The 72089-nt window shown below is 45.2% G+C and overlaps 2 protein-coding genes across 2 annotated transcripts; one reads left to right on the top strand and one right to left on the bottom strand.

The window, feature by feature from the left end:
• Positions 1-9930: 9930 nt before the first annotated feature.
• Positions 9931-12501, top strand: LOC120036225 (extensin-like). Its single transcript, XM_038982705.1, has one exon. The coding sequence runs from the start codon at positions 9931-9933 to the stop codon at positions 12499-12501; it is 2571 nt and encodes an 856-aa protein (XP_038838633.1).
• A 3264-nt stretch (positions 12502-15765) lies between these two features.
• On the bottom strand, positions 15766-50238 carry LOC120036226 (metalloprotease TIKI1-like). Its single transcript, XM_038982706.1, has 4 exons — positions 50131-50238; positions 48222-48782; positions 16111-16325; positions 15766-15847 (listed from the first exon to the last, which is right to left on the bottom strand). The coding sequence occupies exons 1-4, from the start codon at positions 50236-50238 to the stop codon at positions 15766-15768; spliced, it is 966 nt and encodes a 321-aa protein (XP_038838634.1).
• Positions 50239-72089: the final 21851 nt, after the last annotated feature.

Below are 72089 nucleotides of genomic sequence, written 5' to 3' on the forward strand. Positions count from 1 at the left end.
AGCAGTCAACAAGTCCAGCAGTCATTTGAAAGAGTAAGAACATTTCAGCGAGACAACTCAAACACGAAATCCATTAAAGCCAAGATAACAGAATTCATTGCCCTTGACAATCAACCGTTCTCTGTCGTGGATGATGTTGGCTTTCGCCGACTGGTCGAGCACATCGAGCCCCGGTACACACTACCAATTAGGTGCTATTTTTCAGATGTTGCCCTACCGAAGTTACACAGTATTGTTGAAACACACATCCATGAGCTACTTGCTATGACCGTCACTGCTATTAGCTTCACGATGTCAGCCCCACGAGCATGCAGAGTCTGACAGCACAGTGGGTCCACGAGGATTTCCTACTGAGGAAAGCCGTATTCCATTTCAAATGGCATTTGAGAAACATGTTTGAAACTTGGAAACATAAACACACTCCTAGCTTCATTTGAACAACTGACTGGAGAAATAAGCTCATGAACTGTGTCTGTAGCAGACGGGATACCCCTCTGTCATGGCATTGAAACTCCTGCTCAACAAAATCGCCAACACAAACCGTGGGGTTAAAACTTGCAAAAGTACTCTACTAGAGGCTGTGAACAAGCGATTCGGTGGCATTCTCTCTGAGCCTCTACTGTGTCGGACACGGACAGACAGAGATGAAACTTCACTGCTTGACATGTATGATGAAATCCTGGTTGAGACTGAACAAATGAACAACGAAACAGCACAGCAAGTAAGTGAAATAAATAGATATTGATTACGTTTTAGTTGGGGGCGGCAGGTAGCCTCGTGGTTAGAGTGTTGGGCCTGTAACGAAAAGGTTGCTGGATCGAATCCCCGAGCTGACAAGGTAAAAATTTGTCGTTGTACCCTTGAACAAGGCAGTTAACCCACTGTTCCCTGGTAGGCCGTCTTTGTAAATAAGAATTTGTTCTTAACTGACTTGCCTGGTTAAATAAATAAATACTGTAATGTGGACATATGTCAACAAAATAACTTTTTGGTGTGTGTGTTTCAACTATTTAACTGTACTAGAACGCTTAAAAGGCCACTCAAATTTTAAATATCGGTTATCGGTATCAGGGTTTTTTTGGCAAGGAAAATATCGGATATCGGTATCGGCCAAAAATGTCATATTGGTGGATCCCTAATTTTAAGTATTTGAAAATATTACTTGAACCCAGGCCAGACTACAGCAAGGAATGATGGTTGGACAGGCCAGACTACAGCAAGGCATGATGGTTGGACAGGCCAGACTACAGCAAGGCATGATGGTTGGACAGGCCAGACTACAGCAAGGCATGATGGTTGGACAGGCCAGACTACAGCAAGGCATGATGGTTGGACAGGCCAGACTACAGCAAGGCATGATGGTTGGACAGGCCAGACTACAGCAAGGCATGATGGTTGGACAGGCCAGACTACAGCAAGGCATGATGGTTGGACAGGCCAGACTACAGCAAGGCATGATGGTTGGACAGGCCAGACTACAGCAAGGCATGATGGTTGGACAGGCCAGACTACAGCAAGGCATGATGGTTGGACAGGCCAGACTACAGCAAGGCATGATGGTTGGACAGGCCAGACTACAGCAAGGCATGATGGTTGGACAGGCCAGACTACAGCAAGGCATGATGGTTGGACAGGCCAGACTACAGCAAGGCATGATGGTTGGACAGGCCAGACTACAGCAAGGCATGATGGTTGGACAGGCCAGACTACAGCAAGGCATGATGGTTGGACAGGCCAGACTACAGCAAGGCATGATGGTTGGACAGGCCAGACTACAGCAAGGCATGATGGTTGGACAGGCCAGACTACAGCAAGGCATGATGGTTGGACAGGCCAGACTACAGCAAGGCATGATGGTTGGACAGGCCAGACTACAGCAAGGCATGATGGTTGGACAGGCCAGACTACAGCAAGGCATGATGGTTGGACAGGCCAGACTACAGCAAGGCATGATGGTTGCACAGGCCAGACTACAGCAAGGCATGATGGTTGGACAGGCCAGACTACAGCAAGGCATGATGGTTGGACAGGCCAGACTACAGCAAGGCATGATGGTTGGACAGGCCAGACTACAGCAAGGCATGATGGTTGGACAGACCAGACTACAGCAAGGCATGATGGTTGGACAGACCAGACTACAGCAAGGCATGATGGTTGGACAGGCCAGGCTACAGCAAGGCATGATGGTTGGACAGGCCAGACTACAGCAAGGCATGATGGTTGGACAGGCCAGACTACAGCAAGGCATGATGGTTGCACAGGCCAGACTACAGCAAGGCATGATGGTTGGACAGGCCAGGCTACAGCAAGGCATGATGGTTGGACAGGCCAGACTACAGCAAGGCATGATGGTTGGACAGACCAGACTACAGCAAGGCATGATGGTTGGACAGACCAGACTACAGCAAGGCATGATGGTTGGACAGGGCAGGTCGATGCAGTAAAACTCTGTTTAAAGCCTACTGAAGATATCTCTGCAGTCTGTCGTCTAGCTGCTCTGCTCTGCTCTCCACACCTCCCTATTTGATCGTCCCACAAGCCCCCTCAGAGACTCCAGCAGCAAAGACTCCAGCAACAGAGACTCCAGCAACAGAGACTCCAGCAGTAGAGACTCCAGCAGCAGAGACTCCAGCTGCAGAGACTCCAGCAGCAAAGACTCCAGCAACAGAGACTCCAGCAGTAGAGACTCCAGCAGCAGAGACTCCAGCTGCAGAGACTCCAGCAGCAGAGACTCCAGCAGCAGAGACTCCAGCAGCAGAGACTCCAGCAACAGAGACTCCAGCAGCAGAGACTCCAGCAGCAGAGACTCCAGCAGCAGAGACTCCAGCAACAGAGACTCCAGCAGCAGAGACTCCAGCAGCAAAGACTCCAGCAACAGAGACTCCAGCAGCAAAGACTCCAGCAGCAGAGACTCCAGCAGCAGAGACTCCAGCAACAGAGACTCCAGCAGCAGAGACTCCAGCAGCAGAGACTCCAGCTGCAGAGACTCCAGCAGTAGAGACTCCAGCAGCAGAGACTCCAGCTGCAGAGACTCCAGCAGCAGAGACTCCAGCAGCAGTCCAGGTCTTGAGATTTGACCCCTGCATTCCTGTGGGGGCTAATGAGTAGAGGGAGCAGGGACTAACTCCTCATTAGGAATCCTCAAGTCTGACTCCTCATTAGGATTACTCAAGTCTGACTCCTCATTAGGATTACTCAAGTCTGACTCAGGCATTTCTTTGAAGGTTCTTTATTAACTTTCCAATCCTGACTGGGACAATGGGAAGGGGAGTATGGGGTGCTAGACCACAGACTTCCTATATGACAACAGGAAAGTAAGGGGGGTGCTATAGCAGGTTTCCCTTATTTGACAACTTCCTTCGATAAAAAGCACTACAAGAGTGAGTCAATAGATGTGTTCAGTGATATACAATGTAACCGAAGTCTCTTAGCAACAGGAACGGCTGTTGTACAACGTTGATATCGAGTTACGTTGGTCTACTTTGGGAGTCCTGCTTTGTCAGTTCAGCTGCTATACCATCCCTGTAGGTGTGTTCTATAAATACATCTGATTGGTTAGTCCATCCCTGTAGGTGTGTTCTATAAATACATCTGATTGGTCAGTCCATCCCTGTAGGTGTGTTCTATAAATACACCTGATTGGTCAGTCCATCCCTGTAGGTGTGTTCTATAAATACATCTGATTGGTCAGTCCATACCTGTAGGTGTGTTCTATAAATACATCTGATTGGTCAGTCCATACCTGTAGGTGTGTTCTATAAATACATCTGATTGGTTAGTCCATCCCTGTAGGTGTGTTCTATAAATACATCTGATTGGTCAGTCCATACCTGTAGGTGTGTTCTATAAATACATCTGATTGGTCAGTCCATACCTGTAGGTATGTTCTATAAATACATCTGATTGGTCAGTCCATCCCTGTAGGTGTGTTCTATAAATACATCTGATTGGTCAGTCCATCCCTGTAGGGGTATTCTATAAATACATCTGATTGGTCAGTCCATCCCTGTAGGTGTGTTCTATAAATACATCTGATTGGTCAGTCCATACCTGTAGGTGTGTTCTATAAATACATCTGATTGGTCAGTCCATCCCTGTAGGTGTGTTCTATAAATACATCTGATTGGTCAGTCCATACCTGTAGGTGTGTTCTATAAATACATCTGATTGGTCAGTCCATCCCTGTAGGTGTGTTCTATAAATACATCTGATTGGTTAGTCCATACCTGTAGGTGTGTTCTATAAATACACCTGATTGGTTAGTCCATCCCTGTAGGTGTGTTCTATAAATACATCTGATTGGTTAGTCCATACCTGTAGGTGTGTTCTATAAATACATCTGATTGGTTAGTCCATCCCTATAGGTGTGTTCTATAAATACATCTGATTGGTCAGTTCATACCTGTAGGTGTGTTCTATAAATACATCTGATTGGTCAGTCCATCCCTGTAGGTGTGTTCTATAAATACATCTGATTGGTCAGTCCATCCCTGTAGGTGTGTTCTATAAATACATCTGATTGGTCAGTCCATCCCTGTAGGTGTGTTCTATAAATACACCTGATTGGTCAGTCCATACCTGTAGGTGTGTTCTATAAATAGCCCTGATTGGTCAGTCCATCCCTGTAGGTGTGTTCTATAAATACATCTGATTGGTTAGTCCATACCTGTAGGTGTGTTCTATAAATAGCCCTGATTGGTCAGTCCATACCTGTAGGTGTGTTCTATAAATACATCTGATTGGTCAGTCCATCCCTGTAGGTATGTTCTATAAATTCATCTGATTGGTTAGTCCATACCTGTAGGTGTGTTCTATAAATACATCTGATTGGTCAGTCCATACCTGTAGGTGTGTTCTATAAATACATCTGATTGGTCAGTCCATCCCTGTAGGTGTGTTCTATAAATACATCTGATTGGTCAGTCCATCCCTGTAGGTGTGTTCTATAAATACATCTGATTGGTCAGTCCATACCTGTAGGTGTGTTCTATAAATACATCTGATTGGTCAGTCCATACCTGTAGGTGTGTTCTATGAAGACATTACACCCATAGACACATAAATTAAATCCAGATTGACAATCGACCAAGCTAAATAGGTGTTAAACTAAATACGTTTTAAGCTAAATAGGTTTTAAGGTAAATAGATTTTAAGGTAAATAGGTTTTACGCTGGATAGTGAGTTGTTTGTATGTATAGGAACGGGAGAATAAACAGACATGTTCAGTACACCAGGGATGAAGGGATGGACTGGGACGGTTTACATCCTTACAGGCTGACTACAGGCCTGTCTGTCGGTCAAACTGGGGGCTGTGTGTGTGTGTGTGTGTGTGTGTGTGTGTGTGTGTGTGTGTGTGTGTGTGTGTGTGTGTGTGTGTGTGTGTGTGTGTGTGTGTGTGTGAGAGAGAGAGAGAGAGAGAGAGAGAGAGAGAGAGAGAGAGAGAGAGAGAGAGAGAGAGAGAGAGAGAGAGAGAGAGAGAGAGAGAGAGAGAGAGAGAGAGAGAGAGAGAGAGATAAGAGGGGGCGAGAGACCATTCTCCCAGACAAGGCAGAATCCCAGCCTAGACCAGGGCCAAAACCAGGGAGTGATCCTTGGTTCTCCTCTGCCCAGCCTAGACCAGGGCCAAAACCAGGGAGTGATCCTTGGTTCTCCTCTGCCCAGCCTAGACCAGGGCCAGAGCCAGGGAGTGATCCTTGGTTCTCCTCTGCCCAGCCTAGACCAGGGCCAGAGCCAGGGAGTGATCCTTGGTTCTCCTCTGCCCAGCCTAGACCAGGGCCAGAGCCAGGGAGTGATCCTTGGTTCTCCTCTGCCCAGCCTAGACCAGGGCCAGAGCCAGGGAGTGATCCTTGGTTCTCCTCTGCCCAGCCTAGACCAGGGCCAGAGCCAGGGAGTGATCCTTGGTTCTCCTCTGCCCAGCCTAGACCAGGGCCAGGGAGTGATCCTAGGTTCTCCTCTCTCTCCTATCACAGCAGCCACTTACCCAGAGAAACGTTCTGGATTGTGCAACACTTGCCCATTATTATTTTCTAAATTATTCAAGCTCCGTCAAATTGGTTGTTGATCATTGCTAGACAGCCATTTTAGATGTTCAAGCAGATTTAAGTCAAAACTGTAACTTGGCCTCTCAGGAACATTCACTGTCTTCTTAGTAAGCAACTCCAGTGTAGATGTGGCCTTGTGTTTAAGGTTATTGTCCTGCTGAAAAGTGAGTTAATCTCCTAGTGTCTGGTGGAAAGCAGAATGAACCAGGTTTTCCTCTAGGATTCTGCCTCTGCTTAACTCCAATCCCTTTCTTTTGATCCTGAAAAACTCCCCAGCCCTTAACGATGACAAGCATGCCCATAACATGATGCAGCCACCACAATGGTTGAAAATATGGAGAGTGGTACTCGGTGATGTATTGGATTGGATTTGCGCCAAAACATTATGGGGTATTGTGTGAAGGCCAGTGACCAAAACAAAACTCAATTTAATCCATTTTAAATTCAGGTTGGAACAAAATGTGGAAAAAGTCAAAGGGTGTGAATACTTTCTGAAGGTCCTTGAGAATAGGGTGCCATTTGGGACGCAGTACTTGTCTGATATTAGATCAGTTGGACCAACCACCACCCCTGGTGTGCTCCACTCTGCAACAACATTCTTGTGGGAGCCAGTTTACCCTGGTGCACGGCCACAGCCAAATATTTAGCCTGTCAGATAGAATCAGACTCAAACACAAAAGAGAGTACCTAGAATGACAACCCCTCCCGGGCCCCTCCAGGCCCCCGGCGGCGAGGCCCATCAACACCGCCTCCGACGTAGGGAGGGCGGACAGCAGGGAGAGAGCCACAGAGCTGTCGGGCTCCACAGAGCTCCAGTGTTCACAGGGGTAGGTCCCAAATGGCACCCTATTCCCTATGTAAGTGCACTACTTTTGATCAGAGCAGTATGGGACTCCTTATAGGCCCTGGTCAAAAGTAGTGCACTACATAGGGAATAAGGTACGATTTGGGACGCATGCCACAAGGCTCCTTCGCAACAGCAACAAAATAATGGAGCCACTCAATTCAGATGTCCATTGAAAAAACAAGATCGTGAGGTTAAAAATACAAACAGAACCAAAACAGACATCAATCTGGAGGCTGGATGTTAAACCAGGGACATCATGTTAATCTGACCCAGGGACATAATGTTAATCTGACACAGGGACATCATGTTAATCTGACCAGGGACATAATGTTAATCTGACTCAGGGACATCATGTTAATCTGACACAGGAACCTCATGTTAATCTGACACGGGGACATCATGTTAATCTGACTCAGGGACATCATGTTAATCTGACACAGGGACATCATGTTAATCTGACCAGGGACATGTTAATCTGACACAGGGACATCATGTTAATCTGACACAGGAACCTCATGTTAATCTGACACAGGGACATAATGTTAATCTGACTCAGGGACATCATGTTAATCTGACACAGGGACATCATGTTAATCTGACACAGGGACATCATGTTAATCTGACACAGGGACATCATGTTAATCTGACACAGGAACCTCATGTTAATCTGACACAGGAACCTCATGTTAATCTGACACAGGGACATCATGTTAATCTGACACAGGAACCTCATGTTAATCTGACACAGGAACCTCATGTTAATCTGACACAGGGACATCATGTTAATCTGACACAGGAACCTCATGTTAATCTGACACAGGAACCTCATGTTAATCTGACACGGGGACATCATGTTAATCTGACTCAGGGACATCATGTTAATCTGACACAGGGACATCATGTTAATCTGACACAGGGACATCATGTTAATCTGACACAGGAACCTCATGTTAATCTGACACAGGAACCTCATGTTAATCTGACACAGGGACATCATGTTAATCTGACACAGGAACCTCATGTTAATCTGACACAGGAACCTCATGTTAATCTGACACAGGGACATTATGTTAATCTGACCAGGAACGTTATGTTAATCTGACACAGGAACCTCATGTTAATCTGACACAGGGACATCATGTTAATCTGACCAGGAACCTCATGTTAATCTGACACAGGGACATCATGTTAATCTGACACAGGAACCTCATATTAATCTGACACAGGAACCTCATGTTAACCTGACACAGGAACATCATGTTAATCTGACACAGGAACCTCATGTTAATCTGACACAGGGACATAATGTTAATCTGACCCAGGGACATAATGTTAATCTGACACAGGGACATCATGTTAATCTGACCAGGGACCTCATGTTAATCTGACACAGGAACCTTATGTTAATCTGACACAGGAACCTCATGTTAATCTGACACAGGGACATAATGTTAATCTGACCCAGGGACATCATGTTAATCTGACACAGGGACATCGTGTTAATCTGACACAGGAACCTCATGTTAATCTGACACAGGGACATAATGTTAATCTGACCCAGGGACATAATGTTAATCTGACACAGGAACCTCATGTTAATCTGACCCAGGGACATAATGTTAATCTGACACAGGAACCTCATGTTAATCTGACCCAGGGACATAATGTTAATCTGACACAGGGACATCATGTTAATCTGACCCAGGGACATCATGTTAATCTAGAGGACAGCATGTGTTAAACACAACATAGCAGCAGACCAGAGCTCTGACCTTAACCATCGTGTCTACCACTGAGTGTCACACCCTGATCTGTTTCACCTGTCTTTGTGATTGTCTCCACCCCTCCTCCAGGTGTCGCCCATCTTCCCCATTATCCCCAGTGTATTTATACCTGTGTTCTCTGTTTGTCTGTTGCCAGTTCTTTTTGTTTCGTCAAGCCTACCAGCGTTTTTTTCCCTCTTGTTGTTCCTGTTTCCTAGTTTCTCTGGTGTTGACCATTCTGCCTGCCCTGACCCTGACCCTGCCTGCCATCCTGTACCTTTGCCCCACCTATCTGGATTACTGACCTCTGCCTGCCCTTGACCTGTCTTTTGCCTGCCCCTGTTCGATTAATAAACTGTTGTTACTTCAATGTTGTCTGCATCTGGGTCTTACCTGAAACGTGATAGTGAGAGCCGTTATACAGAAAGAGTCGTTATAAATATAGAGTCGTCATAAATAAAGAGTCGTTTTAAATAAAGAGTCGTTTTAAATAAAGAGTCGTTTTAAATAAAGAGCCGTTTTAAATAAAGAGTCGTTTTAAATAAAGAGTCGCTATAAATAAAGAGTCGTTACAAATAAAGAGTCGTTTTAAATAAAGAGTCGTTTTAAATAAAGAGTCGTTTTAAATAAAGAGTCGTTTTAAATAAAGAGTCGTTTTAAATAGAGTCGCTATAAATAAAGAGCCGTTATAAATAAAGAGCCGTTATAAATAAAGAGCCGTTATAAATAAAGAGTCGTCATAAATAAAGAGTCGTTTTAAATAAAGAGTCGTTTTAAATAAAGAGTCGTTTTAAATAAAGAGTTGTTTTAAATAAAGAGCCGCTATAAATAAAGACTCGTTTTAAATAAAGAGTCGTCATAAATAAAGAGTCGTTACAAATAAAGAGTCGTTTTAAATAAAGAGTCGTCATAAATAAAGAGTCGTTACAAATAAAGAGTCGTTTTAAATAAAGAGTCACTATAAGAAAAAATACATGTATGGCTGGCAATGGATCACTACCAGGCTCCCATGGGCCAATACCACCCTCCCATGAGCAAATACCACCCTCCCATGGGCCAATACCACCCTCCCATGGGCCAATACCACCCTCCCATGGGCAAATACCACCCTCCCATGGGCCAAAACCACCCAAAGGCCAATACCTCCCAAGGGCCAATACCACCCTCCTAAGGGCCAATACCACCCAAGGGCCAATACCTACCATAGGCCAATACCACCCTCCCAAGGGCCAATACCACCCTCCCAAGGGCCGATACCACCCAAGGGCCAATACCTCCCATGGGCCAATACCACCCTCCCAAGGGCCAATACCACCCAAGGGCCAATACCTCCTATGGGCCAATACCACCCTCCCAAGGGCCAATACCACCCTCCCATGGGCCAATACCACACTTCCAAGGGCCAATACCTCCCTCCCATGGGCCAATACCTCCCTCCCAAGGGCCAATACCTCCCATGGGCCAATACCACCCTCCCAATGGACAATACCACCCTCCCATGGACCAATACCTCCCTCCCAAGGGCCAATACCACCTTCCCAAGCGCCAATACCTCCCTCCCATGGGCCTATACCTCCCTCCTAAGGGCCAATACCACCCTCCCATGGGCCAATACCTCCCTCCCAAGGGCCAATACCACCCTCCCATGGGCCAATACCTCCCTCCCAAGGGCCAATACCACCCTCCCAAGGGCCAATACCACCCTCCCATGGGCCAATACCACCCTCCCAAGGGCCAATACATACCTCCCTCCCATGGGCCAATACCTCCCTCCCATGGGCCAATACCTCCCTCCCAAGGGCCAATACCTCCCTCCCAAGGGCCAATACCTCGTCAAGGGCCAATACCTCCCAAGGGCCAATACCACCCTCCCATGGGCCAATACCACCCTCCCAAGGGCCAATACCTCCCAAGGGCCAATACCACCCTCCCAAGGGCCAATACCTCGTCATGGGCCAATACCTCCCAAGGGCCAATACCACCCTCCCAAGGGCCAATACCACCCTCCCAAGGGCCAATACCTCCCAAGGGCCAATACCACCCTCCCAAGGGCCAATACCACCCTCCCAAGGGCCAATACCTCGTCAAGGGCCAATACCTCCCAAGGGCCAATACCACCCTCCCAAGGGCCAATACCTCCCTCCCATGGGCCAATACCTCCCTCCCAAGGGCCAATACCTCCCTCCCAAGGGCCAATACCTCCCAAGGGCCAATACCACCCTCCCATGGGCCAATACCACCCTCCCAAGGGCCAATACCTCCCAAGGGCCAATACCACCCTCCCAAGGGCCAATACCTCGTCATGGGCCAATACCTCCCAAGGGCCAATACCACCCTCCCAAGGGCCAATACCTCCCAAGGGCCAATACCACCATCCCAAGGGCCAATACCACCCTCCCAAGGGCCAATACCACCCACCCAAGGGCCAATACCTCGTCAAGGGCCAATACCTCCCAAGGGCCAATACCACCCTCCCAAGGGCCAATACCACCCTCCCAAGGGCCAATACCACCCTCCCATGGGCCAATACCACCCTCCCAAGGGCCAATACCACCCTCCCAAGGGCCAATACCACCCTCCCAAGGGCCAATACCTTGTCAAGGGCCAATACCACCCTCCCAAGGGCCAATACCACCCTCCCAAGGGCCAATACCACCCTCCCAAGGGCCAATACCACCCTCCCATGGGCCAATACCTCGTCAAGGGCCAATACCTCCCAAGGGCCAATACCACCCTCCCATGGGCCAATACCACCCTCCCAAGGGCCCAATACCTCCCAAGGGCCAATACCACCCTCCCAAGGGCCAATACCTCCCAAGGGCCAATACCACCCTCCCAAGGGCCAATACCTCGTCAAGGGCCAATACCTCGTCAAGGGCCAATACCACCCTCCCAAGGGCCAATACCACCCTCCCAAGGGCCAATACATACCTCCCTCCCATGGGCCAATACCTCCCTCCCATGGGCCAATACCTCCCTCCCATGGGCCAATACCTCCCTCCCAAGGGCCAATACCTCCCAAGGGCCAATACCACCCTCCCATGGGCCAACACCACCCTCCCAAGGGCCAATACCTCCCAAGGGCCAATACCACCCTCCCAAGGGCCAATACGTCGTCATGGGCCAATACCTCCCAAGGGCCAATACCACCCTCCCAAGGGCCAATACCTCCCAAGGGCCAATACCACCCTCCCAAGGGCCAATACCACCCTCCCAAGGGCCAATACCTCGTCAAGGGCCAATACCTCCCAAGGGCCAATACCACCCTCCCAAGGGCCAATACCACCCTCCCAAGGGCCAATATCACCCTCCCATGGGCCAATACCACCCTCCCAAGGGCCAATATCACCCTCCCAAGGGCCAATACCACCCTCCCATGGGCCAATACCACCCTCCCAAGGGCCAATACCACCCTCCCAAGGGCCAATACCTCGTCAAGGGCCAATACCTCCCAAGGGCCAATACCACCCTCCCAAGGGCCAATACCACCCTCCCAAGGGCCAATACCTCCCAAGGGCCAATACCACCCTCCCATGGGCCAACACCACCCTCCCAAGGGCCAATACCACCCTCCCAAGGGCCAATACCTCGTCAAGGGCCAATACCTCCCGAGGGCCAATACCACCCTCCCAAGGGCCAATACCACCCTCCCAAGGGCCAATACCACCCTCCTAAGGGCCAATACCACCCTCCCAGGGATCAATCTCCTTCCCAGGGAGCAATACCTCCCTCCCAGGGCCAGGAGCCACAATGGATTCACTACCAGAGGCCACAGTTGTACAGCTGGGAGAGGAGAAACCCCCACTGTGATGGACCACTCCTCCCTAACCTACCCAAGTCCTGGCCTTAAAGGTCCACTGCAGCCGTTTTCATCTCGAAATCAAATCATTTCTGGCTAACAATTAAGTACCTTACTGTGATTGTTTTCAATTCAAATGGTCAAAAATAGCTTTTTAGCAATGAGCAATTTCGCAAGCAATAATTTTTCTAGGACTGTCTGGGAGTGGTCTGAGTTGGGAAGGAAAAAACTGAAAACTAGTGACGTCATCAGGCAGGCCAAAATGCCATCCTACCAAAACAAGCTCATATTTCAAACAGCGCTTACACTAAAGGGGCATTATCATCCTTTTACCATTTCACAGTATTATTCCAACCTCATAGTGTGGAAATGTATGTAAAAAAACAACACATTGACTGCACAGAAAGATCAAAACATACAGGCTTCCTTCATTTACCTAAAATATGACCGTAGTGCTCAACTTAAAAGGCAAAAACACTTTATCCATCTAGCGGGGAAATAGCAGCGGACAGAATCATCCCAAACCCCAGAGAGAGATGCATCTGGCGGTGCTGTGGTGAGAGATGATTCACCCAGGCGGTTAGTTAAGTGGCTATAGAAACCAACTAATGGAGACATTGTTGTAGGGCAGTACCGTCCTCAACCCACAACCACCACACCACAAACCTTTAAACACCATGCAAAAAAGAAAAAAAATATAGAATTCCTTTACATGTTCTAAAGTTCTCGTGACCGACTCTACATTTTTACTTGAAAATTCTACCAATTAGGTATAAGAATCATCAAATTAAGACACCACAGACTTATAAACACGATGCAAAATATGAAAATATAATTCCTTTATGATCCTCCAGGTTTCAGTATTGCATTGCTGGTCCTGTTAGTCTGCATTTTGACTGTAATATTGTAAATTATGGTAAGTATAATCACTTCAAAGGAAGATACCACAGTCTGATAAACATGATGTACAGTAAAATGCTAAATATGCAAATATAATTTCTCCGAGTCTTAAAGGTTCAGTTTTCATAACTGTTACTCTCCATTTTGACTTCAAAAAAATGCTGTCAATTGGGGTATGTAAAATTGTCCTTTTTTGTTGTTGTTTATCTTAAATCAGAGAAGTGAACTTTATAAGCATGAGTTCATGTTTTATGTTTATGGGGAGAATAAGATCAAGTTTTCCAAACTCCAGTCCAGAAAGGATGCAACATGAGGGACTTTTTACCACGAACAGAAGATGTGGAGAGAGAGAGAGAGAGAGAGAGAGACAGAGAGAGAGAGACAGAGAGAGAGAGACAGAGAGAGAGAGAGACAGAGAGAGAGAGAGAGAGAGACACAGAGAGATAGACAGAGAGAGAGAGAGAGAGAGAGAGAGAGAGAGAGGGAGAGACAGGAGACAGAGAGAGAGAGACAGAGAGAGAGAGAGAGAGAGAGAGAGAGAGAGAGAGAGAGAGAGAGAGAGAGAGAGAGACAGAGAGACAGAGAGAGAGAGACAGAGAGAGAGAGACACAGAGAGAGACAGAGAGAGAGAGACATAGAGAGAGAGACAGAGACAGAGAGAGAGAGACACAGAGAGAGACAGAGAGAGAGAGACATAGAGAGAGAGACAGAGACAGAGAGAGAGAGAGAGAGATAGAGAGAGAGAGAGAGAGAGAGAGAGAGAGAGAGAGAGAGAGAGCGAGCGAGCGAGCGAGCGAGAGAGAGAGAGAGAGAGAGAGAGAGAGAGAGAGAGAGAGAGAGAGAGAGAGAAAGAAAGACAGAGAGAGAGACAGAGAGACAGAGAGACAGAGACAGAGAGAGAGAGACAGAGAGACATAGAGAGAGAGACCGACTAAATTGCTATCTGACCCTAAACAGAGAATATGAATTGGCTGAATATCTCTACTCTGTCAGAGATACGAAGCAGAGACAGATTCTTACCAAGTACAGGCTGAGTGACCACCGATTGGCAATAGAAACCGGCAGACATAAAAAGACATGGCTACCCAAAGAGGAGCGTGTATGTGGTCACTGCACGACAGGGGATGTAGAAACAGAGATGCACTTTCTCCTTTACTGTGATAAATATTCCTCACCAAGAGATTCATTATTCACAGAAATGTCTACATTTATTCCAAATTTTAACTTATTAAACCCAGAGGAAAAACTAAAAATACTCATGGGCGAAGGAGCAATGGCTCCTCTTGCAGCCAAATATGTATTTGCCTGCCATAGCCTGAGAGACACTGAATAATAACATCTGCATAGTAAGCAGTAACTTACTTATTATTACTATTATTGTTATTACTGTTATTGTTATTACTATTATTATTGTTGTTTATCATTCCAAGTAGTAATGGTATGGGTGGTAATGGTAATGATAGCAGTTTAATGATGGTGGTGGTGGTAGTAGTGGTAATGATGATAGTAGTTGTAGTACCGATGTAATGGTGAAGATGACCGTTATTTAGTTATAAGTTAGTTATAGTTTCATTTTTTTTATTACATTACATTCGATTATTGACTGTTACCATTTTATTGTTACTATTTTTATATTTAATATTGTATTATTATTTACTGCCATTCTATATTATTATTTGTCATTGTTTATAATTTTATTACAATGTATATTGTATACATTGTTGCTTTGGCAATATTGACACAATGTTTTTCATGCCAATAAAGCAGCTTGAATTTGAATTTGAATTTGAGACAGAGAGAGAGAGACAGAGAGAGAGACAGAGAGAGAGAGAGAGAGAGAGAGAGAGAGAGAGAGAGAGAGAGAGAGAGAGAGAGAGAGAGACAGAGAGAGAGAGAGACCGAGCGACAGAGAAAGACAGATCGAGCGACAGAGAGAGAGAGACAGAGCGACTGGGAGGAAGACAAATCGAGCGATAGAGAGAGTGAGAGTGAGAGAAAGAGAGAAGAGAGAAATGCAATTAACTTAGGGCAGAGAGGAACAGTGGGCTTCTTGTCAGTCTTCCCCAGCTTTTATGATGTCAGCTACCAGCCAAACAAAGACACCCCATCCCCAAAAATAAACAGTCTTTGCCTGCAAAATTACCCTGAAAACTCAGCCTGCCGTTTCATCTGAGAGGGAGCAATTCTCCCTGAAAACTCAGCCTGCCGTTTCATCTGAGAGGGAGCAATTCTCCCTGAAAACTCAGCCTGCCGTTTCATCTGAGAGGGAGCATTTCTCCCTGAGCCAGGGTCAACAAGTAAACAATACAAGGGGGATTGCTGGGGTTGGAGGTTGGAGGAGGGCTGGGGGTTGGAGGAGGGCTGGGGGTTGGAGGAGGGCTGGGGGTTGGAGGAGGGCTGGGGGTTGGAGGAGGGCTAGAGGAGGGTTTGGGTTAGAGGAGGGCTGGGGGTTGGAGGAGGGTTGGGGGCTGGAGGAGGGTTGGGGGTTGGAGGAGGGCTGGGGGTTGGAGGAGGGTTGGAGGTTGGAGGAGGGCTGGGGGTTGGAGGAGGGCTGGGGGTTGGAGGAGGGCTGGGGGTTGGAGGAGGGCTGGGGGTTGGAGGAGGGCTAGAGGAGGGTTTGGGTTAGAGGAGGGCTGGGGGTTGGAGGAGGGCTGGGGGCTGGAGGAGGGTTGGGGGTTGGAGGAGGGCTGGGGGTTGGAGGAGGGCTGAGGGCTGGAGGAGGGCTGGGGGTTGGAGGAGGGCTGGGGGCTGGAGGAGGGCTGGGGGTTGGATGAGGGCTGGGGGTTGGAGGAGGGCTGAGGGCTGGAGGAGGGTTGGGGGTTGGAGGAGGGCTGGGGGTTGGAGGAAGGCTGGGGGTTGGATGAGGGCTGGGGGTTGGATGAGGGCTGGGGGTTGGAGGAAGGCTGGGGGCTGGAGGAGGGTTGGGGGTTGGAGGAGGGCTGGAGGTTGGAGGAGGGTTGGGGGTTGGAGGAGGGCTGGGGGTTGGAGGAGGGCTGGGGGTTGGATGAGGGCTGGGGGTTGGAGGAGGGTTGGGGGTTGGAGGAGGGCTGGGGGTTGGAGGAGGGCTGGGGGTTGGATGAGGGCTGGGGGTTGGATGAGGGTTGGGGGTTGGAGGAGGGCTGGGGGTTGGATGAGGGCTGGGGGTTGGATGAGGGGTGGGGGTTGGAGGAGGGTTGGGGGTTGGAGGAGGGCTGGGGTTGGAGAAGGGCTGGGATTGGAGGAGGGCTAGAGAAGGGTTTGGGTTAGAGGAGGGCTGGGGTTGGAGGAGGACTGGGGGTTGGAGGAGGGTTGGGGGTTGGAGGAGGGCTGAGGGTTGGAGGAGGGTTGGGATTGGAGGAGGGCTGGGGTTGGAGAAGGGCTGGGGTTGGAGGAGGGCTAGAGGAGGGTTGGGGTTAGAGGAGGGCTGGGGTTGGAGGATGGCTGGGGGTTGAAGAAGGTTTGGTGGTTGAAGGAGGGCTGGGGGTTGGAGGAGGTTTAGGGGTTGGAGGAGGGTTGGAGGAGGGTTGGAGGATGGCTGGGGTTGGAGGAGGGTTGGAGGAGGGTTGGGGGTTGGAGGAGGGCTGGGGGTTGGAGGAGGGTTGGGGGTTGGAGGAGGGCTGGGGTTGGAGGAGGGTTGGAGGATGGCTGGGGTTGGAGGAGGGTTGGAGGAGGGTTTGGGGTTGGAGGATGGCTGGGGTTGGAGGAGGGTTGGAGGAGGGTTGGGGGTTGGAGGAGGGCTGGGGTTGGAGGAGGGTTGGAGGAGGGTTGGAGGTTGGAGGATGGCTGGGGGTGGGGGAGGGTTGGAGGAGGGGTGGGGGTTGGAGGAGGGGTGGGGGTTGGAGGACGGTTGGGGGTTGGAGGAGGGCTGGGATTGTAGGAGAGCTGGGGGTTGGAGGAGGGTTGGGGTTTGGAGGAGGGTTGGCGTTTGGAGGATGGCTGGGGTTGGAGGAGGGTTGGGGGTTGGAGGATGGCTGGGGTTGGAGAAGGGTTGGAGGAGGGCTGGGGGTTGGAGGATGGTTGGAGGAGGGCTGGGGGTTGGAGGAGGGCTGGGGTTTGGAGGATGGCTGGGGTTGGAGGAGGGCTGGGGTTGGAGGAGGGTTGGGGTTGGAGGAGGGTTAGGGGTTGGAGGAGGGTTGGAGGAGGGTTGGAGGAGGGTTGGGGGTTGGAGGAGGGTTGGAGGAGGGCTGGAGGAGGGTTGGATGAGGGCTGGGTGTGTGCGCTTTGACGCTCACTCCCTCGTTCTCTCTCTATTAGTGTGTGTGTGTGTGTGTGTGTGTGTGTGTGTGTGTGTGTGTGTGTGTGTGTGTGTGTGTGTGTGTGTGTGTGTGTGTGTGTGTGTGTGTGTGTGTGTGTGTGTGTGTGTGTGGTGTGCCTGCGTGCGTGCTGGAATCTACTCCACACTGCTATGAATTAATAAAGTACTTGATTAAAACATATTTCTAAACATACATATTGCAGACTGCAGAACTCTTGTCTCACTGGATAAGCGGTGGTTAGTGTGAGAATTCGTCTCTCTTTCATCTGTGTACACTATGTGCTATATAGTGCCTTCAAAACATTTTCACACCCCTTGACATTTTCCCCATTTTGTTGTTACAGCCTGTTTTTAAAATGGATTACATTCAGATTATTATTGTCACTGGTCTAAACACAATACCCCATAATATCATTGAAATGTTTACAAATTAGTTAAAAATGAAAAGTTGAAATGTGACCGACCGGCTCGATTCGGTCTTATGTAGCAAAATTTGAAATGGTGTTTTTTTTACATTGGATAAAAGTAGAGACAGAGCTAGAAAATGGTATATCATACACTCCAGTTGAGGAACAATGGGAAAGCAATTCTGTTTTGAAAGTTGATAGATTTTTGAGAAAATGGCACTTTAATGTTTTGGTACACCTGCTGGAGAGAGCTTCTTTGTCTACACCCATTCAGCATCGTCCACACGCTCTAAAGCTTTAGCCCCACCCATCTCTTTCACATGTGAGGCCATGTACTATCACAACCAAAGATTTCAAAACTAAAGGCTGGCGTATACTACGGGTATGTCGTAAATTTAGTCTGGAGTGTCAGAGTGTGCTCAGAGTGCGCTCTGGGAGTTCGTAAACTCAGAGCATTCGGCTCTCGGAGCCTTCAGAGCGCACACTGGACGCTCTGGCCCGAGGAGTAGGGTTGATTCGAGCGTTCTGACCTCACAACAGCAGTCAAGCACCCAAGCTAACTGGCTAACGTTGGCTAGCTTGCTAGCTACTTCCAGACCCAAAGCGAGAACAGCTCACTCTGACCATTTTACTCTCCCTAGCAGAGCTGGTTAGGCTGTTTTCATGTTATCCAGAGCATTGGTGACTAACTGTACTGCTGACAATTTAATTACGCTTTTTCGCCAATGTTTACTGACACAGGCCATATTCAACAGGGTGTTGAGTGTTCGTAAATTCTGCTCCTCTGGCACACTCAGACGAGATCGGAGTAGATAGCCAGAGCAAATTTACCAGCTATGTCTATCGACAGTTATGTCACAGCTATGTCACAGTGACATCATAAACATTCTATTGAAATGGTTACTTGCGTAGTGGAGTCTTTTGTTTAGACATGTAGCTAGCTAGCTAAACAATTAACCATAATCCCAACTCATAGCGTTACTACCCTGCATGAATCTGCCGGTAGCTAACCAACCAGGTTCAACGTTAGCTAGCTAACATTAGGCTATAACTAGCAATGCAAATGACTCTGAGATACAAATAATATAACCAAAACAGATCTTACACGTAATGTTAGCTTGCGAGCTAGCCAACAACAACTTGCCAGCTAACATTAGCTAGCTAACAGTACACTTTAACTTGAAATGGAAACAACTTTCTGAGAAAATTAGAAACGTGTAATATCTGAAAATTTAGCTAGCTAGACTATCTTACCCATATACATGGATGGATGTTTCGCACTCTCTGTCATGAATGCCATGGTTGCTCTTAGTTTGAAGATGTAATCCGGAGACAGGTGCTTTATACAACAGCATGTTCTCTTTTCGACTCTGTCTGCATATTTGCAATCAAACGCGAGAATTAGATATCATACTCTCCTTAGATATCATACTCTAATTCCACTGATTTCAAAACAGTCCTTCAGAAAGTGGAGAGCAACAACTATGCAGTTCTACTACTACGTGATATTTTTCAAAAATGCAGTTTTAGAAAGAATTGTTGGAAAGATTCTTTTTCTGTGGCTAAACTAAGCTCGTAATTTCAAAATTGTGTTCGTTTTTTCAGATTACATACATGTTTGTTATTAAGGCACAAGAAAGTTCACATGTTCCAGAAGGCATTTCTGCCTTTTAATAAAAACAAAAGTTCATGTTCAAATGGCTCTCGTGTGAAGTTGTGACGCGCGCAACGTTCCTGAAAACGAGTCACAAATGTCTTGAGTCAATAAGTATTCAACCTCGTTGTTATGGCGATGCCTAAATAAAGTTGAATGGACTCTGTGTGCAATAATAGTGTTTAACATGATTTTTTTGAACGACTACCTCATCTCTGTACCCCAACACATACAACTGTCTGTAAGGTCCCTCAGTCGAGCAGTGAATTTCAAACCCAGATTCAACCACAAAGACCAGGGAGGTTTTCCAATGCTTTGCAAAGAAGGGTACCGATTGGTACATGGGTAAAAATAAAAAACTGCAGACATGGAATATCCCTTTGAGCATGGTGAAGTTATTAATTGCACTTTGGATGGTGTAGCAATACAAAGATACAGGCCTGCGTCCTTCCTAACTCAGTTGCCGGAGAGGAAGGAAACTGCTCAAGGATTTCAACATCAATCCAATGGTTACTTTAAAACAGTTAAAGAGTTAATACGGCTATGATAGGAGAAAACAGAGGATGGATCAACAACATTTGTCACACCCTGGCCTCTGTTATATTGATTTTCTTTATTAGTTTAGTTAGGTCAGGGTGTGACATGGGATGTTTGTGTGTTTTGTCTAGTTTAGGGTGTGTGTATTGTTTAGGGGGTTTTGTATAGTGTATGGGGTTGTGTTCAGTAGAGAGGTTTAGGAAAGTCTATGGTTGCCTGGTTTGGTTTTCAATCAGAGACAGCTGTTTATTGTTGTCTCTGATTGGGAGCCATATTTAAGGCAGCCATAGGCTTTAGGTGATTGTGGGTAATTGTCTATGTCTAACGTTAGTAGCTGTGTGCGCACTGTTGTTTGTAGCTTCACGTTCGTGGTTTATTGTTTTTTTGTATTAGTTTGTATAGTGTTCGTTTCGTCTTCGTCTCTAATAAAAGAAGATGTATTCATATCACTCTGCGTTTTGGTCCGATCCATGCTCCTCCTCAGACGAGGAGGAGAACGAACGTGACAACATTGTAGTTACTCCACAATACTAACCCAATTGACAGAGTGAAAAGATGGAAGCCTGTACAGAATAAAATTATTCCAAAACATGCATCCTGTTTGCAACAAGGCACTAAAGTAATACTGCAACAAATGTGGCAAAGCAATTCACGTTTTGTCCTGAATAGCCCCTCTATAATTTAGCCCAAACAACTACCTCTCCCCCTACTGTATTTATTTATTTTGCTCCTTTGCACCCCATTATTTCTATCTCTACTTTACAAATTCTTCCACTGCAAATCTACCATTCCAGTGTTTTACTTGCTATATTGTATTTACTTCGTTTTGCCTTTACCTCTCTTATCTCACCTCATTTGCTCACATTGTATATAGACTTATTTTTCTACTGTATTATTGACTGTATGTTTGTCTTACTTCATGTGTAACTCTGTGTTGTTGTATGTGTCGAACTGCTTTGCTTTATCTTGGCCAGGTTGCAATTGTAAATGAAAACTTGTTTCTTAACTAGCTTACCTGGTTAAATAAAGGTGAAATAAAATAAAATAAATAAAATACAAAGTGTTATGTTTGGGGCAAATCCAAAACCAGACATTACTGAGTACCACTCTCCATATTCTCAAGCACAGTGGTGGCTGCATCATGTTATGGGTATGCTTGTCATCGTTAAGGACTGGGGAGTTTTTCAGGATACAAAATGAATGGAATGGAGCTAAGCACAGGCAAAATCCTAGAGGAAAAGCTGGTTCAGTCTGCTTTCCACCAGACACTGGGAGATTAATTCACCTTTCAGCAGGACAATAACCTAAAACACAAGGCCAAATCTACACTGGAGTTGCTTACCAAGAAGACAGTGAATGTTCCTGAGAGGCCAAGTTACAGTTTTGACTTGAAATCTACTTGAAAATCAAATATGGTTGGCTAGCAATGATCAACAAACAATTTGATGGAGCTTGAAGAATTTTGAAAAGAATAATGGGCAAATGTTGCACAATCCAGGTGTGGAAAGCTCTTGGAGACTTACCCAGAAAGACTCACAGCTGTAATCGCTGCCAAAGGTGCTTCTACAAAGTATTGACCCGGGAGTGTGATATTATGTAAAGTAGATATTTCTGTAATTCATTTTCAATACATTTGCAGACATGTCTAAAAACAAGTTTTCACTTTGCCATTATGGGATATTGTGTGTAGATGGGTGAATTCAGGTGGTAACACAACAAAATGTGGAATAAGTCAAGGGGTATGAATAGTTTCTGAAGGCACGAAATTAAACAATGTATTATTGCACATGCAAATTTTCCCCCTTACAATTGTCCAGCTTCGTTGTACAAATGAGAGAAGCAGTAGTAGTTGAAATACATTTCTGTTTCATCATGTTTTCTTCTTACAGCTGGAACTCAAATGAACTGTCCATCATGTTAAATCCTTACAGCTGGAACTCAAATGAACTGTCCATCATGTTAAATCCTTACAGCTGGAACTCAAATGAACTGTCCATCATGTTAAATCCTTACAGCTGGGACTCAAATGAACTGTCCATCATGTTAAATCCTTACAGCTGGAACTCAAATGAACTGTCCATCATGTTAAATCCTTACAGCTGGGACTCAAATGAACTGTCCATCATGTTAAATCCTTACAGCTGGGACTCAAATGAACTGTCCATCATGTTAAATCCTTACAGCTGGAACTCAAATGAACTGTCCATCATGTTAAATCCTTACAGCTGGAACTCAAATGAACTGTCCATCATGTTAAATCCTTACAGCTGGGACTCAAATGAACTGTCCATCATGTTAAATCCTTACAGCTGGAACTCAAATGAACTGTCCATCATGTTAAATCCTTACAGCTGGAACTCAAATGAACTGTCCATCATGTTAAATCCTTACAGCTGGAACTCAAATGAACTGTCCATCATGTTAAATCCTTACAGCTGGAACTCAAATGAACTGTCCATCATGTTAAATCCTTACAGCTGGAACTCAAATGAACTGTCCATCATGTTAAATCCTTACAGCTGGAACTCAAATGAACTGTCCATCATGTTAAATCCTTACAGCTGGAACTCAAATGAACTGTCCATCATGTTAAATCCTTACAGCTGGAACTCAAATGAACTGTCCATCATGTTAAATCCTTACAGCTGGAACTCAAATGAACTGTCCATCATGTTAAATCCTTACAGCTGGGACTCAAATGAACTGTCCATCATGTTAAATCCTTACAGCTGGAACTCAAATGAACTGTCCATCATGTTAAATCCTTACGTGAGATCAGGTGATTGTGGAGGCCAGGTCTGCTGATGCAGCACTCCATCACTCTCCTTCTTGGTCAAATAGCCCTTACACAGCCTGGAGGTGTGTTTTGGGTCATTGTCCTGTTGAAAAACAAATGATAGTCCCACGAAGCACAAACCAGATTGGATGGCGTATCGCTGCAGAATGCTGTGGTAGCCATGCTGGTTAAGTGTGCCTTGAATTCTATATAAATCACCAACAGTGTCACCAGCAAAGCACCATCACACCTCCTCCTCCATGCTTCACGGTGGGAACCACACATGCAGAGATCATCAGTTCACCTACTCTGCGTCTCACAAAGACACGGCAGTTGGAACCAAAAATCTCCAATTTGGACTCATCAGACCAAAGGACAGATTTCCATCGGTCTAATGTCCATTGCTTCTGTTTCTTGTCCCAAGCAAATCTCTTCTTCTTATTGGTGTCCTTTAGTAGTGGTTTCTTTGCAGCAATTTGACCATGAAGGCCTGATTCCTCTGAACAGTTGATGTTGAGATGTGTCTGTTACTTGAACTCTGTAAAGTATTTATTTGGGCTGCAATCTGAGGTGCAGTTAACTCTAATGAACTTATCCTCCGCAGCAGAGGTAGCTCTGGGTCTCTGTGGCGGTCCTCATGAGAGCCAGTTTCATCATCACTTGAAGAAAAGTCTTTGAAATGTTCAGGATTGGCTGACCTTCATGTCTTAAAGTAATGATGGACTGTCATTTCTCTTGGCTTATTTGAGCTGTTCTTGCCGTAATATGGACTATGTCTTTTACTCAATAGGGCTATCTTCTGTATACCACCCCTACCTTGTCACAACACAACTGATGAGAATGCCAAGAGTGAGCAAAGCTGACATCAAGGCAAAGGGTGGCTACTTTGAAGAATCTCAAATATAAAATATATTTTGATTTGTTTAACACTTTTTTTGGTTACTACATGATTCCATATGTGTTATTTCATAGTTTCGATGTCTTCATTATTATAATACAATGTAGAAAATAGTAAAAATAAAGAAAAACCCTGGAATGAGTAGGTGTGTCGAAACCTTTCACTTATACTGCATATACATATATAAAATTGATTGGTCTTTAGAACAGACAACTGTTTATTCTTGGTCGACCAATTATTATTTTTTTTGTCGGGGACAGCCCTAGAAAGGTATCAGATTAGATATGGATTAGAAAGGTATCAGATTATGTATTAGAAACCAAGCACACACAAAAACACACACACACACACTAGGCCTGCCTACAAACACACACACACACACACACACTAGGCCTGCCTACAAACACACACACACACACACACTAGGCCTGCCTACAAACACACACACACACACACACTAGGCCTGCCTACAAACACACACACACACACACACTAGGCCTGCCTACAAACACACACACACACACACACACACACACACACACACACACACACACACACACACACACACACACACACACACACACACACACACACACACACACACACTAGGCCTGCCTACAAACACACACACACTAGGCCTGCCTACAAACACACGCACACACACACTAGGCCTGCCTACAAACACACACACACACACACACACACTAGGCCTGCCTACAAACACACACACACACACACACACAATCACACACACACACACACACACACACACACACACACACACTAGGCCTGCCTACAAACACACACACACACACACACACATCGAAAGTATGTGTGACTACTCAAGACACCATTTTCATCATCATTTTCTTAGTCCTTCCTGGCAGAGCAACAGACCATCACACCAGAGACATATCTGTCAGTCAACCAGACAAGGACAGCTTATGTTGTCCAGAGACCTATCTGTCAGTCAATGGTATCTAGAAATGTCTTCACCCGGGGGCATAAATGTAACTTTCTGGTCCACCAGCCACTGTGACAGGTAGATAAAACAAAAATCTACCAGCCACTTAAACATTGAAAAACAATCTAGTTTGTGAACAAAACAATGTAAACAGCCAAGAAACACAAGAACAAAATCTCACTTCAGTAGACTTTCATTTCGAAGTAAATTAGACCAACTTTTATGCCCGTAGCGGTAGCGCTTCTAAAAATTAATCTTTCACTCTGCTCTTGACGTGCCCACAGCCCCAGGAAGTGTTTGCAGCGCGAGGTGGAAAAAGGGCTATAAACACTGTAGGATTCCTAGTTCTTTGACTTCGTATGATTAATTTACCAGCTTTGAAAACAAAACGGCAGAAAGACAACCGCAGCGTTTATTTAACTATAAAATGTGATTATATTTTGACTTATTTTTTTTTATTATTCACAAATGTGAATGAAATGCTCTTTACTGTGTAGCCCTGACCAGCTGGCAACGTGGCTGGTGTAATAAACATCTTACCCCACCAATGACTAAAATCTACCCGCATTTGGCAGATGGCGGGTGTTCATTTTAGGCCCTGGTCTTCATATTAAAGGAAGTGATACATTAGAGGTTGTATTTACAGTACAACAATACAGGGCAAGGTATAAGCACGCATGCACACAGACAAAGACACAACACACACACATTGTGAAGGAATAAATCTAGGCCTAATGTCACATAGCAAATGATTTGGCGTATTTTCAAATGTCGCCTGGGTGGTAGAAAGAAAGGCCCAAAATTCCTCCTGTGTTTTAAACAACTGCTCTTATTATGGGTCCTGCTAAGATACAGTATGTTACAGTCTTATTATGGGTACTGCTAAGATACAGTATGTTACAGTCTTATTATGGGTCCTGCTAAGATACAGTATGGTACAGTCTTATTATGGGTCCTGCTAAGATACAGTATGTTACAGTCTTATTATGGGTCCTGGTAAGATACAGTATGTTACAGTCTTATTATGGGTCCTGGTAAGATACAGTATGTTACAGTCTTATTATGGGTCCTGGTAAGATACAGTATGGTACAGTCTTATTATGGGTCCTGGTAAGATACAGTATGTTACAGTCTTATTATGGGTCCTGGTAAGATACAGTATGTTACAGTCTTATTATGGGTACTGGTAAGATACAGTATGTTACAGTCTTATTATGGGTCCTGGTAAGATACAGTATGTTACAGTCTTATTATGGGTCCTGGTAAGATACAGTATGTTACAGTCTTATTATGGGTACTGGTAAGATACAGTATGTTACAGTCTTATTATGGGTCCTGGTAAGATACAGTATGTTACAGTCTTATTATGGGTCCTGGTAAGATACAGTATGTTACAGTCTTATTATGGGTACTGGTAAGATACAGTATGTTACAGTCTTATTATGGGTCCTGGTAAGATACAGTATGTTACAGTCTTATTATGGGTACTGGTAAGATACAGTATGTTACAGTCTTATTATGGGTACTGCTAAGATACAGTATGTTACAGTCTTATTATGGGTCCTGGTAAGATACAGTATGTTACAGTCTTATTATGGGTCCTGGTAAGATACAGTATGTTACAGTCTTATTATGGGTCCTGGTAAGATACAGTATGTTACAGTCTTATTATGGGTACTGGTAAGATACAGTATGTTACAGTCTTATTATGGGTACTGCTAAGATACAGTATGTTACAGTCTTACTATCAATACTGGTACAGTATGTGTAATTATTAAACAGTTCATTCTGAAAGTATAAAGACCCCTTCACTTTTTTCACATTTTGCTACGTTACAGCCCTGTTTTAAAATGGATTAAACTGTTTTCCCCCCTCATCAATCTACACACAATAATCCCATAATGACGAAGCAAAAACAGCTATTTAGACATTTTTGACAATGTATAAAAAATACAAAACAGAAATATTACATTTACATAAGTATTCAGACCCCTTACTTAGTACTTTTGTTTAAGTACCTTTGGCAGCGATTACAGCCTTGAGTTTTCGTGGGTATGACGCTACAAGCTTGGCACACCTGTATTTGGGGAGTTTCTCCCATTCTTCTCTGCAGATCTTCTTCAGGTTGGATGGGGAGCATCGCTGTACAGCTTTTTTCAGGTCTCTCCAGAGATGTTCGATTGGGTTCATGTCTGGGCTCTGGCTGGGCCACTCAAGGACATTCAGAGACTTGTCCGGAAGCCACTCCTATATTGTCTTGGCTGTATGCTTGGCATTCAGGCCAAAAAGTTCAATCTTGGTTTCATCAGACCGGAGAATCTTGTTTCTCATGGTCTGAGAGTCCTTTAGGTGCCTTTTTGCAAACTCCAAGCGGGCTGTCATGTGCCTTTTACTGAGGAGTGGCTTCCCGTCTGGCCACTCTACCATAAAGGCCTGATTGCTGGAGTGCTGCAGAGATGGTTGTCCTTCTGGAAGGTCCTCCCATCTCCACAGAGGAACTCTAGAGCTCTGTCAGAGTGACCATCAGGTTCTTGGTCACCTCCCTGACCAAGGCCCTTCTCCCCCGATTGCTCAGTTTGGCCGGGTGGCCATCTCTAGAAAGAGTCTTGGCGGTTCCAAACTTCTTCCATTTAAGAATGATGGAGGCCACTGTGTTTTTGGGGACCTTCCATGCTGCAGAAATGTTTTGGTACCCTTCCCCAGACCTGTGCCTCGACACAATCCTGTCACGGACCTCATGGCTTGGTTTTTGCACTGTCAACTGGGGGACCTTACATAGACAGGTGTGTGCCTTTCCAAATCATGTCCAATCAATTGAATTTACCACAGGTGGACTCCAATCAAGTTGTAGAAACATCTCATGGATGATCAATGGAAACAGGATGCACCTGAGCTCAATTTCAAGTCTAATAGCAAACGGTCTGAATACTTATGTAAATATTATACTTCCGGCGCCGACAGAGAAAACTCACAAACTTTTACAGATGCACAATCGAGAGCATCCTGTCGGGCTGTATCACCGCCTGGTACGGCAACTGCTCCACCCACAACCGTAAAGCTCTCCAGAGGGTAGTGAGGTCTGCACAACGCATCACAGGGGGCAAACTACCTGCCCTCCAGGACACCTACACCACCCGATGTCACAGGAAGGCCAAAAAGATCATCAAGGACAACAACCACCCGAGCCACTGCCTGTTCACCCCGCTATCATCCAGAAGGCGAGATCAGTACAGGTACATCAAAGCAGGGACCGAGAGACTGAAAAACAGCTTCTATCTCAAGGCCATCAGACTGTTAAAAAGCCACCACTAACATTGAGTGGCTGCTGCCAACATACTGACTCAACTCCAGCCACTTTAATAATGGAAAAATGTATGTAATAAATGTATCACTAGCCACTTTAAACAATGCCACTTCATATAATGTTTACATACCCTACATTACTCATCTCATATGTATATACTGTACTCTATACCATCTACTGCATCTTACCTATGCCGTTCTGTACCATCACTCATTCATATATTTTTTTTATGTACATATTCTTATTCATTCCTTTGCACTTGTGTGTATAAGGTAATTGTTGTGAAATTGATAGGTTAGATTACTCGTTGGATATTACTGCATTGTCGGAACTAGAAGCACAAGCATTTCGCGAAAGTCGCAGTAAAATCTGCTAACCATGTGTATTTTACAAATACAATTTGATTTGATTTGAATAAGGTATTTCTGTTTTTTATTTTTAATAAATTTGCAAACATTTCTAAAAACCTGTTTTTGCTTTGTCATTATGGGGTATTGTGGGTAGATTGATGAGGGGAAAATGTAATACATTTTATAATAAGGCTGCAATGTAACAAAATGTGGAAAAAGTGAAGGGGTCTGAATACTTTCCAACTGCACTGCATGTTAGTATTGTCTCACCCTGATCTGTTCTACCTGTCCTTGTGAATGTCTCCACCTCCCTCCAGGTGTCGCCCATCTTCCCCATTACCCTCAGTGTATTTATACCTGTGTTCTCTGTTTGTCTGCTGCCTGTTCATCTTGTCTTGCCTAGTCAACCAGCGTTTTTTCCAAGCTCCTAGTTTTTTCCTAGTCTCTCTTTTCTAGTCCTCCTGGTTCTGACCTTTTGCCTGCCCTGACACTGAGCCCCCCTGCCTGACCGTTCTGCCTGCCCCGACACTGAGCCCACCTGCCTGACCATTCTGCCTGCCCTGACACTGAGCCCGCCTGCCTGACCGTTCTGCCTGCCCCGACACTGAGCCCGCCTGCCTGACCGTTCTGCCTGCCCCTGACACTGAGCCCGCCTGCCTGACCGTTCTGCCTGCCCCTGACCTTGTGCCTGCCTACCACCCTGCACCTGCTGGACTCTGACCTGGTTATGAACTCTTACCTGTCCTCGACCTGCCTCTTGCCTGCCCCTCATTGTTCAATAAATATCAGAGACTCGAACCATCTGCCTCCTGAGTATGCATCTGGGTCTCGCCTTGAGTCGTTATATGTATGGAAACTGGTACTATGGATACCGGTACTATAGATACTGGTACTATGGATACTGGTAATATGGATACTGGCACTATAGATACTGGTACTATAGACACTGGTACTATGGATACTGGTAAAATAGATACTGGTACTATGGATACTGGTACTATAGATACTGGTACTATAGACACTGGTACTATGGATACTGGTGCTATGGATATGTGTACTATGGATACTGGTACTATGGATACTGGTAAAATAGATACAGGTCCTATGGATACTGGTACTATGGATACTGGTACTATGGATACTGGTACTATGGATACTGGTACTATGGATACTGGTACTATAGATACTGGTACTATGGATACTGGTACTATAGATACTGGTACTATGGATACTGGTACTATGGATACTGGTACTATGGATACTGGTACTATGGATACTGGTACTATAGATACTGGTACTATAGATACTGGTACTATGGATACTGGTACTATAGATACTGGTACTATGGATACTGGTACTATAGATACTGGTACTATGGATACTGGTACTATAGATACTGGTACTATGGATACTGGTACTATAGATACTGGTACTATAGATACTGGTACTATGGATACTGGTACTATAGATACTGGTACTATGGATACTGGTACTATAGATACTGGTACTATAGATACTGGTACTATGGATACTGGTACTATTAATACTGGTAATGTAGATACTGGTACTATGGATACAGGTACTATGGCTACTGGTACTATGTATACTGGTAATGTAGATACGGGTACTATAGATACTGGTACTATGGATACTGGTAATGTAGATACGGGTACTATAGATACTGGTACTATGGATACTGGTACTATAGATACTGATACTATGGATACTGGTACTATAGATACTGGTACTATAGATACTGGTACTATGGATACTGGTACTATAGATACTGGTACTATGGATACTGGTACTATAGATACTGGTACTATAGATACTGGTACTATGGATACTGGTACTATAGATACTGGTACTATGGATACTGGTACTATAGATACTGGTACTATAGATACTGGTACTATGGATACTGGTACTATAGATACTGGTACTATGGATACTGGTACTATAGATACTGGTACTATAGATACTGGTACTATGGATACTGGTACTATTAATACTGGTAATGTAGATACTGGTACTATGGATACAGGTACTATGGCTACTGGTACTATGTATACTGGTAATGTAGATACGGGTACTATGGATACTGATACTATAGATACCGGTACTATGGATACTGGTACTACGGATACAGGTACTATGGATACTGGTACTATAGATACTGGGACTATGGATACTGGTACTATGGATACTGGTGCTATGGATACTGGAACTATAGATACTGGTACTATGAATACTGGTACTATGGATACTGGTACTATAGATACTGGTACTATGAATACAGGTCCTATGGATATGTGTACTATGGATACTGGTACTATGGATAATGTTACTATGGATACGTGTACTATGGATACTGGTACTATAGATACTAATACTATGGATACAGGTACTATGGATACTGGTACTATAGATACTGGGACTATGGATACTGGTACTATGGATATGGGTACTATGGATACTGGTACTATAGATACTGGTACTATGGATACTGGTTCTATAGATACTGGTACTATGGATACTGGTACTATAGATACTGGTACTATAGATACTGGTACTATGGATACTGGTACTATAGATACTGGTACTATAGATACTGGTACTATAGATACTGGTACTATGGATACTGGTACTATAGATACTGGTACTATGGATACTGGTACTATATATACTGGTACTTTATATACTGGTACTATGGATACTGGTACTATAGATACTGGTAATGTAGATACTGGTACTATGGATACTGATCCTATAGATATCGGTACTATGGATACTGGTACTACGGATACAGGCTACTATGGATACTGGTACTATATATACTGGGACTATGGATACTGGTACTATGGATACTGGTGCTATGGATACTGGAACTATGGATACATGTACTATGGATACTGGTACTATGGATACTGGTACTATATATACTGGTACTTTATATACTGGTACTATGGATACTGGTACTATAGATACTGGTAATGTAGATACTGGTACTATGGATACTGATCCTATAGATATCGGTACTATGGATACTGGTACTACGGATACAGGCTACTATGGATACTGGTACTATATATACTGGGACTATGGATACTGGTACTATGGATACTGGTGCTATGGATATGTGTACTATGGATACTGGTACTATGGATACTGGTAAAATAGATACAGGTCCTATGGATACTGGTACTATGGATACTGGTACTATGGATACTGGTACTATGGATACTGGTACTATAGATACTGGTACTATGGATACTGGTACTATGGATACTGGTACTATGGATACTGGTACTATGGATACTGGTACTATAGATACTGGTACTATAGATACTGGTACTATGGATACTGGTACTATAGATACTGGTACTATGGATACCGGTACTATAGATACTGGTACTATGGATACTGGTACTATAGATACTGGTACTATGGATACTGGTACTATAGATACTGGTACTATAGATACTGGTACTATGGATACTGGTACTATAGATACTGGTACTATGGATACTGGTACTATAGATACTGGTACTATAGATACTGGTACTATGGATACTGGTACTATTAATACTGGTAATGTAGATACTGGTACTATGGATACAGGTACTATGGCTACTGGTACTATGTATACTGGTAATGTAGATACGGGTACTATAGATACTGGTACTATGGATACTGGTAATGTAGATACGGGTACTATAGATACTGGTACTATGGATACTGGTACTATAGATACTGGTACTATGGATACTGGTACTATAGATACTGGTACTATAGATACTGGTACTATGGATACTGGTACTATGGATACTGGTACTATAGATACTGGTACTATAGATACTGGTACTATGGATACTGGTACTATTAATACTGGTAATGTAGATACTGGTACTATGGATACAGGTACTATGGCTACTGGTACTATGTATACTGGTAATGTAGATACGGGTACTATGGATACTGATACTATAGATACCGGTACTATGGATACTGGTACTACGGATACAGGTACTATGGATACTGGTACTATAGATACTGGGACTATGGATACTGGTACTATGGATACTGGTGCTATGGATACTGGAACTATAGATACTGGTACTATGAATACTGGTACTATGGATACTGGTACTATAGATACTGGTACTATGAATACAGGTCCTATGGATATGTGTACTATGGATACTGGTACTATGGATACTGTTACTATGGATACGTGTACTATGGATACTGGTACTATAGATACTAATACTATGGATACAGGTACTATGGATACTGGTACTATAGATACTGGGACTATGGATACTGGTACTATGGATATGGGTACTATGGATACTGGTACTATAGATACTGGTACTATGGATACTGGTTCTATAGATACTGGTACTATGGATACTGGTACTATATATACTGGTACTTTATATACTGGTACTATGGATACTGGTACTATAGATACTGGTAATGTAGATACTGGTACTATGGATACTGATCCTATAGATATCGGTACTATGGATACTGGTACTACGGATACAGGCTACTATGGATACTGGTACTATATATACTGGGACTATGGATACTGGTACTATGGATACTGGTGCTATGGATACTGGAACTATGGATACATGTACTATGGATACTGGTACTATGGATACTGGTATGTGTATTATATGTTAAAGTCCTACTATGGGTATAGAGGAAACACACAGAGGCAGGATAAATGGTTTCAAATCCATTCTAATTCACCATTTGAATCCAGTTTAAACCTTTGCAATTCACTATCGGGTGAGACTCAAATCTTAAGAAGTTTGGTTGTTGTATTTTAAATGCTATGTTTAATAGCTGTTTTGGGCACCGTTTTCTTTCAGTTTTGCCAAGTTCTAAATCCAATCAATTTGACTAATGATTGTAACTGCAGTTCAAAATATCCTTAATTTAGTAATGACAAAACTGCAATTCAAAACATCGTTAATAAATGAAACGTTGTTCAACTGGGTTTGGTTGGTTATCTTCTGATGCCAAACATTCCAATCGGATTATTTTAAAGTCTGTGTCGCTGATGTAATAGGATGTTAAGAGCCGATGTGTATCTGCCAACAAAGACACAATGACTCGTATAATGGCTGCTGATGGCTGCTGGCTATTACACACACTAATGGAGGCTGTAAGATCACTGAGAATGAATCCCAAAAGGCTTGTTAGGTTCACCCAGCAGCACAACTCTAGAACAATACAGTGAGTGAATGATGTGCTGTAAAGACATTACACTTAGTTCATAATTACAGACTTAGCTTTTACGTTTAACACATGCACCATCTAAAAAAATATATACACAACAAAAATATAAATGCATAAATGTAACAGTTTCAAAGATTTTACTGAGTTACAGTTCATAAACTCAGCAGAAAAAAGAAACGTCCTCTCACTGTCAACTGCGTTTATTTTCAGCAAACTTAACATGCGTAAATATTTGTATGAACATAACAAGATTCCACAACTGAGACTGAACAAGTTCCACAGACATGTGACTAACAGAAATGGAATAATGTGTCCCTGAACAAAGGGGGAGTCAAAATCAAAAGTAACAGTCAGTATCTGGTGTGGCCACCAGCTGCATTAAGTACTGCAGTGCATCTCCTCCTCATGGACTGCACCAGATTTGCCAGTTCTTGCTGTGAAATGTTACCCCACTCTTCAACCAAGGCACCTGCAAGTTCCCGGACATTTCTGGGGGGAATGGCCCTAGCCCTCACCCTTCGATCCAGCAGGTCCCAGACGTGCTCAGGTCCCAGACGTGCATCACCGGCAACCGTTGTTGCCGGTGATGTCTGGTGAGGACCTGCCTTACAACAGGCCTACAAGCCCTCAGTCCAGCCTCTCTCAGCCTATTGCGGACAGTCTGAGCACTGATGGAGGGATTGTGTGTTCCTGGTGTAACTCGGGCAGTTGTTGTTGCCATCCTGTACCTGTCCCGCAGGTGTGATGTTCGGATGTACCGATCCTGTGCAGGTGTTGTTACACGTGGTCTGCCACTGCGAGGACGATCAGCTTTCCGTTCTGTCTCTCTGTAGCGCTGTCTTAGGCGTCTCACAGTACGGACATTGCCATTTATTGCCCTGGACACATCTGCAGTCCTCATGCCTCCTTGCAGCATGCCTAAGCCATGTTCACGCAGATGAGCAGGGACCCTGGGCATCTTTCTTTTGGTGTTTTTCAGAGTCAGTAGAAATGCCTCTTTAGTGTCCTAAGTTTTCATAACTGTGACCTTAATTGCCTACCGTCTGTAAGCTGTTAGTGTCTTAACGACCGTTCCACAGGTGCATGTTCATTAATTGTTTATGGTTCATTGAACAAGCATGGGAAACCGTGTTTAAACCCTTTACAATGAAGATCTGTGAAGTTATTTGGATTTTTACGAATTATCTTTGAAAGACAGGGTCCTGAAAAAGGGACATTTCTTTTTTTGCTGAGTTTATAAGGAAATCAGTGAATTGAAACAAATGCATTAGGTCCTAATCTATGGATTTCACATGACTGGGAATACAGATATGCACCTGTTGGTCACAGATACCTTAAAAAAAAGTAGGGGTGTGGATAAGAAAACCAGTCAGTATCTGGTGTGACCAACATTTGCCTCAAGCAGCGTGACACATCTCCTTCACATAGAGTTGATCAGGCTGTTGATTGGTGGCCTGTGGAATGTTGTCCCACTTCTCTTCAATGGCTGTGCGAAGTTGCTGGATATTGGCGGGAACTGGGACATGCTGTCATTCACGTCGATCCAGAGCATCCCAAACATGCTCAATGGGTGACATGTCTGGTGAGTATGCAGGCCATGGAAGAACTGGGACATTTTCAGCTTCCAGGAATTGCGTACAGATCCTTGCGACATGGGGCCGTGACTTATCATGCTGAAACATGAGGTGATGGCGGCGGGATGAATGGCACGACAATGGGTCTCAGGATCTCATCACGGTATCTCTGTGCATTCAAATGCAATTGTGTTCGTTGTTCGTAGCTTATGCCTGCCCATAACATAACCACATCGCCAAAATGGGGAACTCTGTTCACAATGTTGACATCAGCAAACTGCTCAACCACACGACACCATACACGTGGTCTGTGGTTGTGAGGCCGGTTGGGCCTACATTCAATTATCTGACAACAGCTCTGGTGGGCATACCTGTAGTCAGCATGCCAATTGCACGCTCCCTCAAAACTTGAGACATCTGTGGCATTGTGTTGTGTGACAAAATTGCACATTTTAGAGTGGTCTTTTATTGTCCCCAGCACAAGGTGCACCTGTGTAATGATCATGCTGTTTAATCAGCTTCTTGATATGCCACACCTGTCAGGTGGATGGATTATCTGGGCAAAAGAGAAATGCTCACTGACAGGGATTTAAACAAATTTGTGCAAAATAAGCTTTTTGTGCGTATGGAACATTTCTGGGATCTTTTATTTCAGCTCAAGAAACATGGATCCAACACTTTACATGTTGCGTTTATATTTTTGTTCAGTGTATATCATTAATTAATACTGACTAAGAAGTTAAACCTTATTGAGAAGATATTCATAGAGGTTATAACTTAAAATTGACAACTTCAAACATTAAAAAAATTAAAAATAAAAATCGAATTAAATCATGGTGGTGTCGCAGGCAGCTCAGAATGCCATTAACCAAGAGGTTCTGAGTTCAAATCCCAGGTGAGGACATGTTGAATATCAATTACTGTATAAAGAAACATGTACAATGACAAATGTGTGTCAAATATGTAAGTTGAAAACAGTGTATGTTAAAACCAGTGTGTGTAACTAGTTCCACATCCTTTTTCTAGGTAAAATGGACAAATTATAATTTGTAGTTAAATGAACATATGAGAGAAGTTGAGCGTACACATCCTTTTAAGTTGACTGAATTTGGGCCAACTATTTACAGAACCAGTCCAAGGTTTGGACACACCTACTCATTCAAGGGATTTCTTTATTTTTGCTATTTTCTACATTGTATAATAATATTGAAAAGATCAAAACTATGAAATAACACATATGGAATCATGTAGTAACCAAAAAAAGTGTTAAACAAATCAAAATACATGTTATATTTGAGATTCTTCAAAGTAGTTACCCTTTGCCTTGATGACAGCTTTGCTCACTCTGGCATGGTGTTAAAACAGAGACAAGCTATTAAATCCTGGTGTTAAACTGGAACAAGATATTAAATCCTGGTGTTAAACTGGAACAAGCTATTAAATCCTGGTGTTAAACAGAGACAAGCTATTAAATCCTGGTGTTAAACAGAGACAAGCTAGTAAATCCTGGTGTTAAACAGAGACAAGATATTAAATCCTGGTGTTAAACTGAGACAAGATATTAAATCCTGGTGTTAAACTGGAACAAGATATTAAATCCTGGTGTTAAACAGAGACAAGTTATTAAATCCTGGTGTTAAACAGAGACAAGATATTAAATCCTGGTGTTAAACTGAGACAAGATATTAAATCCTGGTGTTAAACTGGAACAAGATATTAAATCCTGGTGTTAAACAGAGACAAGATATTAAATCCTGGTGTTAAACAGAGACAAGATATTAAATCATGGTGTTAAACAGAGACAAGATATTAAATCCTGGTGTTAAACTGGAACAAGATATTAAATCCTGGTGTTAAACTGGAACAAGATATTAAATCATGGTGTTAAACAGAGACAAGATATTAAATCCTGGTGTTAAACAGAGACAAGATATTAAATCCTGGTGTTAAACTGGAACAAGATATTAAATCCTGGTGTTAAACAGAGACAAGCTATTAAATCATGGTGTTAAACTGGAACAAGATATTAAATCCTGGTGTTAAACTGGAACAAGCTATTAAATCCTGGTGTTAAACAGAGACAAGCTATTAAATCCTGGTGTTAAACTGGAACAAGATATTAAATCCTGGTGTTAAACAGAGACAAGATATTAAATCCTGGTGTTAAACTGGAACAAGCTATTAAATCCTGGTGTTAAACAGAGACAAGATATTAAATCCTGGTGTTAAACAGAGACAAGATATTAAATCATGGTGTTAAACAGAGACAAGATATTAAATCCTGGTGTTAAACTGGAACAAGATATTAAATCCTGGTGTTAAACTGGAACAAGATATTAAATCCTGGTGTTAAACTGGAACAAGATATTAAATCATGGTGTTAAACAGAGACAAGATATTAAATCCTGGTGTTAAACAGAGACAAGATATTAAATCCTGGTGTTAAACTGGAACAAGATATTAAATCCTGGTGTTAAACAGAGACAAGCTATTAAATCATGGTGTTAAACTGGAACAAGCTATTAAATCCTGGTGTTAAACTGGAACAAGATATTAAATCCTGGTGTTAAACAGAGACAAGCTATTAAATCCTGGTGTTAAACTGGAACAAGATATTAAATCCTGGTGTTAAACAGAGACAAGATATTAAATCCTCAACAAGCTTTTACAACCCCGGAAAGGCCCAGGGCAGTATAGGGAAGAGGAGATGGGATATGTTTTCCAAAAGCTATTTAACTCTGGGACAAAAAAAGGTCTTGTTGGAAACAGGTGACAATATCTGATCACCTTCCAGTTGAGCGTCCTGTCCAGGGTGTATACATCATGCTGCCTCAAGCTACTGAAACAGGAGATAGCCTCTCTCCTGCCCCTACGGGCCATTCTGGCTCGGACAAGGCTTACTTTTCAGTTAACTGAACAAATGACACCAAGAGACAAAAAGGAAACCTCTTCTAACAAAAGCAGTAAATTGGGAGAATTAGAACTGTGACTGAATGAAAATACTACATCTTTTCACATAGTGTCTCCGACGTCCCTATGACAGCAAGATATACAACACCTAACGTTTCTGTTGTGTAAACCTGTTTGAACGACACCAAGAGGCACAAATAAAGCCTCTTCGGACACTATGACAATAGCACCATACATTTAGAGAATTAGAACGATTGACTTTTGAAATTAGAACTGTTGTACGGTCTCACTGACATCCACACAATCTCTCTGTCCGACATCCATTCCTACAGACAGACAGACAAGATAGACAGAGGAATGTGGACGAATCTAATATCTGTCTGTTTGGTCAACAAGAGAAAAGAAACTAAGCACCTCAGTGTGAAATGTACCCGGTGCTGAGAGGGAGCAGTGAAGGCATGAAGATAAGCCAACCTCTGTGTCCCAAATGGCACCCTATTCCCTAGGTAGTGCACTACTTTAGACCAGCACCCTATTCCCTAGGTAGTGCACTACTTTAGACCAGCACCCTATTCTCTAGGTAGTGCACTACTTTAGACCAGCACCCTATTCTCTAGGTAGTGCACTACTTTAGACCAGCACCCTATTCCCTAGGTAGTGCACTACTTTAGACCAGCACCCTATTCCCTAGGTAGTGCACTACTTTAGACCAGCACCCTATTCCCTAGGTAGTGCACTACTTTTGTCCAGAGCTCTAAGAATAGGATATAGGAATAGGGTTCCATTTCAGACACGGCCCAAATCAAATCAAACATCGTTGTTCCATTCTTTAGATGAAACATCGTTGCTCCATTCTTTAGATGAAACATCGCTGTTCCATTCTTTAGATGAAACATCGCTGTTCCATTCTTTAGATGAAACATCGCTGTTCCATTCTTTAGATGAAACATCGCTGTTCCATTCTTTAGATGAAACATCGCTGTTCCATTCTTCAGATGAAACATCGCTGTTCCATTCTTCAGATGAAACATCGTTGCTCCATTCTTCAGATGAAACATCGCTGTTCCATTCTTTAGATGAAACATCGCTGTTCCATTCTTTAGATGAAACATCGCTCATTAGAGAATCTAATCTAATTACCAACCAGTTCAGATAGATGTTCTGCTGTGGGCAAACTCTGCAAATCAACGGCAGCTCGCCCAAATAGTGGCCAAGCAGAGTGGAAAAGAAGGACATCCATTGTATTCACATGGGCTCATCCTTTCATAGGATGCATTTCAAATGGCACCCTATTCCCTTTGTAGTGCACTACTTTCCCTATGGCCCTGGTCAAAAGCAGTGCACTATGTAGGGTATAACTTGGGACTCGACCATTGAGAGAGAGAGAGAGAACCATTTACATAATCATAACACTATCAACACCCAAACAAAAACTATTTTGGTTGGTTTTGAGGCCGACATTTATGACAGGGCCATCTTCCAGCGCTACTAAAACAAGTGTATTTGGCGCCACAGATGTCTCAAGTTTTGAGGGAGCGTGCAGTTGACATGCTGACTGCAGGAATGTCCACCAGAGCTGTTTCCAGAGAATTGAATGTCCATTTCTCTACCATAAGCCACCGCCAACATCTTTTTAGAGAATTCTGCAGCACGTGCAACCGGCCTCACAACCGCAGACCATGTTTAACAACGCCAGCCGAGGACGCCAGCCGAGGACCTCCACATCTGGCTTCTTCACCTGCGGGATCGTCTCAGACCAGCCACACAGAGAGCTGATAAAACGGTGGGTTTGCACAACCTAAGAATATCTGCACAAACTGTCAAAAACCCGCAGATGAGTGAAGCTCATCTGCGTGCTCGTCGTCCTCACCAGGGTCGTGACCTGACTGCAGTTTGGCGTCGTAACCGACTTCAGTGGGCTCACTTTCGGTGTCCACTGGCTGGAGAACCCACACGCTGGAGAAGTGTGCTCTTCACTGATTAATCCCGGTTTCAACTGTACCGGGCAGATGGCAGATGGTGTTCTGTGGGCGAGCGGTTTGCTGATGTCAACGTTGTGAACAGAGTGCCCCATGGTGGTGGCGGTGGGGTTATGGTATGGGGCAGGAATAAACTACGGACAACGAACACAACTGCATTTTATCGATGGCAATTTGAATGACTGATTTCCTCATACGAACTGTAACTCAGTAAAATCCTTGACATTGTCGCATGTTTTTGTTCAGTGCAAGTTAAAATCGCTATTGAAAAGCTCCACGCTTGGTTTAATACGGTGATAAAGTATGTTGGGCTTGGTTGTAGAAATACGTATCTCATATATGAAACACTGGTGGGAATTAAGGAGAGAGAGATACAGAGAGAGAGAGAGAGAGAGAGAGAGAGAGAGAGAGAGAGAGAGAGAGAGAGAGAGAGAGAGAGAGAGAGACAGAGAGACAGAGAGACAGAGAGAGAGAGAGAGAGAGATACAGATAGAGAAAGAGATACAGAGAGACAGAGAGAGAGAGAGATACAGAGAGAGAGAGAGAGATACAGAGAGAGAGAGAGAGAGAGAGAGAGAGAGAGAGAGAGAGAGAGAGAGAGAGAGAGATACAGAGAGAGAGAGAGAGATACAGAGAGAGAAAGAGATACAGAGAGACAGAGAGAGAGAGAGATACAGAGAGAGAGAGAGAGAGATACAGAGAGAGAGAGAGAGAGATACAGAGAGAGAGAGAGACAACCCATATTTATGTTTATTTATTTTCCCTCTTCTCCTATTTGTACATTGTTACAACACTGTATAGCCATAACATGACATTTGAAATGACTGTATTCCTTTGGAACTTCTGTGAGTGTAATGTTTACTGTTCATTTTATATTGTTTATTTCACATTTGTTTATTATCTATTTCACTTGCTTTGACAATGTAAACATATGTTTTCCATTACAATAAAGCCCGTTAGATTGAGGGAGAGAGGGAGAGAGACAGAGAGAGATGAGAGAGAGAGAGAGAGAGAGAGAGAGAGAGAGAGAGAGAGAGAGAGAGAGAGAGAGAGAGAGAGAGAGAGAGAGAGAGAGAGAGAGAGAGAGAGAGAGGGAGAGAGAGAGATAGAGGGAGAGAGAGAGACAGAGACAGAGAAAGAGACAGAGAGAGAGAGACAGAGAGAGACAAAGAAAGAGACAGAGAGACAGAAAGAGACAGAGAGACAGAGAGACAGAGAGCGAGACAGAGAGAGAGAGAAAGAGACAGAGAGAGAGAGAGAGAAACAGAGAGAGAGACAGAGAGAGACAGAGAGAGAGCGAGAAAGAGAGCGAGAAAGAGAGAGTGAGACAGAGAGAGAGAGAGAGTGAGAGAGAGAGAGATACAGAGAGAGAGAGAGAGAGACAGAGAGAGAGACAGAGAGACAGAGAGAGAGAGAGAGACAGAGAGAGAGAGAGAGTGCGAGAGAGAATGCTTCACATTCACATCTGTATAAGTCAAGGTTATAACACTATAGACAGGGTTATATCTGTATGAGGTTATAACACTATAGACAGGGTTATATCTGTATGAGGTTATAACACTGTAGACAGGGTTATATCTGTATGAGGTTATAACACTATAGACAGGGTTATATCTGTATGAGGTTATAACACTGTAGACAGGGTTATATCTGTATGAGGTTATAACACTATAGACAGGGTTATATCTGTATGAGGTTATAACACTATAGACAGGGTTATATCTGTATAAGGTTATAACACTGTAGACAGGGTTATATCTGTATGAGGTTATAACACTATAGACAGGGTTATATCTGTATGAGGTTATAACACTATAGACAGGGTTATATCTGTATGAGGTTATAACACTATAGACAGGGTTATATCTGTATGAGGTTATAACACTATAGACAGGGTTATATCTGTATGAGGTTATAACACTGTAGACAGGGTTATATCTGTATGAGGTTATAACACTATAGACAGGGTTATATCTGTATGAGGTTATAACACTGTAGACAGGGTTATATCTGTATGAGGTTATAACACTGTAGACAGGGTTATATCTGTATGAGGTTATAACACTATAGACAGGGTTATATCTGTATAAGGTTATAACACTATAGACAGGGTTATATCTGTATGAGGTTATAACACTATAGACAGGGTTATATCTGTATGAGGTTATAACACTATAGACAGGGTTATATCTGTATGAGGTTATAACACTATAGACAGGGTTATATCTGTATGAGGTTATAACACTATAGACAGGGTTATATCTGTATGAGGTTATAACACTGTAGACAGGGGTATATCTGCATGAGGTTATAACACTATAGACAGGGTTATATCTGTATGAGGTTATAACACTATAGACAGGGTTATATCTGTATGAGGTTATAACACTATAGACAGGGTTATATCTGTATGAGGTTATAACACTGTAGACAGGGTTATATCTGTATGAGGTTATAACACTATAGACAGGGTTATATCTGTATGAGGTTATAACACTATAGACAGGGTTATATCTGTATAAGGTTATAACACTATAGACAGGGTTATATCTGTATGAGGTTATAACACTATAGACAGGGTTATATCTGTATGAGGTTATAACACTATAGACAGGGTTATATCTGTATGAGGTTATAACACTATAGACAGGGTCAGTTTAGTTTCAGTTAGTTTTCAGACCTGATTTGCTGATTTCTAATTCAGTTATAATTGTATAACGACATTTGTATTTCATTTTTATATTGTTTATTTTAGACTTTAGTGTTAGCGGCAAAAAGCATGCCTGGGAGGCTCGGAAACATCTGTGTTGTATAGTAGGAGTTTAGGTGATAGGTCAACGATAGGTCAGATCATAGGCTAGGTTAGGTTTCAATCATAAAGTCAAGCTCAATGTGACTTAGATTTAAAAGGAATAGCAACTGGTGTTGGAAGGAAACTCTCTGTCACCCATGTTTACACCACTGAGGTACACCAAAGCCTTTTAACGTGGAAGAAGAATCAAGTTAGCTACCTAGCCAATTTCCCCCTGTTAGCTAGTGATAGTGAAGGGGGGGGTACCTAGTCAGTTGTAAAGGGAAAGGGGGATACCTAGTCAGTTGTAAAGGGAAAGGGGGATACCTAGTCAGTTGGAAAGGGAAAGGGGGATACCTAGTCAGTTGGAAAGGGAAAGGGGGATACCTAGTCAGTTGGAAAGGGAAAGGGGGATACCTAGTCAGTTGGAAAGGGAAAGGGGGGTACCTAGTCAGTTGTAAAGGGAAAGGGGGATACCTAGTCAGTTGTAAAGGGAAAGGGGGATACCTAGTGAGTTGGAAAGGGAAAGGGGGATACCTAGTCAGTTGTAAAGGGAAAGGGGGATACCTAGTCAGTTGGAAAGGGAAAGGGGGATACCTAGTCAGTTGTAAAGGGAAAGGGGGATACCTAGTCAGTTGGAAAGGGAAAGGGGGATACCTAGTCAGTTGTAAAGGGAAAGGGGGATACCTAGTCAGTTGTAAAGGGAAAGGGGGATACCTAGTCAGTTGGAAAGGGAAAGGGGGATACCTAGTCAGTTGGAAAGGGAAAGGGGGATACCTAGTCAGTTGTAAAGGGAAAGGGGGATACCTAGTCAGTTGTACAGGGAAAGGGGGATACCTAGTCAGTTGGAAAGGGAAAGGGGGATACCTAGTCAGTTGGAAAGGGAAAGGGGGATACCTAGTCAGTTGGAAAGGGAAAGGGGGATACCTAGTCAGTTGTAAAGGGAAAGGGGGGTACCTAGTCAGTTGTAAAGGGAAAGGGGGATACCTAGTCAGTTGTAAAGGGAAAGGGGGATACCTAGTCAGTTGGAAAGGGAAAGGGGGATATCTAGTCAGTTGTAAAGGGAAAGGGGGATACCTAGTCAGTTGGAAAGGGAAAGGGGGATACCTAGTCAGTTGGAAAGGGAAAGGGGGATATCTAGTCAGTTGTAAAGGGAAAGGGGGGATACCTAGTCAGTTGGAAAGGGAAAGGGGGATACCTAGTCAGTTGTAAAGGGAAAGGGGGATATCTAGTCAGTTGTAAAGGGAAAGGGGGGATACCTAGTCAGTTGTAAAGGGAAAGGGGGGTACCTAGTCAGTTGTAAAGGGAAATGGGGATATCTAGTCAGTTGTAAAGGGAAAGGGGGATACCTAGTCAGTTGGAAAGGGAAAGGGGGATATCTAGTCAGTTGTAAAGGGAAAGGGGGATACCTAGTCAGTTGGAAAGGGAAAGGGGGATACCTAGTCAGTTGGAAAGGGAAAGGGGGATACCTAGTCAGTTGGAAAGGGGGATACCTAGTCAGTTGTAAAGGGAAAGGGGGATACCTAGTCAGTTGTAAAGGGAAAGGGGGATATCTAGTCAGTTGGAAAGGGGGATATCTAGTCAGTTGTAAAGGGAAAGGGGGATACCTAGTCAGTTGGAAAGGGAAAGGGGGGATACCTAGTCAGTTGTAAAGGGAAAGGGGGATATCTAGTCAGTTGTAAAGGGAAAGGGGGATATCTAGTCAGTTGGAAAGGGGGGATACCTAGTCAGTTGGAAAGGGGGATACCTAGTCAGTTGGAAAGGGAAAGGGGGATATCTAGTCAGTTGGAAAGGGAAAGGGGGATACCTAGTCAGTTGGAAAGGGGGATACCTAGTCAGTTGGAAAGGGGGATACCCAGTCAGTTGTAAAGGGAAAGGGGGATATCTAGTCAGTTGTAAAGGGAAAGGGGGATACCTAGTCAGTTGTAAAGGGAAAGGGGGATACCTAGTCAGTTGTACAGGGAAAGGGGGATACCTAGTCAGTTGTAAAGGGAAAGGGGGATATCTAGTCAGTTGGAAAGGGGGATACCTAGTCAGTTGGAAAGGGGGATACCTAGTCAGTTGTAAAGGGAAAGGGAGATACCTAGTCAGTTGGAAAGGGGGATACCTAGTCAGTTGGAAAGGGAAAGGGGGATACCTAGTCAGTTGGAAAGGGAAAGGGGGATACCTAGTCAGTTGGAAAGGGAAAGGGGGATACCTAGTCAGTTGGAAAGGGGGATACCTAGTCAGTTGGAAAGGGAAAGGGGGATACCTAGTCAGTTGGAAAGGGAAAGGGGGATACCTAGTCAGTTGTAAAGGGAAAGGGGGATACCTAGTCAGTTGGAAAGGGAAAGGGAGATACCTAGTCAGTTGGAAAGGGAAAGGGGGATATCTAGTCAGTTGTAAAGGGAAAGGGGGATACCTAGTCAGTTGGAAAGGGAAAGGGAGATACCTAGTCAGTTGGAAAGGGAAAGGGGGATACCTAGTCAGTTGGAAAGGGGGATACCTAGTAAGTTGGAAAGGGAAAGGGGGATACCTAGTCAGTTGGAAAGCGAAAGGGGGATACCTAGTCAGTTGGAAAGGGAAAGGGGGATACCTAGTCAGTTGTAAAGGGAAAGGGGGATACCTAGTCAGTTGTAAAGGGAAAGGGGGATATCTAGTCAGTTGGAAAGGGAAAGGGGGATACCTAGTCAGTTGGAAAGGGAAAGGGGGATACCTAGTCAGTTGTAAAGGGAAAGGGGGATACCTAGTCAGTTGGAAAGGGAAAGGGGGATACCTAGTCAGTTGTAATGGGGGATACCTAGTCAGTTGGAAAGGGAAAGGGGGATACCTAGTCAGTTGGAAAGGGAAAGGGGGATACCTAGTCAGTTGTAAAGGGAAAGGGGGATATCTAGTCAGTTGGAAAGGGGGATATCTAGTCAGTTGGAAAGGGAAAGGGGGATACCTAGTCAGTTGGAAAGGGAAAGGGGGGATACCTAGTCAGTTGGAAAGGGGGATACCTAGTCAGTTGGAAAGGGGGATACCCAGTCAGTTGTAAAGGGAAAGGGGGATATCTAGTCAGTTGTAAAGGGAAAGGGGGATACCTAGTCAGTTGGAAAGGGGGATACCTAGTCAGTTGTAAAGGGAAAGGGAGATACCTAGTCAGTTGGAAAGGGGGATATCTAGTCAGTTGTAAAGGGAGGGGGGGATACCTAGTCAGTTGGAAAGGGAAAGGGGGATACCTAGTCAGTTGTAAAGGGAAAGGGGGATACCTAGTCAGTTGTAAAGGGAAAGGGGGATACCTAGTCAGTTGGAAAGGGGGATACCTAGTCAGTTGGAAAGGGAAAGGGGGATATCTAGTCAGTTGTAAAGGGAAAGGGGGATACCTAGTCAGTTGTAAAGGGAAAGGGGGATATCTAGTCAGTTGGAAAGGGAAAGGGGGATACCTAGTCAGTTGTAAAGGGAAAGGGGGATACCTAGTCAGTTGTAAAGGGAAAGGGGGATACCTAGTCAGTTGTAAAGGGAAAGGGGGATACCTAGTCAGTTGTAAAGGGAAAGGGGGATACCTAGTCAGTTGGAAAGGGGGATACCTAGTCAGTTGGAAAGGGAAAGGGGGATACCTAGTCAGTTGGAAAGGGAAAGGGGGATACCTAGGCAGTTGGAAAGGGGGATACCTAGTCCGTTTGAAGGGGAAAGGGGGATACCTAGTCAGTTGGAAAGGGAAAGGGGGATACCTAGTCAGTTGGAAAGGGAAAGGGGGATACCTAGTCAGTTGGAAAGGGAAAGGGGGATACCTAGTCAGTTGGAAAGGGAAAGGGGGATACCTAGTCATTTGGAAAGGGAAAGGGGGATACCTAGTCAGTTGGAAAGGGGGATACCTAGTCAGTTGGAAAGGGGGATACCTAGTCAGTTGGAAAGGGAAAGGGGGATACCTAGTCAGTTGGAAAGGGGGATACCTAGTCAGTTGGAAAGGGAAAGGGGGATACCTAGTCAGTTGGAAAGGGAAAGGGGGATACCTAGTCAGTTGGAAAGGGAAAGGGGGATACCTAGTCAGTTGGAAAGGGAAAGGGGGATACCTAGTCAGTTGTAAAGGGAAAGGGGGATACCTAGTCAGTTGTAAAGGGAAAGGGGGATATCTAGTCAGTTGGAAAGGGAAAGGGGGATACCTAGTCAGTTGGAAAGGGGGATACCTAGTCAGATGTAAAGGGAAAGGGGGATACCTAGTCAGTTGGAAAGGGGGATATCTAGTCAGTTGTAAAGGGAGGGGGGGATACCTAGTCAGTTGGAAAGGGGGATACCTAGTCAGTTGGAAAGGGAAAGGGGGATACCTAGTCAGTTGGAAAGGGGGATACCTAGTCAGTTGGAAAGGTGGATATCTAGTCAGTTGTAAAGGGAAGGGGGGATATCTAGTCAGTTGGAAAGGGAAAGGGGGATACCTAGTCAGTTGGAAAGGTGGATATCTAGTCAGTTGTAAAGGGAAGGGGGGATATCTAGTCAGTTGGAAAGGGAAATACCTAGTCAGTTGGAAAGGGAAAGGGGGATACCTAGTCAGTTGGAAAGGGAAAGGGGGATACCTAGTCAGTTCGAAAGGGAAAGGGGGATACCTAGTCAGTTGTAAAGGGAAAGGGGGATACCTAGTCAGTTGTAAAGGGAAAGGGGGATACCTAGTCAGTTGGAAAGGGAAAGGGGGATACCTAGGCAGTTGGAAAGGGGGATACCTAGTCCGTTGGAAGGGGAAAGGGGGATACCTAGTCAGTTGGAAAGGGAAAGGGGGATACCTAGTTAGTTGTAAAGGGAAAGGGAGATACCTAGTCAGTTGGAAAGGGGGATACCTAGTCAGTTGGAAAGGGAAAGGGGGATACCTAGTCAGTTGTAAAGGGAAAGGGGGACATCTAGTCAGTTCGAAAGGGGGATTTCTAGTCAGTTGGAAAGGGAAAGGGGGATACCTAGTCAGTTGGAAAGGGAAAGGGGGATACCTAGTCAGTTGGAAAGGGAAAGGTGGATATCTAGTCAGTTGTAAAGGGAAAGGGGGATACCTAGTCAGTTGTAAAGGGAAAGGGGGATACCTAGTCAGTTGTACAACTGAATGCCTTCAACTGAAATATGTCTTCTGCATTTAACCCAACCCTATTTGAAACATCACCATCTCCTGGCAGGATTTATTTAGCCGGCAGATTCAGTAGCTTGAAAACCCTCCAACATATAGGGAATAGGGTACAAGAGGGTTCTGGGTAAAAGTAGAGCCGCACTATATAGGAAATAAGGTTAACTTTCAGACTCACCTGAGAGAAGTTGAGTCCGTTGAGCGGGTGACACTGCTCCTCCACCTTCTCCACAGCTCCTGTTCTCTTCCTCATCCTCTCTGCCTCCTGAGCCAGGTACAGATCCAACACCGGGACCCCCCTCGTCTTAATGTCCGCCTCCGTCAACGAGTTCACCATCAACATCACCCACACAGGCCTCTTCCTCTCCCAGTTCCCCGCTATTGCATTAAACAGGTAGTCAGCGTAGAGGCCTTTACCCCTCTGGTCAGGAGTCATCCACGATGGCATCATGAGCTTGACGTACTCCAAGTGCCTCTTGAGGCGTCTGTAGATGTCTCTGGGTAGAACATCCTGTAGTGTCCCCCCCTGGGGGAGGAGCTGGCAGCTGGTCAGGGCTGAGATGGTGTAGGGATCAGTCAGGTCCAGCTCCAAGTAAACCATGTTGCTCTCCTGGAAAGCCTTCTTGGAGTTCTCTGGGATAAAGTCCCAGACGCGCGTGTAAGGGACGTGGATCGTGCCGTAGAAGTAGGACGGAGGGTTACGTTTGATGGTCCACAGGAAAGAGTTCAGATCACTTTGCTGCCAACGGTGAAAGAAGAAGAAAAAGAAACATGAGTGAATCAGTGTTATTATTACCAGGCTATAAAACCACATTAGTGTTATTATTACCAGGCTATAAAACCACATTAGTGTTATTATTACCGGGCTATAAAACCACATTAGTGTTATTATTACCAGGCTATAAAACCACATTAGTGTTATTATTACCAGGCTATAAAACCACATTAGTGTTATTATTACCAGGCTATACAAACACATTAGTGTTATTATTACCAGGCTATAAAACCACATTAGTGTTATTATTACCAGGCTATAAAACCACATTAGTGTTATTATTACCAGGCTATAAAACCACATTAGTGTTATTATTACCAGGCTATACAAACACATTAGTGTTATTATTACCAGGCTATAAAACCACATTAGTGTTATTATTACCAGGCTATAAAATCACATTAGTGGTATTATTACCAGGCTATAAAACCACATTAGTGTTATTATTACCAGGCTATAAAACCACATTAGTGTTATTATTACCAGGCTATAAAACCACATTAGTGTTATTATTACCAGGCTATAAAACCACATTAGTGTTATTATTACCAGGGTATAAAACCACATTAGTGTTATTACCAGGCTATAAAACCACATTAGTGTTATTATTACCAGGCTATAAAACCACATTACTATTTTTACCAAGCTATAAAACCACCTTAGTGTTATTACCAGGCTATAAAACCACATTAGTGTTATTACCAGGCTATAAAACCACATTAGTGTGGTCAACCCAAAACCTGATCATATAAAGTAATTTATGTGAACAATGGTCTTACGGCTGTGTGTGTGTGATGTCATTCACCAACTATGTCACTAAAGTTAAACAAAGATATGGACAAACAAACTATTTTAATTGGTCGCCCTTCTAAAACAGACGTACAATAACCACAAACACCTACTAGTTGTTATCCACTGCAAATAGATAGCGGGAACTGGGAGCTATTTAAATTGACTGAGTCTGTTGATTCTAAATGTGGTAGACTATTTGATGATCGATAATGGACTGATAATGTCTTATTTACAGTACACTAGACTAACACAATACACATCTGATATGAACTGCGCTCTCAGAGGAAATGGAAACTTTACAGGTTGAATGAATGAATGAATGAACTAGCCTAAATAACCAATTTTGTAAATAAAAAAGTGAACGGAAGAAGAATCACATAACATATTTATAGGCTAAAACTGGACAGTGGACATTCAAATAGGCCTACTCAAATCCCGGTTGATTTAAATACTAACCGTTTCATTGAGAAACGGGGTATAATTTACTTAGATGTAAGACTAATGATATGAGAGCACTTACTTTCTTATTGAGCTCGCAGTTAGACGACTCCCGGAGGCTCCATTGGTCGGCTCCTTTCACCAGCAATATTAGGAACGCTTGAATAAATGTGACCCAAGAGACCAGCATTGTAACTCCAAACGTGCACGCAATTTTCACGTGTCGCAAGATGAAGCTACCCAAAAAACAACTCGCTCCGGGGGAAAATTGCCTAAATTAATTTCCGAATTTCAGTTCCATTGAAATAATAAGTCAAACACGCCGACATATAGTATATCTACCTTTCTGCAGGCGGAAGAACTCATGTTTGAGTGAAATTGTTTTCAATCCATAACTTGAGTGTTGTTGTGTTGACCCTCCTGGAAAAGCATTGACGCTGTTTGGTGGCTATGTCGTCACGCTGTTTCCCTCATATCTGATAATAAAGGTGCCTTGCATGGCACGCCAGGGAAGCCTACAACTTGCTCCGCCGATAGTAGACTAGACTACACGTCCTCAATAAGACCCAATCAAATCTATATGTCCCGTGTTTATAGCCCACTCACTCGTAGAACCGAGCAGACTGCGCACGATGAGTACGTTCGTATCCAAAGTGCACTCGAGCAACAGGTTATGTTCTCAACTAAAAACGACGTCCGCGGGTTCCGAAATGAGCGGTGGAATTCCTCCTCGCTGCGACGTTGTTATTCTGCTCTACTTCCCAAACGCAGGACCGCTGATACAAATTAACGTACAAGTGCTGATCGGAATTCGAACATTGCAACACTTTATTTAGAATCCGGTTGTCCAACTCCAAGCGGCATCAACCGTACGCGAATCCTCGAAGAAACGGGAGAAACGTTCTTTACCGTGTCGTCTGTGTTTCCATAACTCCAGACTCCACTCATTACTCCCTCACAGTGTTGCTGGAGTGTGAGCATCTCTGTCAGGCTCAGGCATGGGGCATACCTACCCTCCTGCCTGCACCCCCCTCCCTCCGCTTGCACACTCATGCTGTGCAATCTGATTGAACATCTCACTCTCCGCAGGTCGTGGCGGGATATATACACACGCATTCACTTCAAAAGTAGAAACCGACTACGGTTGTTCTATTCCTCCAGGCTTTTATCCGGGGCTTTCAAGACATACTGGACAGGGTTGTAGCGTGGTTGTCCAGGGATCACTCTGATCCCCAACAGTAGGCTAGCTACATTGATAGTGGGACAAGTGATTTCACACCCAGGAATAGAATAAACCAAGTAAACAATTACAACGTATTTAGGTGACTGAAAATGAATACAGTTTTATTGTTCTTATAATAGCACATGTATTACCTTTATTTAACCAGGAAGCCTAGGCCTAACTTATCAAATAGCAAACATTATTACCATTATTATGGTAAATCACTGACCGTCCTTTATTGAGTGGGCTAGAGATAATGGACTGGGTTGACTATTAGCGGCGCCGCATTTGAGGAGGGCAGGCGGGGCTGTTTGGATTACCTTGTAGTTCCATATTGTCCTGCTAATGTCCTACCTGCTAAACCAACACGACATTACCAGCAGAATATGGCAACACCCCGTTCTGAGAACATTCTGTCGCAATTATAACTCTCACAGCGCACAGTTAATAACAGCCTATATGTTGATGTAAAGAGTAAAGATGTAAATTAAAAAGATTGTTTTTACTCAAAGACAGTTGGTTTGTTGGTAAATAAATCCCATGGTTACACAATAAAAATCAACAGTACTATAAATTGTAGCCACTGTAAAATGGTCCTCGGGTTTATAATGTCCTTCATGTCAATGGGAATTTATCAGACACATTTTCATTGATTTATTTTAAACATGTTTATTATAAAAGTGTATAAAACGATATACACTGAACAAAAATATAAACGCAACATGTAAAGTGTTGTTCCCATGTTCCATGTCCTGAAATACAAAATCCAAGAAATGTTCCATAGACACAAAAAAAAGCATATTTCTCTCACAATCTTTTTTACATCCCCTGTTAGTGAGCATTTCTCTTTTGCCAAGCTAGTCCATCCACTTGACAAGTGTGACATATCGAGAAGCTGATTAAACAGCATGATCATTACATAGGTGCACCTTGTGCTATTATGCCGTTTTGTCACACAACACAATGACACATATGTCTCAAGTTTTGAGGGCGCATATAATTGGCATGCTGACTGCAGGGATGTCCACCACAGCTGTTGCCAGATAATGTAATGTTCATTTCTCTACTATAAGCTGCCTCCAACATCGTTTTAGAGAATTGGGCGGTAAGTCCAACCGGTCTCACAACCGCAGACCACGTGTAACCACGCCAGCCCAGGATCTCCACATCCGGCTTCTTCACCTGCAGGATTGTCTGAGGGGGGGAAGGGGGGACCACCTATGACCTCCAAGGCCCATTCTGAATGGACTGGAATTTAAATGGAATTGACCCCAAGCCTGACTGAAGGCCTAAATGATGTGGTATAATAGCTAGTTCTCCCTGATCATCACACGTAGAATGGGTAGGAGCACCCTCTAGTGGCTGAACACAGTCCCTGAAAGAGATTCCCTTTCTTCCTATTTCATTTTACATCTGGAAATATGTCCTAAAGTAGAGGTTGTTATGTGCCAAGGTAGATATGATCATTTAATAAATTGTATTTATTGGCCCGTCGCCCACCCCCTCTTCGGAGGACAAAGGCTATATCTTAGCTACTCTCAGCCCATCCCACCACTGAACTACTCTCAGCCAATCCCACCCCTCAACTACTCTCAGCCCATCCCACCCCTCAACTACTCTCAGCCAATCCCACCCCTCAACTACTCTCAGCCAATCCCACCCCTCAACTACTCTCAGCCTATCCCACCCCTAAACTCTCTCAGCCAATCCCACCCCTCAACTACTCTCAGCCAATCCCACCCCTCAACTACTCTCAGCCAATCCCACCCCTCAACTACTCTCAGCCAATCCCACCCCTCAACTACTCTCAGCCAATCCCACCCCTCAACTACTCTCAGCCAATCCCACCCCTCAACTATTCTCAGCCTATCCCACCCCTCAACTACTCTCAGTCAATCCCACCCCTCAACTACTCTCAGCCTATCCCACCCCTCAACTACTCTCAGCCTATCCCACCCCTCAACTACTCTCAGCCAATCCCACCCCTCAACTACTCTCAGCCAATCCCACCCCTGAACTACTCTCAGCCAATCCCACCCCTCAACTACTCTCAGCCTATCCCACCCCTCAACTACTCTCAGCCTATCCCACCCCTCAACTACTCTTAGCCCATCCCACCCCTCAAAAACTCTCAGCCAATCCCATCTCTTATCTACTCTCAACCAATTCCACCCCTCAACTACTCTCAGCCAATCCCACCCCTCAGCTACTCTCAGCCTATCCCACCCCTCAGCTACTCTCAGCCAATCCCACCCCTCAACTACTCTCAGCCAATCCCACCCCTCAACTACTCTCAGCCAATCCCACCCCTCAACTACTCTTAGCCCATCCCACCCCTCAAAAACTCTCAGCCAATCCCATCTCTCATCTACTCTCAACCAATCCCACCCCTCAACTACTCTCAGCCAATCCCACCCCTCAACTACTCTCAGCCAATCCCACCCCTCAACTACTCTCAGCCAATCCCACCCCTGAACTACTCTCAGCCAATCCCACCCCTCAACTACTCTCAGCCAATCCCACCCCTCAACTACTCTCAGCCAATCCCACCCCTGAACTACTCTCAGCCAATCCCACCCCTCAACTACTCTCAGCCAATCCCACCCCTCAACTACTCTCAGCCAATCCCACCCCTCAACTACTCTCAGCCAATCCCACCCCTGAACTACTCTCAGCCAATCCCACCCCTGAACTACTCAGCCAATCCCACCCCTGAACTACTCTCAGCCAATCCCACCCCTCAACTACTCTCAGCCTATCCCACCCCTAAACTACTCTCAGCCAATCCCACCCCTCAACTACTCTCAGCCAATCCCACCCCTCAACTACTCTCAGCCAATCCCACCCCTGAACTACTCTTAGCCAATCCCACCCCTCAACTACTCTCAGCCTATCCCACCCCTAAACTACTCTCAGCCAATCCCACCCCTCAGCTACTCTCAGCCAATCCCACCCCTCAACTACTCTCAGCCAATCCCACCCCTGAACTACTCTCAGCCTATCCCACCCCTCAACTACTCTCAGCCAATCCCACCCCTCAACTACTCTCAGCCAATCCCACCCCTAAACTACTCTCAGCCTATCCCACCCCTAAACTACTCTCAGCCAATCCCACCCCTCAACTACTCTCAGCCAATCCCACCCCTGAACTACTCTCAGCCAATCCCACCCCTGAACTACTCTCAGCCTATCCCACCCCTGAACTACTCTCAGCCAATCCCACCCCTCAACTACTCTCAGCCAATCCCACCCCTGAACTACTCTCAGCCAATCCCACCCCTCAACTATTCTCAGCCAATCCCACCCCTCAACTACTCTCAGCCAATCCCACCCCTCAACTACTCTCAGCCAATCCCACCCCTCAACTACTCTCAGCCAATCCCACCCCTCAACTACTCTCAGCCAATCCCACCCCTGAACTACTCTCAGCCTATCCCACCCCTGAACTACTCTCAGCCAATCCCACCCCTCAACTACTCTCAGCCAATCCCACCCCTCCCCTCAACTACTCTCAGCCAATCCCACCCCTAAACTACTCTCAGCCTATCCCACCCCTAAACTACTCTCAGCCAATCCCACCCCTGAACTACTCTCAGCCAATCCCACCCCTCAACTACTCTCAGCCAATCCCACCCCTGAACTACTCAGCCAATCCCACCCCTCAACTACTCTCAGCCAATCCCACCCCTCAACTACTCTCAGCCAATCCCACCCTCAACTACTCTCAGCCAATCCCACCCCTCAACTACTCTCAGCCAGTCCCACCCCTCAACTACTCTCAGCCAATCCCACCCCTCAACTACTCTCAGCCAATCCCACCCCTGAACTACTCTCAGCCAATCCCACCCCTCAACTACTCTCAGCCAATCCCACCCCTCAACTACTCTCAGCCAATCCCACCCCTCAACTACTCTCAGCCAATCCCACCCCTCAACTACTCTCAGCCAATCCCACCCCTCAACTACTCTCAGCCAATCCCACCCCTCAACTACTCTCAGCCAATCCCACCCCTGAACTACTCTCAGCCAATCCCACCCCTGAACTACTCAGCCAATCCCACCCCTGAACTACTCTCAGCCAATCCCACCCCTCAACTACTCTCAGCCAATCCCACCCCTGAACTACTCTCAGCCAATCCCACCCCTCAACTACTCTCAGCCTATCCCACCCCTAAACTACTCTCAGCCAATCCCACCCCTCAGCTACTCTCAGCCAATCCCACCCCTCAACTACTCTCAGCCAATCCCACCCCTGAACTACTCTCAGCCTATCCCACCCCTCAACTACTCTCAGCCAATCCCACCCCTCAACTACTCTCAGCCAATCCCACCCCTAAACTACTCTCAGCCTATCCCACCCCTAAACTACTCTCAGCCAATCCCACCCCTCAACTACTCTCAGCCAATCCCACCCCTGAACTACTCTCAGCCAATCCCACCCCTGAACTACTCTCAGCCTATCCCACCCCTGAACTACTCTCAGCCAATCCCACCCCTCAACTACTCTCAGCCAATCCCACCCCTGAACTACTCTCAGCCAATCCCACCCCTCAACTATTCTCAGCCAATCCCACCCCTCAACTACTCTCAGCCAATCCCACCCCTCAACTACTCTCAGCCAATCCCACCCCTCAACTACTCTCAGCCAATCCCACCCCTCAACTACTCTCAGCCAATCCCACCCCTGAACTACTCTCAGCCTATCCCACCCCTGAACTACTCTCAGCCAATCCCACCCCTCAACTACTCTCAGCCAATCCCACCCCACCCCTCAGCTACTCTCAGCCAATCCCACCCCTAAACTACTCTCAGCCTATCCCACCCCTAAACTACTCTCAGCCAATCCCACCCCTGAACTACTCTCAGCCAATCCCACCTCTCAACTACTCTCAGCCAATCCCACCCCTGAACTACTCAGCCAATCCCACCCCTCAACTACTCTCAGCCAATCCCACCCCTCAACTACTCTCAGCCAATCCCACCCCTCAACTACTCTCAGCCAATCCCACCCCTCAACTACTCTCAGCCAGTCCCACCCCTCAACTACTCTCAGCCAATCCCACCCCTCAACTACTCTCAGCCAATCCCACCCCTGAACTACTCTCAGCCAATCCCACCCCTCAACTACTCTCAGCCAATCCCACCCCTCAACTACTCTCAGCCTATCCCACCCCTCAGCTACTCTCAGCCAATCCCACCCCTGAACTACTCTCAGCCTATCCCACCCCTCAACTACTCTCAGCCCATCCCACCCCTCAGCTACTCTCAGCCAATCCCACCCCTCAGCTACTCTCAGCCAATCCCACCCCTGAACTACTCTCAGCCTATCCCACCCCTCAACTACTCTCAGCCCATCCCACCCCTCAGCTACTCTCAGCCAATCCCACCCCTGAACTACTCTCAGCCAATCCCACCCCTCAACTACTCTCAGCCAATCCCACCCCTGAACTACTCTCAGCCAATCCCACCCCACCCCTCAACTACTCTTAGCCTATCCCACCCCTCAGCTACTCTCAGCCAATCCCACCCCTCAACTACTCTCAGCCAATCCCACCCCTCAACTACTCAGCCAATCCCACCCCTCAACTACTCTCAGCCAATCCCACCCCTCAACTACTCTAAGGCAATCCCACCCCTCAACTACTCTCAGCCAATCCCACCCCTCAACTACTCTCAGCCAATCCCACCCCTCAACTACTCTCAGCCAATCCCACCCCTCAACTACTCTCAGCCTATCCCACCCCTCAGCTACTCTCAGCCAATCCCACCCCTGAACTACTCTCAGCCAATCCCACCCCTCAACTACTCTCAGCCAATCCCACCCCTCAACTACTCTCAGCCCACCCCACCCCTCAACTACTCTCAGCCTATCCCACCCCTCAACTACTCTCAGCCAATCCCACCCCTCAACTACTCTCAGCCAATCCCACCTATCTCCGTAAACCATCCCTTTTTTCTATTCCCATGTGCCGTATACACTGAGTGTACCAAACGTGATGCACACCTGCTCTTTCCATGACATAGCCTGACCAGGTGAATCCAGGTGACAGCTATGATCCCTTATTGATGCCACTTTGTTAAATGTTCTTTAATCAATTGAGACATGGATTGTGTATGTGTGCCATTCAGAGGGTGAATTGACAAAATATTTAAGTGCCTTTGAACGGGGTATGGTAGTAGGTGCCTTTGAACGGGGTATGGTAGTAGGTGCCTTTGAACGGGGTATGGTAGTAGGTTCCTTTGAACGGGGTATGGTAGTAGGTGCCTTTGAACGGGGTATGGTAGTAGGTGCCTTTGAACGGGGTATGGTAGTAGGTTCCTTTGAACGGGGTATGGTAGTAGGTGCCTTTGTAAGGAGTATGGTAGTAGGTGCCTTTGAACGGGGTATGGTAGTAGGTGCCTTTGAACAGGGTTTGGTAGTAGGTGCCTTTGTAAGGAGTATGGTAGTAGGTGCCTTTGAACGGGGTATGGTAGTAGGTGCCTTTGAACGGGGTATGGTAGTAGGTGCCTTTGAACGGGGTATGGTAGTAGGTGCCTTTGAACGGGGTATGGTAGTAGGTGCCTTTGTAAGGAGTATGGTAGTAGGTGCCTTTGAACGGGGTATGGTAGTAGGTGCCTTTGAACAGGGTTTGGTAGTAGGTGCCAGGTGCACCGGTTTGTGTCGAGAACTGCAATGCTTCTAGGTTTTTCACGCTCAACAGTTTCCTGTGTGTATCAACAATAGTCCACCACCCAAAGGACATCCAGCAGTCAACTTGACACAACTGTGGGAAGCATTGGAGTCAACATGGGCCAGAATCCCTGTGGAACGCTTTCGACACCATGTAGAGTCCATGTCCTGACGATTTGAGGCTGTTCTGTTGGCAAAAGGGGGGGGGGGGGGGAGTGCAACTCAATATTAGGAAGGTGTCCTTAATGTTTTGTCCACTCAGTGTAGAGATACAGTGCCAGTCAAAGGTTTGGACACACCTACTCATTCAAGGGTTTTTCTTTATTTGTACTATTTTCTACATTGTAGAATAATAGTGAAGACATCAAAACCATGAAATAACACATATGTTCTCACCTGGCCTACCTGGTTAAAGTAGTGCACTATATAGGGAATAGAGTACAATTTGGGACACAGCCCAGCCCAGATATGTGAGAAGCTCAGTCTCTGCATGTTTCCTTTCAGCAGAAGATCAAGGCTTCTAGTTCTTATTTTCCTTTGGCCTAGTGTGTGAGAAAAAGAGAGCTCTGTGTTTGCTCTGGATAGACCGGATCATCCTTGTCTGATGGATCTAATTTAGAAATCTTATTTAGCATCCCAGGTTGAAGTGTTACCAGTGTTGAGACAATCTGGGTTGAAGGAGCAGAGAGCGGAGCAGAAGGGAATCTGGGGTTGAAGGGGAGGCAGGGATCTGGGGTTGAAGGAGAGGCAGGGATCTGGGGTTGAAGGGGAGGCAGGGATCTGGGGTTGAAGGAGAAGCAGGGATCTGGGGTTGAAGGAGAAGCAGGGATCTGGGGTTGAAGGGGAGGCAGGGATCTGGGGTTGAAGGGGAGGCAGGGATCTGGGGTTGAAGGGGAGGCAGGGATCTGGGGTTGAAGGGGAGGCAGGGATCTGGGGTTGAAGGGGAGGCAGGGATCTGGGGTTGAAGGGGAGGCAGGGATCTGGGGTTGAAGGGGAGGCAGGGATCTGGGGTTGAAGGGGAAGCAGGGATCTGGGGTTGAAGGGGAGGCAGGGATCTGGGGTTGAAGGGGAGGCAGGGATCTGGGGTTGAAGGGGAAGCAGGGATCTGGGGTTGAAGGGGAGGCAGGGATTTGGGGTTGAAGGGGAGGCAGGGATCTGGGGTTGAAGGGGAAGCAGGGATCTGGGGTTGAAGGGGAAGCAGGGATCTGGAGTTGAAGGGGAGGCAGGGATCTGGGGTTGAAGGGGAGGCAGGGATCTGGGGTTGAAGGGGAGGCAGGGATCTGGGGTTGAAGGGGAGGCAGGGATCTGGGGTTGAAGGAGAAGCAGGGATCTAGGGTTGAAGGGGAGGCAGGGATCTGGGGTTGAAGGGGAGGCAGGGATCTGGGGTTGAAGGGGAAGCAGGGATTTGGGGTTGAAGGGGAGGCAGGGATCTGGGGTTGAAGGGGAAGCAGGGATCTGGGGTTGAAGGGGAAGCAGGGATCTGGGGTTGAAGGAGAAGCAGGGTTCTGGGGTTGAAGGGGAATAAGGGATCTGGAGTTGAAGGGGAGGCAGGGATCTGGGGTTGAAGGGGAGGCAGGGATCTGGGGTTGAAGGGGAGGCAGGGATCTGGGGTTGAAGGGGAGGCAGGGATCTGGGGTTGAAGGAGAAGCAGGGATCTGGGGTTGAAGGGGAGGCAGGGATCTGGGGTTGAAGGGGAGGCAGGGATCTGGGGTTGAAGGGGAAGCAGGGATTTGGGGTTTAAGGGGAGGCAGGGATCTGGGGTTGAAGGGGAAGCAGGGATCTGGGGTTGAAGGGGAAGCAGGGATCTGGGGTTGAAGTGGAGGCAGGGATCTGGGGTTGAAGGGGAAGCAGGGATTTGGGGTTGAAGGGGAGGCAGGGATCTGGGGTTGAAGGAGAAGCAGGGTTCTTTGGTTGAAAGGGAGGCAGGGATCTGGGGTTTAAGGGGGAAGCAGGGATCTGGGGTTGAAGGAGAAGCAGGGATCTGGGGTTGAAGGGGGAAGCAGGGATCTGGGGTTGAGGGGGAAGCAGGGATCTGGGGTTGAAGGAGAAGCAGGGATCTGGGGTTGAAGGAGAAGCAGGGATCTGGGGTTGAAGGGGAGGCAGGGATCTGGGGTTGAAGGGGAGGAAGGGATCTGGGGTTGAAGGAGAAGGAGAAGGGGAAGCAGGGTTCTGGGGTTGAAGGGGGAAGCAGGGATCTGGGGTTGAAGGGGAAGCAGGGTTCTGGGGTTGAAGGGGAAGCAGGGATCTGGGGTTGAAGGGGAGGCAGGGATCTGGGGTTGAAGGAGAAGGAGAAGGGGAAGCAGGGTTCTGGTGTTGAAGGGGGAGCAGGGATCTGGGGTTGAAGGGGAAGCAGGGTTCTGGGGTTGAAGGGGGAGCAGGGATTTTGGGTTGAAGGGGAAGCAGGGATCTGGGGTTGAAGGAGAAGCAGGGTTCTGGGGTTGAAGGGGAAGCAGGGATCTGGGGTTGAAGGAGAAGCAGGGTTCTGGGGTTGAAGGGGAAGCAGGGATCTGGGGTTGAAGGGGGAGCAGGGATTTGGGGTTGAAGGGGAAGCAGGGATCTGGGGTTGAAGGAGAAGCAGGGTTCTGGGGTTGAAGGGGAAGCAGGGATCTGGGGTTGAAGGAGAAGGAGAAGGAGGAGCAGGGATCTGGTGTTGAAGGAGGAGCAGGGATGTGGGGTTGAAGGGGAAGCAGGGATCTGGTGTTGAAGGAGGAGCAGGGATCTGGGTTTGAAGGGGAAGCAGGGTTCTGGGGTTGAAGGGGGAGCAGGGATTTGGGGTTGAAGGGGAAGCAGGGTTCTGGGGTTGAAGGGGGACCAGGGATTTGGGGTTGAAGGGGAAGCAGGGTTCTGGGGTTGAAGGGGGAGCAGGGATCTGGGGTTTTTTCTCCAGCGGTGTGTTTTATGAGTTCAACCACACAGCTAGAGATGTAGACCTCCTGGGAACTGTGAAAACACTACACACTCGTACACTCAAACAACACCTCAACCTCTGTCACACACTCATGCAGGCGCACCAAGGTTCTTATATTTTGGTGTTTATAAATATTAGTTATAAGATTTTAATTTGAAATTCAGTTTAGTTTCAGTTAGTTTTCAGATCCGATATAGTAATTTTTATTTAGTTTAAGTTTAATAGAAACATTTCGATTTTATATTTGTATATTATTTTTGATTTAGTTTTTGCGTAGGAGCCATTTACAGTTTTTGTGTTTTGTCACTTCTTGCCACTGGGGGGCAGTAATGCATAAGGTGATGGGTCAGGTTACAGGTTAGGTTAGGTTTAAAGGTAGACTCATAGAGAATGATAGATTACTCTGGTGGCCAAAAGGCCGTATTAACATGGGCAGCGCCATTGAGAGCTTCCAGCCAGTCAGGATGCTCTCAATGGTGCAGCTGTAGAACTTTTTGCGGATCTGAGGGCCCATGATAAAACTTTTCAGTCACCTGAGGGGGAAGAGGCCTTCTTCACGACTGTGTTGACATGTGTGGACCATAATAATTCCTTCGTGATGTGGACACCGAGCTCTCAACCAGCACCACTACAGTACCATTGATGTGAATGGCCATCCGTTTCCTGGGCCATTCAGCTCTCCTTTGTCTTGCTGACATTGAGGGAGAGGTTGTTGTCTTGGTACCACACTGCTAGGTCACTGACCTCCTTCCCTATAGGCTGTCTCATCGTCGTCGGTGATCAAATTTAGTGATGGTGCTGGAGTTTTGCACTTTGCACGTAGTCGTGGATGAACAGGGAGTACGGGAGGGGACTAAGCACGCACCCCTGAGGGGCCCCTGTGTTGAGGATCAGATTGGTGGATGGGTTGTTGCCACATTGTGGAGACCTTAGGTAACAAGGATCCAGTTGCAGTGGGAGGTGTTTAGTCCCAGGGTCCTTATCTTAGTGATGAGCTTTAAGGGCACTTTGTGTTGAACGCTGAGCTGTAGTCAATGAATAGCATTCTCACATAGGTGTTCCTTTTGTCCAGGTGGGAAAGGGCAGTGTGGAGTGCTATAGAGATTGCGTCATCTGTGGATCTGTTGAGGCGGTATGCAAATTGGAGTGGGGTCTAGGGTTTCTGGGATAATGGTGTTGATGTGAGCCATGACCAGCCTTTTCAAAGCACTTCATGGCTACAGATGTGAGTGCTATGGAGCAGTAGTCATGTAGACAGGTTACCTTGGCGTTCTTGGGCACAGGCACTATGGCGGTCTGCTTAAAACATGTTGGTATTAGAGACTTAGTCAGGGAGAGGTTCAAAATGTCAGTGAAGACACCTGTCAGCTGGTCAGCGAATGCTGAGTACGCTTCCTGGTTTTCCGTCTGGCCCCGTGGCTTTGTGAATGTTAAACTGTTTAAAGGTCTTACTCACGTCAGCTACGGACAGCGAGATTACACAGTCGTCCGGAACAGTATTTACTGTAGTTTTTGTGGATTATAGTATACTGTATATAGTATTTACTATTGTGTTTTGTGGATTATGGTATACTGTATGTAGTATTTACTGTAGTGTTTTGTGGATGATTGTATACTGTATATAGTATTTACTGTAGTGTTTTGTGGATTATAGTATACTGTATATAGTATTTACTGTAGTGTTTTGTGGATGATTGTATACTGTATATAGTATTTACTATTGTGTTTTGTGGATTATAGTATACTGTATGTAGTATTTACTGTAGTGTTTTGTGGATTATAGTATACTGTATATAGTATTTACTATTGTGTTTTGTGGATTATAGTATACTGTATATAGTATTTACTGTAGTGTTTTGTGGATTATAGTATACTGTATGTAGTATTTACTGTAGTGTTTTGTGGATTATAGTATACTGTATGTAGTATTTACTGTAGTGTTTTGTGGATTATAGTATACTGTATGTAGTATTTACTGTAGTGTTTTGTGGATTATAGTATACTGTATGTAGTATTTACTGTAGTGTTTTGTGGATTATAGTATACTGTATATAGTATTTACTGTAGTGTTTTGTGGATTATAGTATACTGTATATAGTATTTACTGTAGTGTTTTGTGGATTATAGTATACTGTATATAGTATTTACTGTAGTGTTTTGTGGATTATAGTATACTGTATGTAGTATTTACTATAGTGTTTTGTGGATTATAGTATACTGTATGTAGTATTTACTGTAGTGTTTTGTGGATTATAGAATACTGTATTCAGTATTTAATGAAGTGTTTTGTGGATTATTGTATACTGTATATAGTATTTACTGTAATGTTTTGTGGATTATTGTATACTCTATGTAGTATTTAATGAAGTGTTTTGTGGATTATTGTATACTTTTCTATAACCTGCATGGAACACAATATGGTCTTTACTTGGCATGTAGGTTTCTCACAAATTGGGATATGTGGGAGCAGAATGGGCAGGGTTTATGCAAATTAAATACTATAGTATTTACAATAGTATTATTTGTTGTAGTAGTATTTAATATAGTATTCTACAGTATACTACAACATTCTATAGTAAGTACACATGATCGAGGGGTACTACAGTGTCGTATAGTATTCCGCAGTATACTAAGTACTGTAGTATTCTATAGTAAAGTGTAGTATTTTTTCTTGTGAGGTGGTGCAAACTGGAGACCAGACTGTGTAGCGAGTAGTTTCTCAATCCTATAATGCTTTATGACAAGACCATATGGAGTACATTGGAGTAATTTATAGTGTAGCTACATGGCTTTCACTGAGTCAGACAGTATGTCTTCGAGTTTTTGTATCGCTTTGGTGCAGTTTTCAGAAGTATGTGGTACCTTTTCACAACTCATAACAGATCATCAAAAAGGCAGTTTTTTCAAAACTATAACCACATTTCCAATTGATTATTACGATTATAGCACAATACTGTAAAATACAATACATGATTATAGCACAATACTGTAAAATACAATACATGATCGCAGCACAATATTGTAAAATACAATACATGATTACAGCACAATACTGTAAAATACAATACATGATTACAGCATAATACTGTAAAATGCAATACATGATCGCAGCACAATATTGTAAAATACAATACATGATTACAGCACAATACTGTAAAATACAATACATGATTACAGCACAATACTGTAAAATACAATACATGATTACAGCACAATACTGTAAAATACAATACATGATTGCAGCACAATACTGTAAAATACAATACATGATTACAGCACAATACTGTAAAATACAATACATGATTACAGCACAATACTGTAAAATACAATACATGATTACAGCACAATACTGTAAAATACAATACAGGTGGAAGATGTATGATTGCCATCACCACCCTCCTTCATGCCATGGTTGAGGCATGCAGTGATTTCAGTTCAAACATACAGTACCAGTCAGAAGTTTGGACACACCTACTCATTCCAGGGTTTTTCTTTATTTTTTACTATTTTCTACATTGTAGAATAACAGTGAAGACATCAAAACTATGAAATAACACGTATGGAATCATGTAGTAACCAAAAAAAGTGTTAAACAAATCTAAATATATTTTATATTCTTCAAAGTAGCCACCCTTTGCCTTGAGAGCTTTGCACCCTCTTGACATTCTCTCAACCAGCTTCATGAGGTAGTCACCTGGAATGCATTTCAATTAACAGGTGTGCCTTGTTAAAAGTGTATTTGTCGATTTTCGTTCCTTCTTAATGCGTTTGAGCCAATTAGTTGTGTTGTGACAAGGTAGGGGTGGTATACAGAAGATAGCCCTATTTGGTAAGAGACCAAGTCCATATTACGGCAAGACCAGCTCAAATAAGCAAAGAGAAACAACAGTCCATCATTACTTTAAGACATGAAGGTCAGTCAATGCGGAAAATTTCAAGAATTTTGAAAGTTTTTTCAAGTGCAGTCGCAAAAACCATCAAGCGCTATGATGAAACTAGCTCTCATGAGGACCGCCACAGAGACCCAGAGTTACCTCTACTGCGGAGGATAAGTTCATTAGAGTTAACTGCACCTCAGATTGGAGCCCAAATAAATGCTTCACAGAGTTCAAGTAACAGACACATTTCAACATCAACTGTTCAGAGGAGACTGTGTGAATCAGGCCTTCATAGTCTAATTGCTGCAAAGAAACCACTACTAAAGGACACCAATAAGAAGAAAAGACTTGCTTGGGCCAAGAAACACGAACCACGGACAATAGACCGGTGGAAATCTGTCGTTTGGTCTGATGAGTCCAAATTTTAGATTTTTGAGTCCAACCGCCGTGTCTTTGTGAGACGCAGAGTAGGTGAACGGATGTTCTCTGCATATGTGGTTCCCACCATGAAGCATGGAGGAGGAGGTGTGATGGTGTGGGGGTGGTTTGCTGGTGACACTATCATGATTCCGAGTGGTGCAGAGGTCTAAGGTACTGCATCAAAGTGCTAGAGGAGTCACTACAGACCCTTGTTCGATTCCAGGCTGTATCACAACCGGCTGTGATTGGGAGTTCCATAGGGCGGCACACAATTGGCCCAGCGTTGTCCGGGTTAGGCCGTGGTAGGCTGTTGTTAGGGTTGGGCCGTGGTAGGCTGTTGTTAGGGTTGGGCCGTGGTAGGCTGTTGTTAGGGTTGGGCCGTGGTAGGCTGTTGTTAGGGTTAGGCCGTGGTAGGCTGTTGTTAGGGTTAGGCCGTGGTAGGCTGTTGTTAGGGTTAGGCCGTGGTAGGCTGTTGTTAGGGTTAGGCCGTGGTATGCTGTCATTGTAAATAAGAATTTGTTCTTAACTGACTTGCCTAGTTAAATAAAGGTTAAATAAATAATTATTTTCGAATTCAAGGCACACTTAAAACCAGTTAAGCTGCAGCAATACACCATCCCATCTGGTTTGTGCTTAGTGGGACTATAATTTGTTTTTCAACAGGACAATGACCCAACACAGCTCCAGGCTGTGTAAGGGCTATTTGACCAAGAAGGAGAGTGATGGAGTGCTGCATCAGATGACCTTGCCTCCACAATCACCCGACCTCAACCCAATTCAGATGGTTTGGGATGAGTTGGACCACAGAGTGAAGGAAAAGCAGCCAACAAGTGCTCAGCATATGTGGGAACTCATTCAAGACTGTTGAAAAAGCATTCCAGGTGAAGCTGGTTGAGAGAATGCCAAGAGTGTGCAAAGTTGTCATCAATGCAAAGGGGGGGGGGGGGGGGGGGGGGGGGGGGGGGGTACTTTGAAGAATCTCAAATGTTAAATGCCTTTTTTGGTTTCTATATGATATCTTCACTATTATTCCTACAATGTAGAAAATAGTGAAAAATAAATAAGTAGGTCCAAACCTTTGACTGGCACTATATATCAGGCCTGGATTCGCCAAACCTTTTCCCCCAGGTGCATGAACAATTAAGATATTTACTGCTAATTCAATGAGAAATAAGATGTTCAGTCAATTTTAATGGATAGTGCGAGAGTATTGCCCAAATGGAAAATAGTGTAATATACTACATTCAAACGGCAATTCTGAAACATGTATCTTACATGTTTTGCTATTGGATAAATTGGTTCCTAAAATAAGTGAATTGAGAAGATAACATTATCTTGTGTTTGGTAATTAAACGAATGTACTCATTTTATTTCACAGTAAACTTATATTTTGTTGTCCAGCTTCTCCCCTGGTGACTCCCTGATGACAGGTTGTTGTCCAGCTTCTCCCCTGGTGACTCCCTGATGACAGGTTGTTGTCCAGCTTCTCCCCTGGTGACTCCCTGATGACAGGTTGTTGTCCAGCTTCTCCCCTGGTGACTCCCTGATGACAGGTTGTTGTCCAGCTTCTCCCCTGGTGACTCCCTGATGACAGGTTGTTGTCCAGCTTCTCCCCTGGTGACTCCCTGATGACAGGTTGTTGTCCAGCTTCTCCCCTGGTGACTCCCTGATGACAGGTTGTTGTCCAGCTTCTCCCCTGGTGACCCCCTGATGACAGGTTGTTGTCCAGCTTCTCTCCTGGTGACTCCCTGATGACAGGTTGTTGTCCAGCTTCTCCCCTGGTGACTCCCTGATGACAGGTTGTTGTCCAGCTTCTCCCCTGGTGACTCCCTGATGACAGGTTGTTGTCCAGCTTCTCCCCTGGTGACTCCCTGATGACAGGTTGTTGTCCAGCATTTGATGACAGGATGTTGTCCAGCTTCTGATGACAGGATGTTGTCCAGCTTCTGATGACAGGTTGTTGTCCAGCTTCTCCCCTGGTGACTCCCTGATGACAGGTTGTTGTCCAGCTTCTCCCCTGATGACAGGTTGTTGTCCAGCTTCTCCCCTGGTGACTCCCTGATAACAGGTTGTTGTCCAGCTTCTCCCCTGATGACAGGTTGTTGTCCAGCTTCTCCCCTGATGACAGATTGTCCAGCTTCTCCCCTGGTGACTCCCTGATGACAGGTTGTTGTCCAGCGTCTCTCCTGGTGACTCCCTGATGACAGGTTGTCCAGCTTCTCCCCTGGTGACTCCCTGATGACAGGTTGTTGTCCAGCTTCTCCCCTGGTGACTCCCTGATGACAGGTTGTTGTCCAGCTTCTCCCCTGGTGACTCCCTGATGACAGGTTGTTGTCCAGCTTCTCCCCTGGTGACTCCCTGATGACAGGTTGTTGTCCAGCTTCTCCCCTGATGACAGGTTGTTGTCCAGCTTCTCCCCTGGTGACTCCCTGATGACAGGTTGTTGTCCAGCTTCTCCCCTGGTGACTCCCTGATGACAGGTTGTTGTCCAGCTTCTCCCCTGGTGACTCCCTGATGACAGGTTGTTGTCCAGCTTCTCCCCTGGTGACCCCCTGATGACAGGTTGTTGTCCAGCTTCTCTCCTGGTGACTCCCTGATGACAGGTTGTCCAGCTTCTCCCCTGGTGACTCCCTGATGACAGGTTGTTGTCCAGCTTCTCCCCTGGTGACTCCCTGATGACAGGTTGTTGTCCAGCTTCTCCCCTGGTGACTCCCTGATGACAGGTTGTTGTCCAGCATTTGATGACAGGATGTTGTCCAGCTTCTGATGACAGGATGTTGTCCAGCTTCTGATGACAGGTTGTTGTCCAGCTTCTCCCCTGGTGACTCCCTGATGACAGGTTGTTGTCCAGCTTCTCCCCTGATGACAGGTTGTTGTCCAGCTTCTCCCCTGGTGACTCCCTGATAACAGGTTGTTGTCCAGCTTCTCCCCTGATGACAGGTTGTTGTCCAGCTTCTCCCCTGATGACAGATTGTCCAGCTTCTCCCCTGGTGACTCCCTGATGACAGGTTGTTGTCCAGCGTCTCTCCTGGTGACTCCCTGATGACAGGTTGTCCAGCTTCTCCCCTGGTGACTCCCTGATGACAGGTTGTTGTCCAGCTTCTCCCCTGGTGACTCCCTGATGACAGGTTGTTGTCCAGCTTCTCCCCTGGTGACTCCCTGATGACAGGTTGTTGTCCAGCTTCTCCCCTGGTGACTCCCTGATGACAGGTTGTTGTCCAGCTTCTCCCCTGATGACAGGTTGTTGTCCAGCTTCTCCCCTGGTGACTCCCTGATGACAGGTTGTCCAGCTTCTCCCCTGGTGACTCCCTGATGACAGGTTGTTGTCCAGCTTCTCCCCTGGTGACTCCCTGATGACAGGTTGTTGTCCAGCTTCTCCCCTGGTGACTCCATGATGACAGGTTGTTGTCCAGCTTCTCCCCTGGTGACTCCCTGATGACAGGTTGTTGTCCAGCTTCTCCCCTGGTGACTCCCTGATGACAGGTTGTTGTCCAGCTTCTCCCCTGGTGACTCCCTGATGACAGGTTGTTGTCCAGCTTCTCCCCTGGTGACTCCCTGATGACAGGTTGTTGTCCAGCTTCTCTCCTGGTGACTCCCTGATGACAGGTTGTCCAGCTTCTCCCCTGGTGACTCCCTGATGACAGGTTGTTGTCCAGCTTCTCCCCTGGTGACTCCCTGATGACAGGTTGTTGTCCAGCTTCTCCCCTGGTGACTCCATGATGACAGGTTGTTGTCCAGCTTCTCCCCTGGTGACTCCCTGATGACAGGTTGTTGTCCAGCTTCTCCCCTGGTGACTCCCTGATGACAGGTTGTTGTCCAGCTTCTCCCCTGGTGACTCCCTGATGACAGGTTGTTGTCCAGCTTCTCCCCTGGTGACTCCCTGATGACAGGTTGTTGTCCAGCTTCTCTCCTGGTGACTCCCTGATGACAGGTTGTCCAGCTTCTCCCCTGGTGACTCCCTGATGACAGGTTGTTGTCCAGCTTCTCCCCTGGTGACTCCCTGATGACAGGTTGTTGTCCAGCTTCTCCCCTGGTGACTCCCTGATGACAGGTTGTTGTCCAGCATCTGATGACAGGATGTTGTCCAGCTTCTGATGACAGGATGTTGTCCAGCTTCTGATGACAGGATGTTGTCCAGCTTCTGATGACAGGTTGTTGTCCAGCTTCTCCCCTGGTGACTCCCTGATGACAGGTTGTTGTCCAGCTTCTCCCCTGGTGACTCCCTGATGACAGGTTGTTGTCCAGCATCTGATGACAGGATGTTGTCCAGCTTCTGATGACAGGATGTTGTCCAGCTTCTGATGACAGGTTGTTGTCCAGCTTCTCCCCTGGTGACTCCCTGAAGACAGGTTTACAAACAGAACACTGGGCCCATTACAAACAAAACACTGGGCCCATTACAAACAAAACACTGGGCCCTTTACAAACAGAACACTGGGCCCTTTACAAACAGAACACTGGGCCCTTTACAAACAGAACACTGGGCCCTTTACAAACAGAACACTGGGCCCTTTACAAACAGAACACTGGGCCCTTTACAATCAGAACACTGGGCCCTTTACAAACAGAACACTGGGCCCATTACAAACAGAACACTGGGCCCTTTACAAACAGAACACTGGGCCCTTTACAAACAGAACACTGGGCCCTTTACAATCAGAACACTGGGCCCTTTACAAACAGAACACTGGGCCCTTTACAAACAGAACACTGGGCCCTTTACAAACAGAACACTGGGCCCTTTACAAACAGAACACTGGGCCCTTTACAAACAGAACACTGGGCCCTTTACAAACAGAACACTGGGCCCTTTACAAACAGAACACTGGGCCCTTTACAAACAGAACACTGGGCCCTTTACAATCAGAACACTGGGCCCTTTACAATCAGAACACTGGGCCCTTTACAAACAGAACACTGGGCCCTTTACAAACAGAACACTGGGACCTTTACAAACAGAACACTGGGCCCTTTACAAACAGCTGTGGTTGAAGGCTCTTGATACACAAATGTACAGACTTAAACAAGCTCCCACACACACACATACACACACACACACACACACACACACACACACACACACACACACACACACACACACACACACACACACACACACACACACACACACACACACACACACACACACACACACACACACACAACCAAACCCCCATAACCCCTCCCACAGAGTGTCCCACAGCTGGGCCCTATACAGCCGGTCCTACCCCCCACCACTGTCCCACAACGCGGGTTGTTAAACAAGCGGAAAGGGGCTAATGGTCCTGACCCCCAATAGCAATATTTGTAGAACTGTCTGAATCCTCTTTAACTGCCATGCATGGTGAACGATCTGGTTTCAATTACTCAACTATGTTGAACAGAATTAGCAGAACTAAGTCCACTCTACTTGACCTTTCTGTAAGATCTTTGAATGAATGGTGTGTAATTGTATTAGCTTGTTGGGGACTGACTGACTATAGTAAACTACTTTGTGCTTTGTGTTATTAATCAATTAGGTAAATATTTTTTTTGTGTTTATTTGAGACTGACTGTGTTAAAGCATCAGGGAAGAGCTCAGGTTGTTAACATCAGTCTTCAGGATCACTGAACCACTCTGGTTTCACATCTGTAGTTATCTCTGGTTTCACATCTGTAGTTATCTCTGGTTTCACCTCTGTAGTTATCTCTGGTTTCACCTCTGTAGTTATCTCTGGTTTCACATCTGTAGTTATCTCTGGTTTCACATCTGTAGTTATCTCTGGTTTCACATCTGCAGTTATCTCTGGTTTCACATCTGTAGTTATGTCTGGTTTCACATCTGTAGTTATGTCTGGTTTCACATCTGTAGTTATCTCTGGTTTCACATCTGTAGTTATCTCTGGTTTCACATCTGTAGTTATCTCTGGTTTCACATCTGTAGTTATCTCTGGTTTCACATCTGTAGTTATGTCTGGTTTCACATCTGTAGTTATCTCTGGTTTCACATCTGTAGTTATCTCTGGTTTCACATCTGTAGTTATCTCTGGTTTCACATCTGTAGTTATCTCTGGTTTCACAACTGTAGTTATCTCTGGTTTCACATATGTAGTTATCTCTGGTTTCACATCTGTAGTTATCTCTGGTTTCACATCTGTAGTTATCTCTGGTTTCACATCTGCAGTTATCTCTGGTTTCACATCTGTAGTTATCTCTGGTTTCACATCTGTAGTTATGTCTGGTTTCACATCTGTAGTTATCTCTGGTTTCACATCTGTAGTTATCTCTGGTTTCACATCTGTAGTTATCTCTGGTTTCACATCTGTAGTTATCTCTGGTTTCACACCTGTAGATATCTCTGGTTTCACATCTGTAGTTATCTCTGGTTTCACATCTGTAGTTATCTCTGGTTTCACAACTGTAGTTATCTCTGGTTTCACAACTGTAGTTATCTCTGGTTTCACATCTGTAGTTATCTCTGGTTTCACATCTGTAGTTATCTCTGGTTTCACATCTGCAGTTATCTCTGGTTTCACATCTGTAGTTATCTTTGGTTTCACATCTGCAGTTATCTCTGGTTTCACATCTGTAGTTATGTCTGGTTTCACATCTGTAGTTATCTCTGGTTTCACATCTGTAGTTATCTATGGTTTCACATCTGTAGTTATCTCTGGTTTCACATCTGTAGTTATCTCTGGTTTCACATCTGTAGTTATCTCTGGTTTCACATCTGTAGTTATCTCTGGTTTCACATCTGTAGTTATGTCTGGTTTCACATCTGTAGTTATCTCTGGTTTCACATCTGTAGTTATCTCTGGTTTCACATCTGTAGTTATCTCTGGTTTCACATCTGCAGTTATCTCTGGTTTCACATCTGCAGTTATGTCTGGTTTCACATCTGTAGTTATCTCTGGTTTCACATCTGTAGTTATCTCTGGTTTCACATCTGTAGTTATCTCTGGTTT

The sequence above is a fragment of the Salvelinus namaycush genome, unplaced genomic scaffold (genome assembly GCF_016432855.1).
Source record: "Salvelinus namaycush isolate Seneca unplaced genomic scaffold, SaNama_1.0 Scaffold1255, whole genome shotgun sequence".
In the NCBI taxonomy this organism is placed as follows: Eukaryota; Metazoa; Chordata; class Actinopteri; order Salmoniformes; family Salmonidae; genus Salvelinus; species Salvelinus namaycush.

Coding starts and splice junctions, on each gene's coding strand:
- LOC120036226 (XM_038982706.1), bottom strand. CDS start 50,238: ATGCTGGTCTCTTGGGTCACATTTATTCAAGCGTTCCTAATATTGCTG. Junction 48,783..50,130: donor ACTGCGAGCTCAATAAGAAA/GTAAGTGCTCTC, acceptor CACCGTTGGCAG/CAAAGTGATCTGAACTCTTT. Junction 16,326..48,221: donor ACGGACTCAACTTCTCTCAG/GTGAGTCTGAAA, acceptor TCCAACCCCCAG/CCCTCCTCCAACCCCCAACC.
- LOC120036225 (XM_038982705.1), top strand. CDS start 9,931: ATGGGCCAATACCACCCTCCCAAGGGCCAATACCACCCAAGGGCCAAT.